The 72,089-nt window shown below is 32.7% G+C and overlaps 4 protein-coding genes and 1 non-coding gene across 7 annotated transcripts; 2 read left to right on the top strand and 3 right to left on the bottom strand.

Annotated features, from left to right (window-relative positions):
* The first annotated feature begins 4,990 nt into the window (after positions 1-4,990).
* PDS1 (4-hydroxyphenylpyruvate dioxygenase) lies at positions 4,991-6,682 on the top strand. Its single transcript, XM_068631586.2, has 2 exons — positions 4,991-6,188; positions 6,388-6,682. Exons 1-2 carry the CDS (start codon positions 5,062-5,064, stop codon positions 6,563-6,565), a joined length of 1,305 nt encoding a protein of 434 aa, XP_068487687.2. The 5' UTR covers positions 4,991-5,061; the 3' UTR covers positions 6,566-6,682.
* Positions 6,683-7,646: 964 nt separating this feature from the next.
* Positions 7,647-7,718, bottom strand: TRNAE-UUC (transfer RNA glutamic acid (anticodon UUC)). Its single transcript has one exon. It is a non-coding gene; the product is annotated as a tRNA-Glu (tRNA).
* A 25,263-nt stretch (positions 7,719-32,981) lies between these two features.
* Positions 32,982-34,461, top strand: LOC150025651 (uncharacterized). Its single transcript, XM_090294152.1, has 5 exons — positions 32,982-33,335; positions 33,419-33,625; positions 33,708-33,965; positions 34,050-34,160; positions 34,417-34,461. The coding sequence occupies exons 1-5, from the start codon at positions 33,069-33,071 to the stop codon at positions 34,459-34,461; spliced, it is 888 nt and encodes a 295-aa protein (XP_090150278.1). The 5' UTR covers positions 32,982-33,068.
* A 7,051-nt stretch (positions 34,462-41,512) lies between these two features.
* On the bottom strand, positions 41,513-42,118 carry LOC137825348 (uncharacterized). The gene has a single exon (XM_068631019.1). The coding sequence runs from the start codon at positions 42,116-42,118 to the stop codon at positions 41,513-41,515; it is 606 nt and encodes a 201-aa protein (XP_068487120.1).
* A 10,239-nt stretch (positions 42,119-52,357) lies between these two features.
* On the bottom strand, positions 52,358-62,313 carry LOC137825568 (NOL1/NOP2/sun family protein). Of its 3 annotated transcripts, XM_068631263.1 has the most exons (12): positions 61,978-62,313; positions 61,484-61,799; positions 61,254-61,401; positions 60,800-60,937; positions 59,654-59,716; positions 58,788-58,909; positions 58,298-58,502; positions 55,816-56,027; positions 55,018-55,118; positions 53,485-53,566; positions 53,153-53,214; positions 52,358-52,957 (listed from the first exon to the last, which is right to left on the bottom strand). In XM_068631263.1, exons 1-12 carry the CDS (start codon positions 62,193-62,195, stop codon positions 52,843-52,845), a joined length of 1,782 nt encoding a protein of 593 aa, XP_068487364.1. In that variant the 5' UTR covers positions 62,196-62,313; the 3' UTR covers positions 52,358-52,842. The 3 variants fall into 3 exon arrangements, 2 of the variants coding, with proteins under 2 accessions (XP_068487364.1, XP_090150423.1); XR_016515027.1 differs by lacking the exon at positions 58,298-58,502 and having other exon boundaries at positions 61,978-62,265; XM_090294297.1 differs by lacking the exons at positions 52,358-52,957; positions 53,153-53,214; positions 53,485-53,566; positions 55,018-55,118; positions 58,298-58,502 and having other exon boundaries at positions 55,872-56,027; positions 61,978-62,295.
* Positions 62,314-72,089: the final 9,776 nt, after the last annotated feature.

Here is a 72,089-nt window from a genome sequence, read left to right as displayed (position 1 = left end):
AATTGTCCTTGCTAATTTATCATTTATTTTTTACGAATATTGTGAGACGTAAATATAATTAATATAACATTTTTTTATTTAATTCGAAGGCGGCGTTCTATGAATATTTTGTTTTTTCCAAAGTTTACCAATATCTCACTAATATGTTAAGTCTTAAATTTGTAATACTTTTTGTTAGGAGAATTGAGTAATTTTCTCACTAAAATCAACAACTAGTAAAATGAACCAGTTCAAAACAAATGAACCTAACAAAACACTAACAGAGTTATCCGACAAATATATTGAATACTATACTTTAACAAAAAAAAAAGCAACAAAATACCAATAAATAGAGCGAAAAAATAAAAGAGATAAAGAGGAAAGAACACACCCGAAATTTTTTATTGGAATTCGGTCAATTTAGCCTAATGTCCTAACACAACTGAAACAATCCACTTTTCTTATTGTGAGTGAAGATATTACAAATTATGATATTTTACGGTGAAAATAAATCATGATTAACTTATAGGTAAAAAAATAGTTTATGTATAAATTAATGTTGAATTATAGAGAGATTCATTTTAACTATTTTTAAAATTAATCATGAACAAACTTATTTGGATCTATTTTAAGGATGTGTTTGGTGATAAGAAAGTTTTTAGTTATCTGATAATAGAAGAAAGTTGGGAAAAAAGGTTTCTCACATTTGATTTACTTTTAAAAGAAATAACGTTGCCAAGAAACCATGTTTATTGAATGATTTTTAGTTAACTTGAAAAGGTGAAAATCTCGAGTTAAAATAAATAATTTATTGGAAAAGTGCAATGTTACCCTTATTAAATAATTAAATATGAAAAATATTATTTTCTTTTGTGAGAAAAATTAATACATAATTGGATTTTAAGTATAGTTGATGTAGATGTTGAAATTATATTGTTGAAAGAATTACAATCAGAGAGTATGTCCACTCAAGTCTAGATTTAACGAAAAAAATAATAATAATTTGATTTATGTAATTATCTCGTTTAAATAATAATGATATTTTTTAATTATACAAGTTGATAACTGTTCTTATTGAAATTGAGTTGAAATTGTTTGAGATGGATAAAGGAATTGTTTAGATAAGTTTATCTCTTAATTGAAGGACTGTCGAGTTTTGCATATGAAATAATGGCGGGTAATCTAGGGTTTAGGGTTTAAAAAGAAATAATATTTAAATGAATATGCGAGATTTAGTGAGTAAAAATTAGGTTGAGTTGCATTTCCTAGAAAATAAAATTATACGCTTTTGGACCTTGTCAAATATTTAATAAGGTGGTTACCAAATATTGGTGTGAGTACTCTATTATCAAATATTGAGTTAATTTATGTAGCAACACAAAGGCAAATTCTCCTTGCACCTCCAAACAATCTTCCTACATTTTCATACTTTTTTTAATTCCAACAATCCCTTATGAGTATGTTGAAGAGTGTGATGCCTTCCTTTTCATTTTCAAGTGGTTGCTTATGGTGATTGGTGCTGAACGTTGGTGGTTAAGGTAAGTTTTGTGGTATTTTATGTTTTCATTTGCTTGTTTTTATTTTTATTTTTTGGAAGTCACAAAACCTAGAAAAAAAAACTAGCAAGGTGCAAAAATGGAGTACAAAACTAAAAAAAATAAATTATCTTTGCACTGGGAAACGTCAAATACAATGAATCTTCTCGCCAACCCCTTCACATATGCTCAAATGATGGAACCACTCTCTCAAACGCAACAAATAGAGAATAATGGAGGTTTTACTACTAGAAGGGAGACATGAAGGTGTATTGAACTGAGATTATTTGGAAATGTGAGGTTGTATTTTATTTAGGGTTATTTAAATTTTTCAAAAAGGTTAAAACTAACCTTTTACAATTAAGATAAAGGTGCTCGGGGAAAGTATGAAGGTGGAGGGAGAATTTGCCTAACATAAATCAGTTTTTAAGCCAATCCAAGTTGATTTGTAGGTGGTTTGGCCCAACTATTTCAAACAGATATTATATTCTCAATATTTTCAGTACTGGGTACAAGAACAATTATATTAATATATAATTTATATGATTAATTAATTATATATCTATATTATGATAATATATAATTTATATGATTAATTAATATTATATATATATATATATATTAAGATATATGATTGATAACTTATATGAAGATGTGATGAGTGTTGAGAATGTGGTACTAGGTACTATATGAGATGTAAGTATATACATGATGCTGGTATTTTCAAGAGATGTGGCCTATGTAGGTGGTCTTTAAGGTGTGATCATATATATATATATATAATAATAATAATAGTTTTATGATTGTGACTCTTTATAGGTGTATGCTTTCTAATGCCCCAATATGGTATCATATATTAAGTGGGGTGTTAAACATGTCAGCTTTTCATTAAGTTAAAGAAATATGTAATGTGATATGGTCATATAAATTAACATATCGAGGTACTAAGAAGCTAAATTATATTTATGTATCAAATTTAGAGAATTATGACATCTTGTGATACTATTTTAGTTAAGAATGATCATTGAAGACGTTGTGAGAAAAATTTATTAAAATAGTAATATATATATATATATATATATATATTAAAATTGCGTAAATGTAGAGGATAAGAAAAACGAGAAGAGAAATCATCATAAAATAGAAATTGATTTTTTTCAACCTAAACTGGATTTACTATGCGAGATATTAAGTACACAATTAATTTTTGATCTGTCATAATAAATATTTAAGTTCAATTAGAATCCTCGTAATAAATATTTAAATATTATTTTACATGAAATATTTTTATTATGAATTAATATCATCTTATTTTCTATTACATTCTAGTTTCCATAATCTTTACTAAATGAACAAACTGAAAATAATCTCTTATCATGAAAACATTGAAAATGACTACTCACATTGATAATTTTGGTAAGCAATTATTTTTTAAACATATTTTTTAAGATTTTTTTCTAGGTGGTTCAGTTCAAAAGAATATTTCTCACACACACATATATATATATATATATATATATACTTGGATTATTGTAAGTCATGAATATATTTTTCTTTTATTTTTTTAAAAAATCCATCAATTAATAAAAAAAAAATCTTCGTTTAGGTTTCACCAGTACATTAGGTGGGGTGGGTGGTTTTAAGCATTTTCTTTAAAAGTACATAATTAATTAGTTAGATCATATAGAAGAAAGTTATTTATAAAGGCTCAGTAATGTCAGAATAATATATTCTTTCTATAATGAATGCACATAACATTTTTTAAAGATATTTATTTTTATTTAATTGTCATTTTAATATTTAAGAAAATATTAATTACTTTTTTTTGGCTATTTATACCTTTATTTTTCATTGTAGAAATGAAAAAAAAGTAAAATATAAAATCTTACAAATATTTGTTAAAGTAAAAAAAAATATTGTATTTCTTAATTTATAAAAAGGCTTAAACAAATACCTAAAAAAGGAAGGAATATAATTTTTTCTAAAACAATTTTACTGAAATAATCTCATTCTCCCAATAAACACCAAGAATAATTAATTAGAAAAATTAATGGTTACAAAACATCAATCAAGTTTAAACTTTTTGGGTGGCTAAAAGTTACGGTGTAGAGAAAAGAGTATTTACTTAAGGAATTTACAATCTTCAAACAGATTTATGAAACATATATATTTGGAATTTTTAGATGATAAAATAGTATTTCATTTTATTACATTGTTATTTATTTCTAACCTTTTATAATAAATAATAAATAATAAATATGTTGTAATTTTAAACAGTTTCAGATTTTACATTTATAATTATTTTGAAATTATATTACAAGGAAAACAATTCTTTGTTGAATAAAAAAACATAAATAAACTTGTTAATATTAGGACCATATGTAATAGAGGTAGGAAATGAAATTAATATTCACTTTTAACAATTTTACCATTAAAGTGAATCTTTGAATAAAAGTATACTTTTACTTCTGTTGGGAGATATTTAAATACATATGCAACATCGTAAAAACTATAAAATTGAAGTTCACGTGTTTCTATTTTCGCTGCATTTATTTATGTGGTGTTTGATAAAATAAATAAATAAACCAGATAAAAATAAACAAAATTAATTAAAAATAGGCGAAAAAATAATATAATATATTTTTTTTTATTTTAAAATTATCTTTTTCTTTTAATCCCCACCAAACAACTATCGAAATTAAATTCTAACATCAAACCACCAACATGTTTCTGAAAACATCTGCATCAACAATCAGGACTAACTTCATTAAATATGAAAATACTTTAAAATAAATAAAATTTAAGTTTATCTACTAATTTCTTATATATATATTAAATACTATAACTAATACAGATATTATAATTAATATTAAAACTGGATCTTATAATTATAATTAATATAGTAATTATAAATATTAATTAATATTTATCATATTTATACGTTCATGTTTTAATATAAATAAAAAATAGTAAGTAGTATATATTTTATAATTATTTAAAACTTTTTATATAAAAATAAATAAAAAAATGAGTTTAGTCTCAGTGGACAATGACTAGTTGGCTTGAGTATTATAATATTTCATTTGTCCCAAAAAATTGAACGCCCTTGTGAAGGCTTTGAAATAAGACAATGGTGTAATAAAAGAGGATTAGGATCCTCTTCACGAGAATGTTCCTCCAGTCAAATTAGTGTCAGATCTCAGCCCTTTGTTAAGTGTGATTTGTTAGAAATAAAAAGTTTTAGAAAATGTATAATAATATGCTAAATGAAGCGTGTCGTCATCGTAACCATACAGTGCATCAGCACCATCCTTCCACGTTGATTCAACGAACGTATCTATCTTCATTTCATCTTCATCTCATCCTCCTCCTCATGGACCTATCTCTACCATACGCAATCTCTCTCTATATAATGTGGTTACAATCTCCTACTACACCCTTCTCCTCTCTCCACCTCCTCCTCCAATACCATTCCACCACGTGTCACTCTCTTCCAACTTCCTCCCCTACCACAACTGCCATCACACAGGAACCAATTTCGAACACCATGGGTAACCAAACTGAACTTCAATCACCTTTCAAGCTCGTTGGATTCAAAAACTTCGTCAGAACCAACTCTGAATCGGATCGCTTCCAGGTCAATCGTTTCCACCACATCGAGTTCTGGTGCACTGATGCCACCAACGCCGCCTCCCGCTTCTCGTGGGGACTCGGAATGCCAATCGTCGCAAAATCGGACTTGTCCACCGGAAACCTAATCCACGCCTCCTATCTCCTCCGCTCCGGCGACCTCTCTTTTCTATTCTCCGCTCCTTACGCTCCATCCATCTCCGCCGGCGCCGCCTCCACCGCCGCCATTCCATCCTTCGACGCCGCCGCCTGCCTCTCCTTCGCCGCCAAGCACGGTTTCGGCGTGCGCGCCATCGCCTTGGAAGTCGCCGACGCGGAAGCCGCTTTCCGTGCCAGCGTCGCGCATGGCGCCGAGCCCGTGTCTCCGCCGGCGCTCCTCGACGGCCGCACCGGATTCGCCGAGGTGCGCCTCTACGGGGACGTCGTGCTGCGCTACGTCAGCTACAAGGACGCGTCGCACGCGTCCGAGGCTAATCCCTCGCGGTGGTTCCTGCCGGGATTTGAGGCTTCCGCAGAGGCTTTCCGGGAGCTGGACTACGGGATCCGGCGGCTGGACCACGCCGTTGGGAACGTGCCGGAGCTGGCGCCGGCAGTGAACTACTTGAAAAGCTTCACCGGATTCCATGAGTTCGCGGAGTTCACCGCGGAGGACGTTGGAACGAGCGAGAGCGGGTTGAACTCGGTGGTTATGGCGAACAACTCGGAGACGGTGCTGCTGCCACTGAACGAACCGGTTTACGGAACAAAAAGGAGGAGCCAGATTGAAACGTATCTGGAACACAACGAAGGTGCTGGTGTGCAGCACCTTGCTCTTGTTTCTAACGATATTTTCACAACTCTGAGGGAAATGAGAAACCGAAGTTTCATTGGTGGCTTTGAGTTCATGCCTTCTCCTCCTCCAACCTATTATGCCAACCTTCACAAGCGTGCCGGTGACGTCTTGACCGTTGACCAGATTAAGCAGTGTGAGGAGCTTGGGATTCTTGTTGACAGAGACGATCAGGGCACTCTGCTTCAGATTTTCACTAGGCCCGTTGGGGACAGGTTCGTCATTTTCTTCTTTTTTCTTTATTTTTCTTCTTGTTTTTTGTGCCTATTTTATATTAAAGATGTCTAACGATATTCTATCTACCATTACCTTTTCTTGATCTGATGAAATCTAAAAATAATGAAATTTAGGAAATAAAAAATAGAGAAAAAAGTGAGCATTTGTATGATGATTGGTTGTTGTGTTAAATGGCAGACCAACTCTATTTATAGAGATAATTGAGAGGGTTGGATGCATGGTGGAGGATGAGGAAGGGAAGGTGTACCAGAAGGGCGCGTGTGGGGGTTTTGGAAAAGGCAACTTTTCTGAGCTTTTCAAATCCATTGAAGAATATGAGAAGACTTTGTTAGAAGGCAGAACAACATCCTCATAGTATCTATATTTAGCATCTTTATACAAAGAAACTAGTAACACACCCTTTCAAAATTTCTCCTTCTCTTCCATGTATGGATAAATTTCACTCAAAAAATATTTATCTTTTTACTTTTAACAATGGTTACACCATATCAGAACTCTTACACTTGATAAAAGCTAATAAAAGTTTCTTAGATGTAAAAAATTAAACCGTTTTAAGATGTGCTAAATGTCGGGTTCACACGTTTTTCTACAATTAGAGATAGAAGAATGAAAAAAGGTGATAAATTTAGGAAGAATGATTAGCGTATCATCACTCTTGTTTACTTGTCTGCATGTGAAGGCCACTTTTGGGCTCCCACAAGTAACAAATATCGAATCTTCATGTTCGATAGCATACCACTTTTCGCAACATCAAAACCGGGTGAAGGAAGAGAGTCAGAAAAAAAATTACGAGTGTAATGGATAATGTCATAGAAAATGATGAAAAATAAGTGAAAGCAAATAACAATATAACAACATAAAAAAAATTGCGTATATTGCGTAGGAACATGGACAAACTGAAGTTTAATTGCATCAAGCGACATTCCTAGCTTAACTTTCTAGATGTAGTGGGTTTTATGGTATCAAAAGTTTTTCTGGCAATGATAAGTAGTCTGGTTTCTAATATGTTTATGTAATCGAAATTAAACTTCTCATCCGAATAGAAACTAAAGATATAATAATGATCCAATGAAACTAAGATTTCCCATTTGAATTACAATGCCATTTTATTTGTTCCTTCCCACAAACATGAAAATATTCAACATGGTACTCTCCAATGATAAGAAACCACAAAATCACAAAATTCCTTGCGCAAAACTTCACCAAGTCGACTGAGAAAATCCTCACTTGAAGCGGCATTGTCTAGCTCAGTTGCTGCAGAGGCTTATAATACTCAAAAAGCAGTGGCAAGATCTGATACAATATATAAGCTGGATCCAAAGAACTGCAATGTTTACAGGAAAAGAAAACCCTTGTGAATATTTGAACCAAGTGTTTATTTAGTTTTCACATTTTACTTCAAAGTTCATAAAATTTGTTGAAAATTTATAAAAAAGTTCCGTTGCCGGGAATCGAACCCGGGTCTCCTGGGTGAAAGCCAGATATCCTAACCGCTGGACGACAACGGATTTTTGTTTATAAGAGTGAATATAAACTAAATATTAGTGTTTTAAATCAGGAAATCTTCTTTTTATTATTTTCCATCTTCACAGTCATTCATTTTAATTATTTTAAGATTTTAACTGCTTCTTTTAAATAATATTGCAAGCCAAAATAAATTATATTTTATTCACATTTAAGGTCGTAAACTCACTCTTTACGAACACTGATGAATAACGCAGTAACACACAAGTCTATTTATTTTTCTTTTTCAGCTATTCCTTTTAATCTTTTTTCTTTATTGATTTGAATGATGAAAATATTTTCATAAATATAGAATTTTATTATTATTTTTTCAATTGATTTTAAAATATTATATTTAATTGCAATATTGCTCCTACATTATATGATAAAATTTACATATAACTCAAATCTTATGGATTTGTTGTGAATATAATTCATTCATAACTACTTTTAGGATGAACTAAAATATATATATTTTTTTTAACCTCTACTTAATATTATTATTATATTTATGTTTACTATTATTAGAGTGTGTTCCTACATAAGTACAAGCTCAAGAAACAACACATTTGATGAATTTTTTTATAATAGGATAAATCCATAAAACATTTTGAATATGAGCCATAATTATGTTTTTATTTATAGTTTAAAATAATTTTTTTAAGAATTATAAGGTCTACGATCCTTTATAATCTTTAAAAAGGACTATCAATGAAGGCAGAAAAATATTTGCTAATCCTAATTTTAGTATTAGAAATAACAAAAATCTAACAGATCACCATTTATATGTGAATCTTTCTTTACTCAGTTTTATCTATATCCTTTTAAAAATATAGGTGCATTGGTAAAATATAAAAGTTTAAAAATATTGGACCCTAACTCTCATAACAACAAGGACTAATATGTCATTACTCGTGACATTAACAATTAACACTTATAGAATTAACTCAATTAAACAATAGGTACTTAAATATGATGTTGAATTCAATTAATGAAAAAAAAAATTAAACATGTTTGAAGATTAAACAAGTGCATATTTAAATCGGAAAACCAAACTGTAATAATAAATTGTTTTTGTTATCTACCCAAAAATATATAGAATCAAGTTAACACTCTACCATTTTCTTTTAAGAAAATTAGCACTCATGACTCTACCAAATATAGTATTTTGTATGTCTTATCATTTTTTTCAATAAGACTAAGAGCGTAAAACAAAAAGGAAAAAAAAGAAGAAGCTAATAAAACATCATCTAACAAAGAATTTGTATACTAGTATATAGGAGAAGAATGAAATGAAGGAAGATCTTCGTTAATCACAAAGGTGCTTTTAATTATCATATAAATTTGTAACGTGACTTGTTTGTGAGAATATATATAATCACATGTAATTTGGCCTATTGTCAAGAACAAAATTGACAATGTTATAGCAGGATTCTTATTGCTTGGTTTATTTATAGAAATAAAGTAGAGGAAGAGTGTTTTTTTCTTTTTTTAGTAAAGATAAAATAAAATAAAATAATATATTTAAGGAATGTCCTAATCCTTATTAAAAAAAATATGATTTAACCTGAAATTCACTGTATATGACATGGAAAATTCCTTATGGATCACCTTTTATATTATGGACAAGTTTACAAACATTATGGATCAACTTCTATATTAGGAAAATTCAACTTTTTTTTACATGTCCAAAATTTTGGTAAACCAAATGGATTTGAACCCAAAAGCTCGATGTTTGCTATCTAGTTTCTTTGGACACAATCTAAGTATGATCAGAATGTTATAAAGCCTTGATTTGAAAAAAAAAAAAAAATTCAATTTAGCACAATAAATCATAAACAAATCCATATAAAACATTAATACACCATTTTTTTTTTACTTTAAATTCCCTTAAAACAATATATTTATAAATTTGTTTTTATTTATTTATATTCTCTCAACTTACTTATTTCTTCTAATTAATGCTTACTTTAATCTCTTAAAAATATGTTCTTTTGATTTTTCAAAACTTCAAATCATAAATTCTTTATTAACTATCATTTAAATCTTTTTTACCTATCATTTAATTTTTTTAACTATCATTTAAAAATCTTGCAATCACGCCTTATCCATATTTAATTACTACTAGCCTTATTTTTGTGGCTCATTAATTTTATTAGGTATAATTCAATGTTTTCTTCACGCCTTATCCATATTAGATCACTACTAGCTTTGCTTTTTTGGTTCATTAATTTTATTAGGTATAATTCAATGTTTTCTTCATTTTCCATCCTTCATACAAGCTCATGGAGATTATGTACTAGGGCATTATGTGTTGTTTTATCACTACATTATTTTTTTTATCAGTAAAAAAAACAAATTAATAGATACATTTAAGAAATGTTCTAAATCGTTTACAAAAATCGAAAGAGACTTAAAAACCTCAAAAAAACATTTTCAACTTGTAAGACCAACCCCTAAACATTAATATTCCTAAACTCCATGCACTCCATGCAGTCCATGAAATTCTAAGACAAAAAAACTTGTAAGTCTACTAACAAAAAGATAAATCCCTACAATTTGTTACAACAGGATACCTCTGCAGGAATTTGCTTTTAATCAATTCTCCAAACTTGCCTCTGTTATACATATATGCATACTCCACACCGTCTTAAACAGTCTCATCCCTTAAAATTGCTAACATCGACAACCACTTTGCTTACAGTCACCATCCATCATTTAGTAGATCTATTGTATATGACCTTTGGTTTGAGCCTACATGATGTGAGTTGATTTTAGATGGTTCCATTTTAAAGGTGACACTTTACTCATGATTTATATTGTTAGTTTCAGAACAAATAATGTTTGGTTGATCAACTGAAATAATTTATTAAAGCTGGAAAACTATGTATTTATACACAGAATGAACAAAGATTGTTCTAAAAAACAGGAAAGAAATCTAGTAACAAACCAGTAGTTAAAATAGAACTAATTAATTTCCTAATAATGTGGAGACTTATTCAATAACAAAAATGCTAACTTGTAGGATGTTAAACACATGATCCTAACACTCCTTGTTTAAATGCTGCAAACTCCCAGTTTAGCTGTGAAATCTTCGAACTTGCTGACTGGCAGAGGCTTGGTAAAAACGTCTGCAGTTTGATTATCAGATTTGCAATAACAAAGAATTATGTCACCATTTTTCTGGACTTCTCGAACAAAGAAAAGCTTGATGTTGAAATGCTTTGTCTTTCCATGAAAGACTGGATTATTTGAGATTGCGATTGCAGCTTGATTATCAACATGTATTTCAGTGCTTTGCTTTTGTTCCAGATTTAGATCAAAGAGAATCTTTCTTAACCATAAAGCCTGATTAACAACAGTTGTTGTAGCAATAAATTCTGCTTCAACAGTGGATTGAGCAACAATTTCTTGCTTCTTTGAGCTCCAAGAGAACATGCCTGATCCAAGGGAGAAACAGTAACCAGATGTGCTCTTCATGTCATCAATTGATCCACCTCAGTCACTGTCAGAGAAACCAATCATCTTCATTTCTTTTTGCTTCAGAAACTTCACACCAAAATTCCAAGTTCCTTTGATGTATCTGATAACTCTTTTTGCAGCTTTCATATGTGTTTCGTTTGGACAATGCATGAACCTTGAAAGAATACTCACATCATTTAGGATGTTAGGTCTGGTTGTTGTTAAGTACATCAGACAACCTATCAAACTTCTAAACTCAGATTCATTAACCTTGTCAGAACCATCATCTTTGATTAACTTCTCCTTTTGATTCATGGGAGTGTTCACAGCTTTGCAATTTTCCATCAGAAATTTCTTGAGTATCTCCTTTGCATATTTTCTTTGACTTAAGGAAACTTCATCTTGATTCTGTTTGATCTCAATGCCAAGAAAATATGACATCAGACCAAGATCTGTCATTTCGAAGACCTTTTCCATTTCCAGTTTGAACCAATTGATTTCTTCAACATTGCTTCATGTAACTAACATGTCATCCACATAAATAGAAATGACCAAAATATTTGTACCTTGATGTTTGACATACAATGTGAGTTCAGATTGGCTTTTCTGAAAGCCAAGGTGTACCAGATGATCAACCTTGTTGTACCAGGCTCGTGGAGCCTGCTTTAATCCATATAAAACCTTTTTCAGAAAGTAGACTTTATTTTCATTGCCCTCATTCACAAAGCCTTCAGGTATTCAACAAAAATTTCTTCTTGCAAATCTCCATTTAAGAATGCAAATTTAACATCCAAATGGTATACTTTCCAGCTCCTTTGAGCAGCAAGAGCAAACAACAATCTTACAGTGTCAAGCCTGACAACAGGTACAAATGTCTCTGAATAATCAACACCAAAAACTTGTGCATATCCTTTCACAACAAGTCTTGCTTTGAATTTGATGATAGAACCACCAAGACTTAGCTTGGTTCTGAAAACCCATCTCACTCCAATTATTTTTCTGTTTGGAGGTCGATCAACCAATTCCCAGGTTTTATTTTTCTCAATCATAGAAAGCTCCTCCTGCATTGCCTCGTGCTCACAAACAGCTACATTGCACCTTTGATAGATGTTAGACTACAATCTTGTTCCTCTGACAAATGCATCATCAACTGCAGCATCTTGTCCATCATCTTCAAATTCTTCTGTCATGCTCCCAAGGGTTGAACTGTTTGGAGCATTTGGACTTTGATTCACCTTAGTTGAACTTTCCCAATCCCATTGCTCATTTTCAACAAAATGAACATCTTTGCTTACAATCACACGACCAGTTTGTGGCTGAAAAATTTTGTAAGCTTTGGATACAGTGCTATATCCAACAAAGATGCCTGTTTCTGCTTTTTTATCAAGCTTATCATGCTTGACCTGTGGAATATATGTGAAGCAAAGACAACCAAATATTCTGAGAAATTTTAAAGAAGGTTTGTAGGCATACCAAGCTTCATATGGTGTCAGATCTTTCAAGGCTTTTGTAGAAATTCGATTTTATAGGAATACAACAGTGTTTGCTGCCTCCCCCCAAAACCCTTTTGGAAGATTCTTTTCATGGAGCATACACCTTGTCATCTCCATAATGAATTTGTTCTTCCTTTCACTGACTCCATTCTGTTGAGGAGTATATGGTGTTGTTAATTGATGTTGAATTCCAGCTTCTTCACAAAATTTGTTGAAAGCATCAGAGGTGTATTCCTTGCCATTGTTAGACTTTATAATCTGAATTGAGCATCCACTTTCATTTTCAACTCTGGCTTTGAATTTCCAGAATATATTGGGAACCTCTGACTTTTGTTTCAACATGAAAATCCAACACATTCTTGTTAGATCATCAATAAAAATAATGTAGTAGAGGTTACAATTTAATGAAGGTGTTCTCTGAGGACCACAAAGATCAGTGTGCACCTGCTGTAGCTGTAGCTTTTTCGAGGCTCTCCAAGCTTGATTAGGGAAAGGTTGCTTGTGTTGCTTCCCAAAATTGCAGGCATGACAAAGAGGAATATTATCATCAATGTCTGCGAGTCCTTCATCCAACTTCTGTGATTGCATCTGAAACAATCCTTGATGATGAAAGTGCCCAAGTCTTTTGTGCCAAATCTCAGTGGCACTAGCTCTGGACTTGAAGGCCATTTGTTCTTTCTCCATTGGATTTAAAGCAAAGTTTTTTCCTTTCATTTTGACAACGAACAAGTCTTTGCCACTAGCATGTCTAATCAAGCATTGTTTATTCTCAAACAACACTTTATAGCTTTTATCGAGTAGCTGGCCAACACTTAAAAGATTTTGATCAATTTTAGGTACACATAAAACATCTGAAATGAATTTTGTACCTTCATAGCTTGCTATAGCTACTGTGCCTTTTCCCTTGACTTCCAAGAGTTCACCATTTCCAATTCTCACTCTCTTAACTTCAGTGTTTTTCAATTCTTCGAAAAGCTTCTTGTCATATGTCATATGATTTGTGCACCCACTGTCAATCAACCAACTCTCACTCGATTCTCTACTTGAGAAACAAGAGACCACGAACAAGTGATCTTCTTCTTGACCAATAACCTGTGCATCTACTTCTTGCACCTGACCTTTGACTTTGCAGATCACAACTTCATGTCCAAGTTGATTGCATTTGGAGCATTTGGCATCGAGTCTTCTCCAACACTTGTATGGTGGATGACCTTTTTTTCTCATAGTGGCAACAAGGTGGGTAGGATTTTTTGGAACCTCCTTCCTTTTTGAAGTTTTTCTTCTTTTTGTACCTGTTGTTGTCTTGATGCTTGACAAGTAAAGCTCCTTCAATCACCCCTTCTTGCCTCACAGACCTTCTTTGCTCTTGTGCTTGTAAAGCATTCAAGAGCTCTGTAAGAGATATTTTTGACAGGTCTTTGGTGTTCTCCAGAGTAGTAATGGTGGCTTCAAACTTCTCGGGAACAGTGAGCAGCAGCTTTTCAACAATCCTAGAGTCATTAAACACAGAACCAAGTAATCTCACCTTATTGGCAATGCTGAGAAGTCTGTCAGAGTACTCCTTCACTGACTCAGATTCCTTCATCTTCTGCAACTCGAAATCCCGAATCAAATTCAGGGCTTTCATTCCACGAATCCTCTCATCTCCTGCAAATTCACCCTTGAGATAATCCCAAATTGCCTTTGTTGTTTTGAGGGACATTATTCGTGTGAAGATCATTTGAGATACAACTGCAAATAGGCAAGCTTTTGCCTTTGATTTTCTAGTTTTTTTCTCCTTCTAGGCTTTGATTTGTGCAACAGTAGGATTTGCTGGAAGTGGAGGGACTTCGTACTCCTCTTCTACTGCTTCCCAAAGATCCAAAGCCTCCAGATAAGTCTCCATACGAACTGCCCACATTTGATAATTGTCTCCATCGAAGACTGGTGGTGCAACAGTTGAAAAACTTGATTCTCCTTCCATTTTGACCTCACAGATCCCTTAAGAAGAGTGCTCTTGATACCAATTTGTTAGTTTCAGAACAAATAATGTTTGATTGATCAACTGAGATAATTTATTAAAGCTGGAAAACTATGTATTTATACATATAATGAACAAAGATTGTTCTAAAAAATAGGAAAGAAATTTGGTAACAAACCATTAGTTAAAACAAAACTAATTAATTTCCTAATAACGTGGAGACTTATTCAATAACAAAAATGCTAACTTGTAGGATGTTAAACACATGATCCTAACAATATTTTAGCAAATAAATAGTGAGACCTAGGGAAGATCCTCATTGGACACAAACTTAACCAAGTGGTTAAGTAAGTGTGAATGTTCAGTTCCAAAGGCAAAGAGGAAAATCACATAATAAGGTGAACATGATGTATGGTGCATAATGTAAAATACATGAAAGGAAACACAAGATATGGAAGGAAACTGAAATGGAAATGAAACAAAACAAGAATACTAACACAAAGATAAAAGTGTAACGAAAAATGGAAGAAAGGATGAAGGGAAGAAAGTTTATGGTGATGGAAATGAGAGTGGACACGCCACTTGGAGCATGGTTTCCTCCAAGATGAGTTTAGAGGGCCGCTACTTGAGAGCTCTCAACTCACTCAAGATAAGACCTAATGCTTAGAGATAACAAGCATCACACAATTTGTGCAGAGTTTTCATTCTTCTATAAAATTCAGCATGAAAATACACGGAGTAAGGCACCCTATTTATAGGAGATGATGCCTTGGTAAACAAGAAGCAATGGTGGGATGGGAAACACTAAAAAAGAGGCAGCCTTAGGGTTTGACTAAGTCAAAACCGCACCCTAGGCTTGTCCTTCTAGAAACTAGGTCAAATTTCCTTCCTAAAGGGCTAGACACAAGCTAAAATGATAATTACACCTCCTATTATGCTATAGGCACCTATTCTAGCCTATCTTGCTATTTTGGACCCCCGAAGTGAGCTCAATTTATTTATATAACTTTTCTCTTGTGGAAAAGACTAGAAGGAAGAACTTCTGATATTCTGGTTTATAGCTTATTCTTCTTCTGCAAATGTTTTCTTGAGGTTTGGTGGCCCAACTTTGTATATTGAGATGACTGAACTTTTTGTGAAGTGCTTGATGTGTCCTTAGTGATCTGCTGTGTGCTTTGGTTTGTATCACTACTAATTAGCACCAACTTTATGATGCTGCTAACATAATGTTTCTTTGTTGCTTTGCTAACTTGTAAGGCTACTGAGAACTTCTCCATCATGCTTGTAAGCAGCTCAACATAGTTAACAGTCAAAGAGATAACAAACAAAATCTTACCCCTTACCCTTGCATAAGAGAATAAACATATCCCAAGAGACTTGGAAAGATGTTAACATGACACAAATATTATTAAAAGGAAACACTCGTCTAGACCAAAACACTGTTAAAAAACTCCCAGGTTTTTTTTTTTGTAGGAAAACTACTCGAAACATGTCTTCTTGATTTGCCTACTTCCCTCTCCTCACCATATACTCTTCCCCTCCTTTATGCCATTCTTTTATGAGACCCTCCACCTAACTACAAACAAAAAACATATATAGTAGCTTCATAATAAAGTCATAAGGTTTTAAGACGATTAAATGGCTTATGCACTAGTCAGAATAAGAAAATTTTGTTTGGTTATGAGTAATCAATCATTGTTTCACTACATCATGGTTGTCTGCTTGTACTCAACACAATTGAAACATATATATCGAATAAAGTTATTCATGCTTGAATTTGATTCAAGACATTAGTATGTGATATTATCTTTTCTCTAGATGAATTGACAAACCTCTGAACATGATAATTAATTTTGTTAGTGGAAATAAAGAAAATAAGTTTTTATAATAGTATGATCCACTACACTATTTTTATTTATTTATTTCTATTAATCTTTTTATCATTTTCTACTTATTATTAAATCAATTATAGAATACAACTTTCAAAATAATTTCTCTTTATTTGTTTCTACTATTTTAAATAACTGTATACATTCAATTTTATTTTTTCTCTTATTTTCCTTCTTGATGTGAGTTGATTTTTAGATGATTTCATTTTATGGTGACACTTTACTTAGAGTTGGGAGTTTAGCAATTTATGGTGAAACCTATGGAAGATTCCCACTGGACACGAACTTAACCAAATGGTTAAGTAAGTGTGAAGGTGCACTTCACAAAGCCAAAGATGAAAAATCAATATAAAGTGATAGATGAGATGCAATGTGGAATGGAAATGGAAAGAAGGTAAACATGAATGGTTGTCATGGCTGAAACAAATGATGAACCATAAGCATATAACAAAAGCAAAACCAAGAGCAACAAGACAAAGACATATATGAAATGGAAATGAATTAACAAGGGATGAGGAAGAGAAGCTTATGGAGTGGTTGTGAGAGTGGTTCATGCCACTTGGGGTGTGGTAGCCACCAAGATGAGTGAAGGGCCGCCACTTGGGGTATGGTAGCTACCAGGACGAGTTAATGGTCGCCACTTGAGAGTCTCACACTCCTCAAGATAAAACCTAGCCAAGAGGATTCAAACCTCATAAACTTCTCACACAATTTGTGCATAATAACTTTTCTATATGTAATACATGGAGTAAGACACCTTATTTATAGGAATGGGTGTCTTGATGGCCAAGAAGGGCAAGAGTAGGATGAGAAATAAAGGAGGGGCGGCCTACGAGGGTTGACTAAGGTCAAAAACCCTAATTCTAGGTTGTCTTGAAAAAGTGGACTTGGATCAAACCCATTTCAGTACGAGCACTCCTATTTATGCTAAAGGCACCTATTCTATCTTATATTACTATTTGGACCCCTAAGGAGAGCCCAATTTATTTGCAACTTATTTTATTCTTAAGAAGACCAACAAGAAGAACATTAGATGCTCTAGTTTTTGTCCATTTCTCCCTCTGGTGAGGTCTGTTAAATCCTTGGTGAGGTCCTCACTTGAATGTTGAGATGACTTCTTATAGAGTGAATGGTAATGTGCATCCTTAGTCATCTCCTTGTTGACTTGGTTTGTATCACTTCTCAAACTATTTTTTGTCTCCATTTTCATTTTTTTAATTTCATTCTCCATAATCAAATAGGAGCTAATTAAGATAGAATATTTCTACTATTGAATTATAAATAATTGTACTACTTTGTTAATTGCAATCTAATTTTCTTTGTATCCTACTTGGATGCACATAACTACCCGTTATTTTGTACCTTATAAATAGATTTCACATATCTTGTTTTAATTAAAGAATGAATATAAATATCAATTCATATCTTTCCATCTTTGTATCAAATTCAATAATTTTTAATTTTTAATTTTTAATTATTTGAGACGTCACAAATGTAGGGAATGAAATTTGAATAATATAAAATTAATTAAATCAATTATTATTGTTTCTTAATTTGAAAGAATTTTTCTCACTGAGTCCAACTATGATATTAAATTAGTCATATTTGATGAAAATGCATATGATTGAAATCACATGCAAAATTAGAAAATTTATATAAAAATTTGTTACCATTGATATTTTTTTTATCAACAAAAAGATACAATTAATAAAAAACACAAAAGGTAAAAATAGTATGCAATTAAAGTATAACACTTGTCCTTTAAAAAAAAACAAAAAAGTATCCCTAATTACAAGTTCCCCACCTCGATTCTTAAGTTAACAAATTATCAAAAAAACTATAAAACATCAATTTATATATTACATGGACCTAGCTCGTCAAAGACTATATATTTGAGGATCTGTGACATTGTAGGAGTTGTGAAGAAGGATTTTGATGAAGAAATGACATGAATAACTAGTAAAAAAACACCTCGTGATCTTGCACGATACATCATTGCCATACTGAATTTGTTCATCCAATTCTTTTTTCCTATGAACATGAAGAATTTAGTCCTATATCCACAATTCCAACATTTTTCTTGAGAGTCCTAAACCCACTACCATTGATATTTGGAGTGTTATGTCAAAGTACTATATGATGACAATGATTAGATGCAAGTGTTTGCATTGAATTAAAAAACCTCCTATGCAAAATGAGGTGAAAAATCCATGCCAAGATACATGGAGATGTCACAGAGATATTTTGATAATTAGATCATCAAGATAAAGTGATTATTAAGGACCTTGAAAATATTAATACATACTAGAAGTTGATTCAATAATTAATAAATAATATATTGTTAGATTGTATGTTATTTTTTATAGGTTCATGGAGAGATTCCACTCAAGGAATTGATTCCAAATTTACAAGAATGTTACCTAATATGTCATGCAACTCTAGATATAAAGTTTGGAAATGTAGTAGTAGAAATGATGACTAGAAATTGTTGAGAGACAATTAATAATATTGACAAATCTATCTATAAATATATCCATTACAATCAAATTGAACTCATCAAAAATCATTATTTTGAATTATTTGAATATCTAAAATGATTGAATCATAGTCTTACTCCTAAAATGAAGAACAATTAGAATATGTCAACATCTACTATTGCTACAACCACTATTGCTAAAACAAATACAATACTAATATTGTTCAAACAACATCTTGGCTACCAATAACTACAAAAGATCATGGTAAGGTTTTTAATACTTTTAATGATACATAGATAAGTGATTATGGGATAGAAATCATATGACATTTGATTCTAAATAGCTTACCTATATTAAACCATTTTCTAGGTAAAATGTTTCTACTAACAATGAAAACTAGGTCCAATAATTGGGAGAGATATTTTAATCTTACAATATTTTAAATCTTGATTCAGTTTGTTGTTCTTTCCTAAAGTCATGTGGTAATTTTTCTATCAAACTTCTATTTTTAAGGATATTGAGACAAAGCAAACAATTGATTTGAAGATACTAAGAGATGAATGTATTATCTAAATCTGGTGTAAATAAATCTAAAGAGTTATAACAAGTTTTGATTGTGCATAACTCTTTTTTTTCTTCAGCAAAAAATGAATTAAATTAAAGTTGGGGTATTGCAGGGATGCTCCAACCTTTATACAATATCCACAAAATCAGTAAAAGTTACCCAAGAAGCTAACTTGGAAACAATACCACAACTTAACCAGACATATTATTTTGACAAAAAGATAAAGTAATGACTTATTAATTGCTAGTAACCTTTTGTTTTACTCTGCTGCCAATTGGATTCTGCATAGTCCAACAATCACATTTTCTCTTCATGCCCTTTACAATTGATTTTAGTATTGCTTCCATCTCAACTGTCCTATGAATCCAAATGGTTTTCATCAACTAACTAAAACATTAAGATATGTTTCAGAATGGGCTGCATAATTGTAGTTTTGCACTCAAACTTCAATTCCTTGAACAGTCACGAGACCTCCTATCTCACTGCAATTATGCATATTAGCTCTTAAACTGCACTTTTTGTATCGTTTCCAGGCACTCCTTCTTTTGCCACTGCTTCCCAACATAACCAAACTGCATTCCCAATATTTATTCCTCTGCAACCTCCTTTGTCATAGCTTATGCACTACACCACTATAGCTTAAATTGCGCCAAAAAAGCTCTACCTTCCACACCTCTCAGCTAGTTCAAAGATACAAAGCATACCCATAACGTTTGACAACAATAACACATTCAACAATTTATTACTTCAATACCAACAACACCAAACAGTGAATAATGAAATATGGAACAAGTAAAGCTTTTATGCGATTATTTTGTTGCCATGTTAATGCAAATTTTCTTTATTAAAGCATATATAGGAAAACTGTTCAAAATGATTAATCAACTCATTGTGATTCACCGAGTTAATCCCAATCCAGTTAAAGCGCATATTCCAAACTTTAATTGATACCTTACTTGAAATAAGAATCTGTGAAGTGGACTCCTCCTCCCTCCCACATAAGACACATAATGTATCCCCCAACGCCACACCCCTTTTATGCAGATTCTACTTAGTTGGTATCCTATCTGATAAAGCCCTCCACACATAAAACTGAGCTGAGGGTATAACCTTTAGATTCCAAAGATATTCAAACACCGTGAATACCCCCCAGGTCAAAGATTTGCTAACTTTTTATAAGCAAATTTTACTGAGAAAGTGTATGAAGGAGGGTCATTCCATAAGCATAAATTCTTTTTAGCTAGTTGTGATATACTTGTCATAAAATCTTCCACCATAGGTTTTTCCACTCAAACCATTCTCTTCCCCAACAAAATGCCCACTCCCACTCCTCACTAGACCACCTTCCGAAACTACCAATAGGTTTGTCTTTAAGCACAAAGTTATTATATATTCTGGAGTATCTCTCTTTAGTTGAGAATTGGCTAGCCACTCATCTTCCCAAAATTTAAAATTTTCCCCAAATCCAACTTGCCAAACCATATTAGAATTAAACCATTTGTTTCCCTGGTCTAAGAGACTAACTTTGTATAAATCATTCCACCATCTAGATTTATACTCATTTCGAACCGGTGTAATTAAGTTTGTTATCCTCCACAAACTGTACTTCGATTCTAGGAAATCCTTCCAAAGGTCTGTCTCAGGGGAACCCATTCTCCATAACCATTTAGCCAAGAGTGAATTATTAAACATATCAATGCTCCTAATACCAAGGCCACCCTCCTCTTTCAATTTACAAATGTTCCCCTAGCTAGTCCAAGCGATTTTTCTCCCTTCCGCACCCCATCCCCACAGGAGCTTTCTTTGTAATTTTGTGATTTCCTTGCATACTCCTATCGGGGCTTTAAAAAAAAGATAGAAAGAACAAAGGTATAACATTAATTAAAATTTTTTATAAGGTAAACTCTTCTCGTGAAGGATAAGTTCCTTCCATTCCACATTGAAAGTTTATTTCTTATCTTCGATAACATCGACTCACAAAAAGAACACCTAGATGAGTTACCACCAACAAGTAGGCCTAAGTAGGTGAAGGGTAATTCCATTAGGCTACAAATATTCTAAATATAAATTTTGACCATGACATTAAAGTCTTTATAATGCCTTATTTAGATATTTCATTGCCTATAAAAAAAATCTTATTTAGATATTTTTAGAAAAATCTTGATTTATTTAGAAATCATATTTTTTTTTAGTTTTGGATGTAATGTTTATGATTTTACAAAGAGTGATAAAAATTCATTTCCATCAATTTTGAGTGAAAGCCAATATTATTGCAATAGAAAAATTTGAATATGCTTAAAGGAGTCAAAAAGTGATATAAATTTATTATTTCAAAATTTTCATGAAGGAAAGAACTCAATGTAATGCTCATTTTCAAGTTTTGTATAGTGATAATGGTGGAGCATATAAAAAAAAAAATTCAAACTTAACAAAATTATTAATCAAACTATTTATTCTAACACAGTGCACCAAAATAGGGCTTGTGAGAGAGAATTGACATTTGTTATAAGTTGTTCAAACTATTAAAAAAAAGGTCATTACATTTTGTCAACTATTGTCATACTTTTTGTGCTTTGGAATTACTATGATAAAGCTTGCTCTGTGCTATCTGGCTGGAAAAGGATTGTGAGTATATGTTTTGCAGAACTATGAACATGCTGTGTAGAACACCTTTAAAACCCCAACATGTGTTGATGATGTAGCTTGAGGGTTTTTTTGTTGTGATGCTACCAAGAATATGCTGCAAAATTTACTCATGCATTCTTACTCTACATATGGTTGCATGACTACACTGGATTTGGGAACAGCTAGATGGAGGTGGAGAAAAGTCATGAGAAGAGTTCAGTTAGGACAATCACAATAGGGTATCAAAGAGTGGATGCATATACAATGATCTAATCAAATCTGTGAGCATAATTGAGCCTGGAGATTCATGCTATGGATGGGCCATGTGGATGCAAAGAAAGGACCATAGGTCACAATATATGTTACAAGTCTTGTTTATTTGACATTTCTTTTGTAATAGGGTTATAATACCTCTCAAAATATTTATATTTTTTTATTCTTTTATTGATAAAAAGAAATTATTATTTTCACATCATATTTAATAAACCAAAACTTGCTCAGGTTCTATTGAGTTTGGGATCCTTTCAAAATTCTCACTGATTAAACTGTCGCTCTGATAATTCCCAATTTACCCCCTTTGTGTTTTTACATTTGTTTATTTTCAAAAGCATCAATACAACACGTTGAACCTCGGGGCATCCACTTTTTTAAGTCTAGTTTTTTTCTTAAAATGTTAAAGTTATAGATACATAATTTTTAATTATTTTTTAAAATGTATAACTTTTTTCATAAAATTATTGGCTTAAAATTTTGTTGACATTTATCTTATTGATTTTGCCTATATCGTTCTTCATTCACTGGTTTTATATGGGGAGAAAATTTGCTAACATAAATAGTATTGTAAAAGACTACTTAGATCTCAGCTTTTATTTTATTTCTCTACATTGTTTTCAAAGCAGTATTGGATCCAGGCATGCCAATGGATGAGAATTTTTGCTACATAGAATTATTTGTCTCCTCTGAAGAATCAGGTTACCCGATTTGCCTTCTTTATTATTTATTTTTCCTTAGTTTAAGGGCATATACCTACTCCTGCAAGGTGAGGTCATCAATTCTTCTTTTAAAACTGTGTTAGTATATATATAATATATCTTAACTCTTACAATTTTAGATCAACTCTTTCATGTAGGAAAAAAAATGTGTAGTTGTTAAAATGCAAGGGTTTGCTTTGCATTAATTCAATAGTATATAATATTTTCATTTTACAGTAAAACTAACAAAAAATTATTCTTTTACTTTTTATTTATTTTAACTTTGCATATGGGTTGGAACATCACTGCTTCATTTTCTTTTAATTTATTTCAGTTTAGTTTTCTATGCGCAGCATGCATGCAGCCCCAGATATAGTTAGGAAGTTCATATATTGATAAATTTAATGCACAATGGCAAATCAATTTAAGTGAGAATATATCTGTCAATATCTTAATGATTGTGACAAAGGACCATAAAACACCATTTGTTTTTATCATATATGCATGACTTCATAATTAAAATAATTGGTAGATTACAAAACAAATCTAACCTTGGTTGATTTGAATTCCAGGTGTCTGTTTCACGTTATATTATAGAATTGTATTGCGTCTATAGGTAGGATATTTTGAGAAACACTAGTAGAAAATAGTAAGACTAAATTTAAAAATATGTTTGACCACATTTATAATATTTTTATAAAAGTTATAAATTTAAAAGTAATGAAGAATTAAAAAATAAGAATAGAAAGAGGAGTTATAATTAGATTAGAAAATACAAACAAACTTTTCTGAACATATACCATCACGAAAATATAACTTTTCCATATCTTAATACAATAGGAATAAAATAAAATAATACAGTATTACATGCTTGAACACGATAACATTTAAATATTATATATATATATATATATATATAACTAGCATGCAAGTATATATTAATTATAAGTTATATTCACAAAGAATAATTGTTTAAATATTAAAACAAAGTGTGTATTATAAATTGTATGCATTTTTTTTTATCTGAAACATTTCAAGATGCTTCAATCTTATTGAAGTCTATATGCATGTTATGATTTCTGTATAATTTCAAACAATAAGTAAATTTTTTTTTTCAAATTATAATCAATAAATTTTTAATTGTCAACAAAAAGTGATAAAAAAAAAAAACCAATAGCAAATGTCAAATATTGTGTTTACAATGAAGATTTTTAAGTCACTAAAAATTATTAAAATAATAATAATAAGTTAGCGTCTAAAATGAGGACATAAAGTAGATGTAATAAAAAAAATTAAGTGACAGAATAATATTGAGTCTAGAATGAAGACACAAAGTGTATGCAAGTTAAAAGTTATTAAAATAATAATAATAAGTTAGCGTCTAGAATGGGGACAAAAAAGTAGATGCAAAGAAAAAATTAAGTGACATCATAATATCGAGTCTAGAATGGGGACACAAAGTGAATGCAAATTAATTTTCTATTACATATAACGTAGGTCTAGGCGACACTAATATTTGTTTCCTGGGTAGTGCCTTAATGACGACAATTTACTCAAATTTATTTTTTCACGTAGTGTCCCCAACGACGACGCTAAGTTTAATTATTGGTAGAGATCTCACATTGACTAAAGATTAGGACATTTCGTAGTATATAAATGGGTGCAAACCTTTCCTTATAAGCTGGTTTTATGAGGTTGAGTTAGACTTAAAATTTACTTTTTAATATGGTATCAGAGCCATTTCGAGTATATCTTAACGATTGTTTGTTGGGCTTATTAGGCTAATTGTTATCGATCCGTTATCGGACTACCCATAATATATAGTTCACTTCTTAATAATTATTTAATTTTATATCAATTTTAATGTCTCCCAAACATACGCTATCGTTAAATAATACTTTTTAATGTAAGCTTAGCCAACATTACTTTGTAAATTTGTGTCCCATTGGAGGCTGTCTCTAAAGTATAGCCACCAAAATATTAGTTATCATTTCTATTGAGACGCTAAGCCCGCATTAACCCCATGTAACATTTGCTCTTTGTGTTGCTCTTTTGGGACTCTAACATCATTATTTTTTTGTAGTGTATTGAACCTAGTAGCCAACTAAAAGAACTTCAAATATAGATGACCTTGTCAAGAAAAAAAAAAGAAAAGAAATTGTGTGCATTATTCAAACTATAAAGGTTTTGTGACATGTAGGTGTTGTGTATAACATGTAGGTAAATCAAGGCACAGCTGCAGATTTTGTCTAACATATAAGTGAATCAAGGCAAGGCTACCTCAAATGCTTTTCTATTTATATATAAATTCTAACATCTCTTAAATACTCTAATTTAATTTAATTATTTTATTTTTTATTAGTAAAAAAAAATATCTATGTTACATTGGTAAGTGAAATTTGACAAGTCTCTTTAGAATCAAATATTATCTCTCAAGGGAAAGTTTTGGATTTAAAGTTTATAGATAAATTTGTGATTAGAAGTCAATCAAATATTTTTAATAGTGTAAATAAATATTTAATGCAATTAATTGGTAAATAATAAAAATAATTAATATTTTTATTATTTATAAGAAAAAAACAGACATCTTAATTACTTTTTTTTGTGCATTTTTATATCTGCACTTGATGAACATTAAATTGTGACTGGGGCATGCCTCAGAAGATGCCAATTGCATGCCACAGAAGATGCCAATTGCATGCCTATTTGTTAATTAGTTTAATTTCAGCAACACAAATATCAACATCAAAGTGAAGAGAGACTTGTATAAATACAAGGTGTGGGAGTGAATTGGAGAGTAGAACAGGGAACAAAATGGAAGAAGGTAGGAAAGGGTATGTTCCAGTGCTTGTGGGCAAAGGGGGAAACACCATGCAGAAGATATGGGTACCCATCAAAGTCATTCAGCATCGCACCATTGTTGAGATGCTGAATAAGTCTGCAGATGAATTCGGATACCAGCATCAGCAAGGTCTTCTCAGAATCATTTATGATGCTGACAGCTTCAAAGCCTTGATTCATGAGTTATCCAAGAACTGTATCTAGTTAGCAACTTATGTGTATCTGGTTTTTTATGTAGACCCTTTCTCATATATGTAAATACAAAAGCAATAACAATAATTACTTGTTTCTGTGCATTAACCTATTCTTCACTGACAACAACTAGAATCAAGGGTTCCATGTTTTCTCTTTCTCCTTTTCTTCTCTTGCCCAGTAATTCTTTTTTCTGTGTGTGTGGGTGAGGTCTGAAAGGATTCTACATGTACCATTAAAAATTTATCTTTTTTATTCCTTAATCATGTCAAACATATATGCAACCTCTCTGTGTATTTATGTACAGACAAAGCCATGAAATCTCCAACTGTGGGAGACATTTTTTTTCCTGTTTAATTTTATTTTTCTCTCCTTTTCCCTTTTCTAGTTCTGGTCTCCAACGGCAAGACCATATTATGTTGTGGACACATTTCCAGAACATTGAGGTTGTCTCAATCCAAAAAAACCATTACCGAATCTCTTGCTTTTGTCAAGAAAAAACGTGAGCAGAGTGAAATCTGCAACACGGTGGTGACATGACATATTGAAGCGCGTGAAAGAAAACTTGATTGCCTTGCGTATTGATGACATTAATGAGTTGAGTGTAATCGTGATTAACAAGGCGACAACGTGCAACAGGTGGTGATAGCAATGGTTTGCGACATGTGGAAGCACCATGCAAAGACTTAGTAGTATTGTCACTCTGAAAGTTGAAGAGAGAGAAAGAAGAAGGGAAAAACTGGGAAATAAATAATCTGAATTGTTTGTTTTAACATGAAAAAAAAAGTGTGATGTGACTTTAACTTTGGCAATTAATGTAGTATTTAATGTAATATTTATATAAATATATAATATATAATAAATAGATTTTTATATTTAAGTCATTATTACTATATTTATTAATTATGTTGTATAATGGTTTTAGCAATTTCATTAAAAATTACATTTATAATTTTTTGTTAGATTTAATAAATATATTAAAAGTTTTTAATTCTCATATAATATATATAATAAAAACATGCTAGAATTAAATTGAGTGAAGAGTTTTTTTTAATATAGTATTAATGTTGCATTAATTATATACAATATATTTATTAGATTTAATAAATATTTAACATTAGTATATATATATATATATATATATATATATATATATATATGACTTTTAATGTAAATATATGCACACAAACATAAACTAAATAAAGTTAATTACATAAATATTAATAAAATTAATAATATGCTATTAAATAAATAATAATTATCTAAAATTTAATATTGAAGCTTATCTTATTTAAATTCTTTGATATTAAATATTTTATATATGTTGATGATTATATTTCTATTCACCTGTTTAGATCCTTGAAAATATTATTCAAGTAATTTTTTTTTTTTTAATATTCCTAAAAATCGTGTTTTGTTTAATTACAATTAATGTGAAAATCTTAATTAAATTTGAACAAAATATAGTAGAAAGAAAAACGAGAAAGAGATAAGAAATTGATTGGAAAAAATATTTGTTGAATAACTTGAATCAAAGAAAGAAAATACTTGATTATCTTAATATCTCAAGATAAATTTTGAATTTGAATTTGTGCAAAAGATTTAAGAAGAAGAATATGAGCATAGACCTAGATTTTTTTTTTTTAATTTTATCTTTCTTGTGAAAAGTTAAATTTGTTTGGTTGATTTTTCGTGTAATTTTTCATTGAATTCTAAGATTTTATTCAATAAACTTTTGTTTTTCAATTTTCTATAATAGTTTGTTTTAATTTTCTGCTTGTTGAATTTGAGTTCTATCAAATAAATTGTTTTTAATGTTTGTTGAGAATTTTAATTCTTTTATTTAATTATAATTCTTGATTAGTTCCCTTAGTTTTAATAAATCTCTTATTTTCTTATTTCAAGAGTAAAAGAAAAATATTTCATGAGTAGACACTCAAAGACGAGTGAGATACTCAATACATCAATAGACATTTGTTTTATTGATAAGGTTCAATTGAATTTGATTGACACAATTGTTTGATTAAGTTTAACATCTATGTGAGTATTGAAGGATGATAATTTTTGGATAACTAATGAAAAATTTATTATGAATAATCTTGATAGTAAATCTAGTTTATCTACTATTTTTTATTGTTATTTTTCCTAGTGAATAATCACAAATTTCTTTTTACTTTATTGTTATTACTAACTTTCATTGTTTCTAGATAAATTTTGAACTTTGTTTCATTGAATTCGTTGGAAGATGACTGGAAATCATTTGACCACTTCATTTATCTCATTTTTCTAGTGTTAGATGATTTTTTTTATCAGCAAAAAATTAATTAAATTTATGGGACACTTCAGGGGTGTCCCAACCCTTATACAAGAACCAACACTCCTTCCCTCACTAGTACAAAATTTGAAAACAACGACCATTTATTTAGTGCGGCTTTGCATTTAAACGCATTTGTAAAAAACGCGGTGGCATTTTTGTAATTAAATTGATTTACAAATGCGGTTCTAGGGTAAGACCGCATTTGTAAATCAATTAAAATGAATTACAAATGCGGTCATAGTAAAGACCGCATTTGTAATTCATTCTGAATTGATTTACAAATGCGGTCTTACCCTAGAACCGCATTTGTAAATCAATTTTACCCTAAAAATAGAAGCGCGCCACTGGTTTTCACTTTCACTTTCGTCTTCTCCGCTCTTCGTTTCAACGTTCTCAGCTCTCTCCGCTTTGCATTGTAAGTTTCAGCTCTCTCTGCTTCAACGTTTGTTTTCGTTTTCGTTTTTGTCATTGTTATTATTCACTTCCTTGGCATTGTCATTTCGTTTCCTTACTCGTTTTCTGCATATAGGTGGTTACTGTTCTATTGGTTCGCTGGTTTTTTCTGCTCCGCCACCGCCACTGCTTCCGCCACCGCCTTCGCCTACGCCTTCGTCTTCGTCTCCGATCACCATCAACCTAAAGGTTGGTGTTGTATTTATTTAATATTTTGAATTTATATTTAAAATTTTGAATTCATATTTAATATTTTGAATTTTTATTTTTCTGTATTATAATATATATTTAATTAATAACTAATACAACTTGGAATGTATAACTAATAACTAATAATTTATATATTTGTGTGTATTTTGAATTTTTGTATTATATAATTTCTATTTTCTTAAATTTATATTATATATAAATTCTAATTTTGTAATTATTTTTATTTTTTGCACTTTCTCTTTGCATATCTTTCTTTTTTTCCCTGGCATCATTTATTTTTTATAATTGTCACTTTAAACTACTTTTACTTAAATAAAAATGAATATGATATTAATCTTTATGGAATTATAATTCTATAGTGTATTAAACTTTGTTCTAGAATTTTAATTTTAGAAGTGACATATTTAGTTAGTTGTTAATTACATTTTAATAAAAGTTTTATGTTATGTTAGTTATTGTTACTTTTAGAATAGAAATATCGTGTTTGGATTGAGTCCGGGGGTGTTCGACCCTCGGCAAATGTGTGAGATTGAAGAGAATACTAATTATTAGAAAATCCTAACTATATTCCAGAATATATAATGGATCGAAGTTGGATTAATGTTGTTCGTATAAGTGATGAGTACGAAAGGGGAGTAGAGGAATTTATACAATTTGCGCAGCGTAACGCGATTATTAGTGGTCATGATGGAGCAAAGATCAGGTGTCCGTGCGTTAACTGTTTGAATGGAAGGATACTGGATGTGAATATCATGAGGGAACACCTGCTATGTGATGGGTTTCTTCGATCTTATACAACTTGGACATGACATGGTGAATTATTAAATTTACCACGTGTTTCCGTAACTGAAGAATATGTGGGTTCTACCATGGATGAAGCAGTACACGATGATGGAGATGATGATCGATTGGAGGACATGATTCGTGATGTGGGAGCTGAGTGTTTTGCAAAAGCGCATGGATATGAAAGTATGTCAAAAGATGCAGAGACTCCTTTGTATCCTGGATCAACTAACTTCACACGGTTGTCGGCGGTGTTAAGATTGATGAATTTGAAGGCAATAAACGGATGGACTGATAAAAGCTTCACGGAATTGCTCCAGCTGTTGAAGGATATGCTTCCAGAGGGAAATAGTCTACCTAATCGTAATTACGAGGCAAAAAAGATTCTTTGTCCAATGGGTATGGAGTACAAAAAGATACATGCATGTCCTAATGATTGTATATTATACCGGAAAGATTTTGAATTGTTGAAAAGTTGTCCGAGGTGTGGGTTATCACGTTATAAGTTGAAACAAAAAGATGATGATTCTATTGATGACATGGAAAAGCATGGACCCCCAATGAAGGTTATGTGGTATCTTCCCATCATTCCAAGGATGAAGCGTTTGTTTGCAAACCCAGACGATGCTAAGAATCTTAGATGGCATGCAGATGAGAGGAAATGCGATGGCATGTACCGACATCTAGCTGATTCTATTCAATGGAAGAAATTTGATGATGACTTTCCAGAATTTGGTAAAGAATCAAGAAATATCCGACTTGGTTTAGCTACAGACGGAATGAATCCGTTTGGTAATATGAGTACAAATCACAGTTCATGGCCTGTATTACTAGTTATTTACAACTTACCTCTTGGATTGTGCATGAAGCGAAAATACATGATGTTGTCTATGATGATATCCGGTCCGAAACAACCAGGGAATGATATTGATGTTTATCTAAGTTCCCTAATTGAAGATTTGAAGTTAATGTGGGACCAGGGTGTCGAAGTATTTGACGGATTTGCTAATGAAACTTTCAAGCTTCATGCCATGTTATTTTGCACCATCAATGACTTTCCGGCATATGGTAACTTATCAGGTTATAGTATTAAGGGTCACAAAGCGTGTCCAATATGCGAAGAAGACACTGCTTCTCAACAATTGAAACATGGAAGGAAAACAGTATATCTTCGGCATCGGAGGTTTCTTAGAAGTCATCATCCTTACCGGAGGTTGAAAAAAGCCTTTAATGGACACCAAGAGGGTAGTGGTCCACCAACTCCATTAACCGGTGTTGAGGTTTACGAAAAGGTAAATAACATAGACCACACCTTCGGCAAGTCCAAAAAAAAGTCATCTGTGACAAATATTTGGAAGAAGAAATCAATCTTCTTTGATCTTCCGTACTGGTCGAGGTTAGAAGTTAGACATTGTATAGATGTAATGCATGTTGAGAAGAATGTGTGTGATAGCTTAATTGGTACACTTCTTAACATTAACGGGAAGACGAAGGATGGTCTAAATGCTCGTTTAGATTTGATTGAGATGAACATACGCGGCGAGTTGGCACCCATACAAATGGGTAAGCGTACATATTTGCCCCCAGCCTGTTACACAATGTCAAAAGATGAAAAAATTAGTTTTTGTCAATGTCTAAAGGGTGTGAAAGTGCCACAAGGACATTCCTCAAATGTGAAGAGTCTAGTGTCAATGCAAGATTTGAAGTTAATTGGGTTGAAGTCTCATGATTGTCACATCTTGATACAACAATTGTTGCCGGTAGCTATCCGTGGGATCTTACCAAAAAATGTTAGACACACCATAACCCGTTTGTGCTCATTCTTCTCTTCCATCTGTTGTAAAGTCATTGATCCCTCAAAACTAGATGAACTTCAAAATGAAATTGTTGTTATCTTGTGTGAATTGGAAATGTTTTTTCCTCCGTCTTTTTTTGACATCATGGTTCATCTAGTGGTGCATCTGGTAAGAGAGGTTAGATTGTGTGGACCAGTGTACTTAAGATGGATGTATCCTGTTGAGCGGTATATGAAAATTTTGAAAGGTTATGTGAAAAATCATTATCGTCCAGAGGCTTCAATGATTGAAAGGTACATAGCTGAAGAAAGTATTGAATTTTGTTCAGAGTACATGACAAAAGCAAATCCAATAGGTGTTCCAGCTAATTCATGGCACCACAGGCGTTCTACAAGTAAATGTTTACGTGGTGTGAATATTGTAAGCAAATCTCGATCAGAAGTCTTGCAAGCACATTTGTACATATTGAATAACACAGATGAAGTTGTACCTTACATAGAAGCTCATAAAGCCATTGTGAAGGCAAATAACCCAAGACAAGCAGAGAAATGGGTCTTGATGGAACATAATAGAACTTTCATGCCTTGGTTTAAAGATGAGGTGTTCAAGGATTCAACGGCATCAGAGACCTTGACTTGGTTGGCTGCTGGATTGAAGTTTGATGTCATTTCATGTACAGCGTACGAAGTGAATAATTGTATATTTTACACGAAGTCCCTGGATGAAAAGAGTACAGTTCAAAATTCTGGTGTTACTCTTGAAGCCGAGTCAATGCAGTTTTCGACTTCGAAAGATACAAATCCAGTACTTGGATCAATGGCATACTATGGGTTTATAGAAGAGATATGGGAGATTGACTACACTAAGTTTTTCGTTCCAGTTTTCAAGTGTAAATGGGTTGATAATAAAAGTGGGGTTAAAATTGATGAATCAGGATTCACACTAGTGGACTTTCGAAAGATAGGGTATCGAGATGAGCCATTTATAATGGTTCAACAAGCATCTCAGGTTTTCTATGTGAAAGATCCTACGTCAGAACATTGGTATGTCGTTTTACACGGGAAAAAACAAGGGGAAGCCATAGATGATATTGAATATGGCGAAACTCGTTCATTCACACCAATGATAACTAATAAAGATGACGATGTACTTGATGATGTACATGCAACCCGTAAAGACCACAGTGAAGGAATTTACATATAAACATTCAACCCACATGCAACATGTAAATAAACATTTAGAATTTTATGTATTATTTTTATATGATTTTAATTCGATGCACATTAACTAATGTTTGTTACCTAATTTTTTTAACAGAGACATGGATGACGACCAGACTCCAGTCAGACCTCGATCTGGGCGAGGTAGTAGAGGACCTACTAGATTGAAGCGTCTTGCATTGAGACGTGCTGCTGGTGAGAAGACACATGTTGACATTGACGTCAACACTGGAGTGGCTTTTGGTCCTAAGGCAGATGAGTTTATGAGCTATCTTGGAGTTGTTTCTCGTGAGAGGCTCTCCATTTTGATTAATTCATGGGATGAGGTTTCAGAGGTTGATCGGAACATGCTATGGGAGGATGTTCTGGTCAGCTTTACATTATTATTGTTATCATATAATGCTTTTTAATATTGATTAATTAATTTTAATTTGATGATGTTATTTTCCAGGCAAACTTTGACATTCCTGATGTGGAACCGCTTCGATCAAAGATATTATCCAATATCGCACTTAAATTTCGTACCTTTAAGTCAAGACTGACATCGAGATACATTTTTGGCGACCTTAAAGACGAAAATCCATGTTTAAAGTACCAACATATTGATGAAGAGACATGGCGTCTTTTTAGAGAAAGCCGTGAAAATGAGGCTTGGATGGTAAGTGAAGTAACTTTTTTGTTTATATAACATTAATAAGTTTATCTTATTTACTTCAGTTTGTTTATTTCAATTATGACAGGATCGTCGGAAGAAAGCTCAAGAGATAGCTTTGAAGAATCTTACCCCGCACGTTATGTCTCGTTCGGGGTATAGAAAACTTGAGCAAACACTGATGGTGGAAAAGGAGAAATCTCAACAGGGGACGTATTCTGAGAATGTGGAAACAGGGGTCACTTCTCCTCCACCACCTTTTCGCCATGAAAAATGGAAGAGGGCCCGAATTAAAAAGTCCGGTGCACCAAGTTCCGAGCAATCCGGGGTTATAATCGAAAAAATTGTAAGTTATTTTTGTTATTTTCAATTTTTTTAAAGCATTAATTATATTAATGATTGAAAATATGATTTTTGTGTACTCTTGCAGGATTCCTTGGAATCCGACGGTACATTTGTTGCTGAAGGTCGTCACGATATCCTGGTTGAAGCAATTGGACGACCTGAACACTCTGGTCGTGTTCGTGCCGCTGGACAAGGGGTCGGAATTACACTTTATTTTGGAGTTTCAGAACGACAACCATCCTCCTCCTCCAAGAAGGAAACTCAAATGAAGACTAAGTTACGTGAAGAAATAATGGAGGAGACTGATTTGATGTGGCTGGAGATGAAAAAGGAGAATGATCGAATGCGACAAGAGTTTCTATCGCAACAAGTTTGTGCTGAGCCGATTGAACCCCTTGTTAGTCCCACTCCCAAGAGCACAAAGGGGAGTTGTGCGGCTCCTCCAATATCAGGGGATGATATCAATGGGCAGTCAGAGAATTGTGAGCTACTGGTAGTGGGCGGCAAGAGAATTGTGAGCTACTGGTAGTGGGCGGCAAACTTCCTCGGGTGGTGGCACTTGGAAAAGTCTATAAAAACGCCACCACCTTACATAACGTTCCTCTCTCCCCTGATGTGGCGAAGGTAACAGTTGAAAAAGTACGATTTCCTGATGCTCGTGTTCCACTACCTTCAGATGAGGTAACCACTGTGGCCGATGCATTTCAGACATTCGTTGCCTGGCCCAGAGAGCTCATTCGATCTATGCCCAAACCTCATGTAATAATTTCGTTTCATTATATTATTTTTTATTTATATTTATATATTACATATAATTTAATACAAATGTTGTTTATCTTGTAGGAACCTTTTCAGCCACCAAGTCCGAAAAAGAAGCGTGAGGTTCCAGTTGACGATCCTATGGCTTCCCTACGTCTCATTGCTAGTCAGATTGGCAATGATCCTTTTCCAGTTCCGTGGGATAATACATTTTTTCAAATCAACACTGAACTGCCACTGATGATTTACAACACAGATTTATCAGAATTTATATCTGGGAACCAGGAGCTCAATATAAGTATAATTCAATTTTTTATGATGTAAGTATCTTTACCTATTATTCAATTTACTTTATGTTAAATTATTATTGATTATGCTTTAACTAAAAACTTGTAGGTTTTTGCATAGAGTCTGTATCACTGAGGGGAAGGAAAATATGTATGGATTCGTAGATCCTGCATATACTAATCCCGTTGGACCAAACTCAACTGAGACTCAAGCATACATCACTAACATCCTGGAAAAAGAGGGAAAACAAATTTATTTATGCCCTTACATTAATGAGTAAGTTTAATTATATGTCATCAATTATTATTATTTCATGTTTTAAATATTTACTAACTCTTTTCAATGATCATATAGGCATCATTGGCAGTTACTTGTCTTATCAATGGTTGATAAGACTGCTGTGTGGTTCTGTTCCCTACACAAGAAGATGCCCACAAAATTTAAGGATATCATTGATACGTAAGTATAGTATAAACTTAACTTTGTATATGTTACTAATTAACCATCTACTAACGAGGTTTTTTGTATTAACCAGTTCATGGCGTGGATATAACATCCTAAAAGGTCGATCCAGTTCAAATAATTTGAACTACATAAGAGTAAAGGTTTGTAATTTTTTTCTTTCTCTATTATCATTGTTTATCAATATACTAACATATTACTTTTTATTGAATTATATAGTGTAATAAACAACCAGGAAGCTATGAGTGTGGCTATTACATTATGCAATGGATGATTACCATTATAAGACTAGGTGTTAAAACTGGTTGGAAGGAGGTATATGTTAAATCATTTTTATAATTCTTGAACATATATATATCTAGAAACTAATTTATGTCAACTTTGCAATGCAGTTATTCACAGAAGAAACACCAATGAGTGAGGAAGGCATTTCATATGTTAGAGATTCTTGGTCCACATACTTCATTAATTTTTATAACTCTAGCATAAGTAAACAATATTAGTGGTTTTATTATATGTAATTTGATCACTTGTAAATGTACATTTTGATGATTTCAATTGGTTACTACATTTTTGTATTTGTCTGGCTGGGTTTAATCATTATGCAGGTTATTTAAATATATGGTTTCTGCACAAAACAGGATGTACCAAAAAAAAAAAAGCACTATTTACAAATGCGGTCTTAAAGACCGCATTTGTAAATAGTGAATTCGCATTTACAAATGCGGTCTTAGTAAATGACCGCATTTGTAAATAGTGATTTATGAATGTTGTTTTTACCAAGACCGCATTCATAAATCCTAAACCCCAAACCCACTCCCTAATTCAGAATAATATACAAATGCGGTTACCTAAAATGACCGCATTTGTAAATGTGATTTATGAATGCGGTCATAGGACCGCATTTGTAAATTCCAGATTTACAAATGCGTGTTGATCAAATGCGGTTCTATGACCGCATTTGTAAATTTAAAATAGCCGCATTTGTTTAACTTATCTGCACTAGTGCCTCATGCTTACAAATCAAAACCAGAATTAATAAATATATCATGATACAAGGAGATTGCAAAACAAGGATTTGTTTTCCTATTCCTAGTTAGACATGAGCTTGAAAGCTGAGAATGCCTCACAAGGATAGTAACAAAACTACACCTTCAAGTCAGGCACACCATCTGCTCTTCAAAACTGTGATATAGTAGAAAAAACATCCTAGCCTACACCTGCAAAAAAATGGGTGCATCACACCAAACAACATCACAACATCCCAATTGGACTAGACACCTCACCAACAATGCATCCTACCATAGGAGACACGAGCTTGCTACACTTGATTGCCTCATGTTGGAAGCACCCACCAACAACCTTTTCCCAGCCCAACTTTGGCATCACAACAGATGCACCATTCGGGATTCCATGCATAGGCCATTTGTCCTCTGCATTTGCTTAAATCTGCCCTGCATCTAACGCACCTATTAACAAAAAATATACCCCTTGAATAATGCTTAGCAGGCCAAGCTACAATTTCAACAACATAGATTACTCCTCCTACAATTGATGGCCCCTTACAGTAGACCAATGAGCTTCCTTTGCACCCGGCCAACAACTCCAACACACGAGCTACACCGGCACACCACCAAACCAGCCAACAACTTCAACATAAACTAGCAGACCAATACTGGCAGCACATCAGAAGTGGGAAGTGAGGCTCCATACAAACTTCCTTTACTACCCCAAAACTGGCCTAAACCAGAATAAACTAGCACCCTCATACTAGCTAAGCCTACTGGTTCCCATTACCTTGAAAGTTTTAATCAAAATATTGTCCTTCTCATCACCACTACACCTTCCATAGATAGCAACACCACCACTAGATTTTACTCCTGTAGCATACCAACTACCTTCATACACTCCAGGCCTAGCACCAAATTTTCTAAAACACCAAACAACCCCTGATTTACTTAACCAAAACTTTGATTCTACTCACCGATTCCAGACCAGGCATTACACAACTTGAAATAAGCACCACCTAAATTCCACCTTTTCCACGATTTATACTACCTTTCTTTAAAGTGGTTCTGCAGAACCTCACATCTGGTTTTGCTAGCAACACCTCTACCTCTGACCACTCCTTTCAACCCTTACCAGCTCATCAGGATTACCACTGCTTATATTTCCAGTGCTTCCAATCAGTATACTCAGCTCACCTCCAGCCTTTGAGTAATTACTCTTCTAGTGGTGCAACATAAGACCCCACTCCGAACCTAGAAGAAGAAAACCCAGAAAAGAGTTGTTCACTGCTCCTTTGACAACTTCCAATACACCAGCAGATCTTTCCAACCACAGGTATTCATGAATGCACCAATCAACATCCAATTACTTAAAGCTTCTAATACAGATTAATGGGTTGAGAACCCAATCAGCAAGATAGTAGTTAAAAGGTTGTCCCCTGTACTTTAACCATTGTCATGACTTGAGTTGAGCCGTTAGGAAAATCTCTTCCACATCTACTACACTTTGTTTAAACACAATAGAGTTCATATGCTCCCATATACACCTCACTATAGTTGATATGATTCCAATATCTCAATATGAATGATTCTTGACATTCTTAGGAATCAACTTGAGTTGGATATGAGGTAGGCACTTTTTGATAGAATTGGATCAAGGTTCTATGTTCAAGAACTCACCAAGACTAGTACCAAAACCCAAACTCACATGGAAGATCTATGTATTGTCAATTGAATCAAAACAGCAACTAGAAATGAAGAAGAAGCAAAGAGGAACAACAAATGTAAAAGGAACCGAAGCAAAACAACAAAGGAAACTAGAATACCGAACTGAAAATGCAAAGAACACAAGCTAAGACATGAACATAAAAGGAGAAGGAAGGAAGGAGAAGAGAAAGCTCATGAAGATGGAGGGATTGGTTGGATAATCACGCCACTTAGAGGATGAAGACTCCAAGATGAGTGTGCTATGCCGCCACTTGAGGTAACTAAGAACTCTCAAGATAAGACTAAGTGAGGAAGGCACAAAGCTCTCCAATTCTCTCTCAAATTGAGTAGAGTTTCTCTAATTCAAAATTCAAATCTGAAAAATACAAAGGAAACACCTTAATTTATAGGCTAAGAGGTGCTGAAAAGTGAAGCTAAAACAAATGCAAATTCCCCCTAAATGACATGAAAGTTGGCGCCAACTATAACATGAGGAAGGTGTGACTTCCTCTCTTAGTTTGGCACCTCCCTATTACGTCTACACCTCTCTACTAAACGCACACCCCCCTAAGTTTCCTAAACTAAAGACCTAAAGATGCTTTTACAAAAGAGGTTTCTTATGTTTCCCTTTAAGCACCTTCAAACAAAGAAATTACAAAAAGAGAAAACAAACGTCCATTAGCTCCTAAAGCCTTGAACATGCTCCTTGTAAGCCTTTGAGGTGGGCTATTAACTCCATGAGCGTCCTCCATTTGAGCCTCAACCTCTTCTTGTTCTTGATGATTGGCCTCCATATCCACTTGAGCTTGATCTCCATCATACTCCCCGAGTTGGAGAGAATTCGACCACGAATTCTGGAGACCTACAGAAAAAGGAGTTAGATCACTGATATTAAAAGTATGACTACCTAAGAATGTATCAGGCATATCTAACTCATAAGCATTGTCATTAATTCTCTTTAGGACTTGGAAAGGTCCATCCCCACGAGGCATTAGTTTGGACTTCCTTTGAGTAGGAAAACGATCCTTCCTCAAATGAAGCCAAACCCAATCACCCTCCTCAAACAACAATGCTTTCCTCCTTTTATTGGCAAGTTTAGCATACTTGCCAACCTTCTTCTCAATTCTCTTTTTGATGTCTTTATGCAAAATTTTCACTATAGTTGTCCATACTCCTTTCCACATGAAATTTTGTTTACTGCTCACTTGTGGCAAGCAGAAGTTTTCAAAGAGCGCCGATAGAACATTGTGCTGAACAAACAATACACCTATCCATTTAAAGCATAATGTCCACACACTCTGAGCAAAAGGACATTCTATGAAAATATGTTGACATGATTCCTCCTTCGTTTGGCATAAGGCACATAAGATTGAGTTTATCATCACCCCTCTCCTCCTCAAGCACACTCTAGTTGGGATTCTGCCTAGGCGGACCCTCCAAGCTTTGGTTATGACATTGGGGAATGCTTTGATTTTCCACAAGGACTTAAACACTTCCTGTTGTGGATAACTGGCCTACTTTGTTAAGAATTCATATGCTGTATAGACAGAAAAGGTCCCCGAATCTTCACTCCCCCACGTCTGAACATATTTTTGTTCCCTTGTTAGGCTTACTCGGGATATGTGTTGGATAAAATTGGCTTCCAACAAAGTTTCTCACTCAAATCTATCCCTCATCCACCTCAAATTCCACCTTCATACTGCATCTACCCACTCCCCAACCTCACTCACCTTTAGACCCTGGTTTAAGGACAGAGAGAATAGAGTTTTGAGATTATTATTACCAATCCACACATCCTCCCAGAATTTCACTTTGTCTCCACTTCCTAACCTCCATGCTAGTTGATGTTGGAACCAACCTACTCCTTCTCCCTTTGTACATACTTTCTGCAGATCTCTCCACCATTATGACTGTATTTTCACTAGAATTTGTGGACAGTCCAAATCCATTCCATACTTTGATACCATTAAGTCCTTCCACTTCCCTTTCTCTTCCGACACAAACTGCCATCTCCATTTAGCTAGGAGCGCATAGTTGAATTTCTGAATATCTCTGATCCCCAAACCACCATCCTCTTTTAGTTTACATACGTCTTCCTAGCTAACCCATGATATCGATCTCTTCTCCTTCCCCCACCCCCACATAAACCTCCGTCGAACCCGATTATGCTTTGGTAGATAGAGCCTGGCGCTTTGAAAATGGAGAGATAGAACAGCAGAACCGTTGTGATAACTGATTTAATTAGGCATATTCTCCATGCCATAGACAAAAATCTTCCTTTCCAGACATTGAATCTAGCTTTTAGTTTAGTTAGCATTGGTTCCCAAAACTTGACCTTCATTGGGTTCCCTCCCACTTCTAAGCCCATATATTTAAACAAGACTCCCATCTCGGCACAATTCAAAATCTTAGCATAGCTTGCCAAAGCATTTCCCTCAACATTTACTCCTGCAATCTTAGACTTGTGAAAATTCATCTTTAGGTCTGAGGCTAGCTCAAACCCCCTTAGAATCGCCTTCATGGTTACCACATTACTACGAGACTCCTCATATAGGAAAAGGGTATCATCTGCGAATTGCAAGATATTAAGCTCCACCTTTTCTCTACCAGTCTTAACTCCTGACAATAGGTTGGCCTTATTAGCTTGCCTTACTAACCCAGCTAAACCTTCAACTACCACAATGAAAAGAAAAGGGGCAAGCAGATCACCTTGCCTCAAGCCTCTTGTTGGTTTGAATTCCTCCGTTGGGCTCCCATTGACTAACACAGAAACAGTAGCCGATTCCATACACCCTCGCATCCACTTAACCCACTTGCTGTGAAAACCCATCTTATGGAGCATATCATATAGAAAATCCGACCTAACCGAGTCGTACGCTTTTCCAAAATCCACCTTCAAGCATAAACCACTCCTCCCGCTCCTTCTAAGATCCTCTATGACCTCATTAGCCATGAGTACACTATCCAATAACCCTTTACCCTTTAGAAAAGCATATTGGCTTTTGTTAACAGAGTTTAACACTTTCTTAATTCTACCAGCCAACACCTTTGCAATGACTTTATATATAGCCCCCACTAAAGAGATGGGTCGATATTGCTCCAACTTAGAGGGGTCCTTAACTTTTGGTACCAGAGTTATAAAGGATGCATTACACCCTTTTGGTATAGCACTTGTATCATGAAACGAGGCCATGGCACTGACGAACTCGTCTTTTATATACCCCCAACTTTTCCTAATAAAGTTGAAATTGAACCCGTCGGGTCCAGGACTCTTTAATCCTTTGCATTGCCACACTGCTTACTTGATTTCCTCCTCTTTAAAAGCCTATATAAGGTTCATATTATCTTTTGGGGTGAGCACTTTAAACTCTACTGCATCAAGCCTTACCCCAAAATCTCTTGTTGCTTTAAACCTATTCTCAAACACCTTCTTCGCTTCTATTCGAACCGTACATGGTTCCTCACACCACTGACCGCCAACCTCTACACCCTTCACTTCATTCCTAAGTCTTCTCCATCTCAAAGACGAATGGTAGAATTTGGTGCACGAATCCCCATACTTGAACCAACTTACTCTTTCTTTTTGGAACATAAGAGGGTTAATCTTTCTATCCACTTCCCTTAACCAATTCGTTAATTCCATTCTTTCCAACCTCCCACTTCTCACTGAACCTCCATCCAAATCAAGACTATCAAGCGATTCAATTTCACTCAAAATACTCATCTTGATGGTGTGCAGGTTACCATACACATCTCTGTTCCAGATTTTTAGATCCCCCTTAAGCAACTTCAGCTTATCCTTAAGTTTCAAGATTTCATTCCCCTGAACTGTATAAGACTGCCACTTTTCCTTCACCATCCCATTAAAACCCTCCTCCATAAGCCAGACATCAATGGTTCGAAATGGTTTGGGACCCCAGTTCTTATCCATGGTCTTCACCACCAAAGCACAATGATCAGACACTTCCCTCCGCTGGACATACTGTTTTCACTTCGGCCATATATTCATCCACTCTTCAAAGACAAGAACTCTATCAAGCCTACTCTTAGCCGTTCCATTTGCTTTAAATCACACATATTTTTTGCCTACTATAGGTAGATTCAATAACAGATTGGATTTTATAAACCAATTGAACCCATTAATCTCACTTGTGTGGCCACTTGATGTATGTCCCCTATCACTAGTACCTTTCCTTTCCCTTCTACTTCTTATGGCGTTAAAATCCCCACAAAGACACCACACCAATTCCTGAGATGCCACTTTAATGTTTGTGAGATCATCCCAAAGAAGCTTTTTATCTCTTAATATGCAAGCATAGTAGATGTTTACTATAACACACCTTCGTGCAAAACTTAGGCGTATGCCTCACACAGCAATAAAACCCTTCCCTATCACATGACTTTCATAACAGAAAGCTTCTTTGTGCCATATGGACAACAGGCTTCCTCCTCCATTATCGCCTTCATTTATGAATCCATCCAATTCTATTGTCCCCCACAAAGCAAAACATCTGGTATTTGTGATCACCGTTGTTTTCATTTCTTGCATACTAGTCACAGATGATTTAAGTGTTATCATATGATCTTTACACTATAATTTTTTTTTTTAATTTAATCGACATACAATTTATAAAATATATAAAATAAAATAAAAATATTAATATTAACATGACATAAATTTCAAATATAAATGTTTATATATTAATTTTTAAAAATAAAAAAGGTTCATTTTAATTTTTTTTGTATCCACTTCTCTAGAATCAATGATTTTACATCTTGTCAAAACATTTGAACAAATTAACCAATTAATGCTCAAACTTTTTTATAGTTAATCACCACTATATTTCTCAGTCTCTCTTGTCCTAAATTTTTCATATAGATATGAAATTAACAACATTAATGTAATAATATACAGGAAATAAACAGCTTGATTACTTCAATAAATAATATATATATATATATATATATATATATATATATCAAATGAAATAAAAACCTTTATGAATTGATTCTTTACAGAAGTTAAAAATGGAGCTGATTGAGAGGATCTCAAATATCTTATAATTACCCAAAATGCAAATCTCAAACCAACCTAAAACATCACACCTTGATTTTATTACAGGTTCCACTTAATAGCCACTACGTTCACTTTTTGTTGGCTGGTTTAGGTAATAGGTTAGGTTAGCAACCTTTTTTTTATAAGAGCGCTTACATATTTTATATTAATTTAAATCATTTTATTCTGTTAATGTAATTCATTTTTTTATAAAAAAAAGTTTTTATATCTATTTTAAACAATACACTATCCAATTATTCACAAACATTCCTAGGAACAAATTATAAAGACAAAAGTTTAGTAGAATGTTCCAAAACCAGCAAACTCGGGTTTCAAACACTTCTTCTTTTAGTATTAAATCACAATTTAGACAAACTATAACCTCTAACGTCTCAACCTATTCCTATGTGTCACATGCACACAAACACACTGAGAGACGCACACAAATACAAAGATACGTAAAATCTCTAAAATATATGATACGGAGACACAAATCTATATATTATATAATTATGAATTATATAAATTTACAATAAAGATTTATGTACATAACTATGTTTCAATTTTTTTATCAGAAAAACATTTTTCATGATTAGTTTAAAAGGATTTGTTCCTTATTTATCATACTAAAATTCATACAATAAATTTGAATTTTTAGAAAATTAATGTGTTTTTTTTTTTAAATTGTGTTATAATCGTGTTAGAATTTTCAGAAATCCAACAAATATTTTTTGAATCAGACACTTCACCCATAAGTGTCCTACGAGTGTCTTTTGAGTGTCGGTATCCAATCCGTGTATTCGACACACAAAGATGAGTGTTAGAGCATATTCTCTATCTCTGTATCCTAATTCTAAATCCTAAAAATTCACTATTCCTATATCCTAACCCTAAATCCTAAAAATAAAAAAATCTTAATTCTGAGTACAAACCCTAATACAAACGAAAAACACAGTTGAAACAAATAACTAAATGGCCAATCCTTGTAAAGTAGCATCTTGATTCTCACAAATCACAGTATTTAAACTCAGAGCTTCAAGTTGAGATCAATGTCATTTTTTCCTGCTTCAAATGTCTCAGGATCTGTGACCTCCTCCGAGTCCTCCACTCCTAAGAAGTTATAGAAAGATATAGGACGTTGTCCACCTGATTCTGAATGTTGGTATGAGTTTATTTTATCCTACAAACAGAAAGAAATATTTTCATATACAACTAAAACAAAAGAGTAAAAATACTGAACCTTTCAGAATGGCTTGCAACTTACATGAGGAACGTGGCTATGGTGCACATCCCCATTGCCGGAAAACAAATGTGTACTAGATGGAGGAAAATTTGTATGAGTATGCATGAGAATGTCAGAATTGTAACTTGAGTGGTGGAACAAAGTACTTGTACCCCATTCGACTTTGCTGAGAAAGACAAGGAGAATTGTCATACAACAAGAAACTAAAACTGGAGATGGCAAAGTATATATCTTGGTGCTGCTGATAATACATACATACATATATATATATCTTGGTGGTGATGTCTAAAGGGATTCTTACCAGTAGCTCTGGCCAGTGCAATTGAAACCATGAGGGTTATTTATGGATGGTGGAAGAACTTGAAAGTTTGATGAAGAAATCAGAGAGTTTTGCAAGGTTGCAGAGAATTGATTTCCATCCATTAGGTCTGAATTTCCCTTTACCCTTTCTTGTCTCATCATCCTTTCAAGTTCAGCCACTCCAGGTCCTCTTTTCTGAACTCTTGGACCCTTTTGCTTTCTTGAACCATCACCACTATTCCCACCACTCTTCAAACTATCGTTACTTTTCATAATTTACTGCTATGGAATATTGTACACTGTCTACTGCTGCATCAAGATGTTATCTCCAATGCAATCAAATACATTTAAATACCATTTTGAGACTAAGAATTTAAAAAGATCCCATCTTAATGGAAATATCTCACAATATATGATTTTAAATTACTACACATAAAATTAATTGTAATCCATGTAAAGGATTTTTCATAATTAACTTAATGCTTTTGCATAATGTCAAATATTGGGACAAAATCTAACCATAACTTAATTTGGGTAAGAGTTAATAATTTTTCCACAGCATCTAACCCTATAATTAAATCACGAATATAGAATATAATAATACTTTGGTGTAATGTCAGATATTGGAACAAAATCTAATCATAACTTAATTTTAGTAAGGTAAATCTTTTTTTCTATACTCACTTTTTGATCAAATCAAAGTCAAAAGATTAAAGATGACATAATACTTGTTAATTTAGATCTACTGCAGTATTTATAACCTTGCTTTTGACTGATCAATAAGATTTTTTTTTTAACTTTTGATGATCCATTAGAATATTCTATTAGATGAGATATTATTAGCTACATAAAGAAACCAATCTATATGCACCAAAACTAATTAAGGCATGTTATTTTGGTTTTTATTTAATTTTTTTTAATTTAGACATGTTCTATACTTTAATTCATTCATTTATTTTAATTTAGGCATGTTAATATGTATTTTTATATTAATTTTATCATTTTTTTTATAAAAAAAATGAATTTAAATAAAATATTATAAATGTCCCAACTCTTTTATATAATATTCTCGAACCATTGTATATTGTGTGGGGTGTAGTTCTTTCTTCAAAATAAAGAGAGATAAGAGACCATATTTATAATTTTAAAATAAAAAAAAATGTATTTTAAAATGCAAATAAATTAAATTTTTATAACTTTTGAACAGATCAATCATTTTAATCAATTTTTTATTTTTAATTATTATTCCTATTTTTATTATGCTAACTAATGTAATGGTTAAAAAAATAGTGTAAAATAAAAATAATAATGCATAAGCATTAATATTTTCATGTTCAATATAAAAGAAGTTTTGCAAATAATTTAACAATTAAAATAAATATGTTAGATAAAAATATCAGAAAACTAATACAATTATAAAATTTAATACATATAAGATTATGAATATCTTATGTAATTAAAAAGAAAAGAAAAGAAAAGATTGTCGTATCGTTACAAAAAATAATTGAAAATCAATTCAATAGTTTAATTTAAAATACACAAATCCTAATAATAGTGATCTTATACATGACGCATGTTGTAATACAGTATTTCGTAAATATTGATTTGGATACAAATCACATCTATTATTTTGTTACATTAATGAGTTTTAAATAGAAATTACTCAAATCTTTTTAGCCCAAATTTATGATAATAATATTTTGGTATAAATTATATATATATATATATATATATTAAGTTTATAAATATAATTTTGATATTTGCTATAAACTTCTCATTACAAAATTTAAAGTAATTTGTAAATATAAATCTTTATGAAACATTTATGATATAATTAGATGTGATGTGATATTTTTCATTTTCTGCCAAAGATAAATATACTTTAAGTCTTACTAAGATGCTATTAATTTTTTAAACCTCATTTATTTAGCTAAATTTTTTTATACTAATTAAAATGTTTATCTGACTTTATTATTATTTTTAGTGAAGAATTTTATTAATAGCTCGTAACACACATTCTAAAGCAATAGCCACTAGCATTAAACTTCTAGTTTTTTTCATTTCTATACATTTTATCCTTCAAAAGTTTATTATCATTTTTAATTATGCACACTATTCATTTTATTTTATTTTATGTGACTTTGTTTATATATACTTTTAAATTTTAGTATATTAATATATACTCAATTGTTTTATTCATAAATGTTTTTAAAAGAAATATATTTTAGAATCTGTATTTCAAATCCAAAAATACATTTCAGCGTATATTTTTTTTAAGGATATTCTTTTCATTTCACTCCGTCATGAGTGTGTGCGGTTTAAAATTATAGGGTGGAGAATGCAAACTTCAAACCAAAATTAGAAAAGGAAAGCTAGACACACAACTCAGCATAAAATGAGGTTAATTAAATAAAAAAGAAGGCAAATTCTTCTTACACCTCTTGTTCTCAAAAAAATACCAAAATCACACTTTTCTGTTCTTTAAGTCTTGTGGAATCTAAAGACTAGAATTCTCTATTAAAATTGTTGGCAAAAAAGCAAGACGAGTGAACTATTTTTAAAAGATTATCATCAAAATAAAAATTAATTTGAAAAACTTTGTAATATTAATTGATTGATTTTTCAGTTCAAATGATTATAGAGTGCTTAACAGAAAAGAAAACAATCAGTTATATATTTATTAAGCCAATTGAAATGATGAGAAACAAGGTTATTTTTAACCAAGCAAAGATAGACGTCGAGGAAATTGTTACTTTGGCACAAGTCCAGTCATGGGCATGGATGAAACATAAAGTAAAGAATGTCAAATTCTCTTTTTCTGATTGGATTTTATCTCCCTTAACTTGTATTAACATGGCAACAAAATAATAGCATAAAAGTCCTATTTGCTCCATATTTCGTTACTCTTTGCTTGTGTTCTTATTGTCAAATGTTATAGGTTGGTATTATATTTTTGAGCTAGCTGAGAGGTGTGGAAGGTTGAGTTTTTTTGTGCAGGTTTTTTTTATAGTGGTACAATGCATAAGAAGTTGTAGAGACTAAGTCTTGGGAATGTTTGTTGGTTAAGTGGGAAGCAAAGGCAAAAGAATGAGCACCCTGATTGGCTTATTTGAGGAAGGATGGAGGAAATTATGGAGAAAGGAAGAGAGGATTTTATGAGGTGTTGGAGATCCCACATCGACTAGAGATTAGAGCTTTCATTGTATATAAGTGGGTGCAAACCTCAACCTCATGAGCCGGTTTTATGGGGTTGAGTTAGGCTTAAAGTCCACTTCGTAATATGGTGTGTTGGAGATCTCACATCGACTAGAGATTAGAGCCTTTCATTGTATATAAGTGGGTGCAAACCTCAATCTCATGAGCCGGTTTTATGGGATTGAGTTAGGCTTAAAGTCCACTTCGTAATATGGTGTGTTGGAGATCTCACATCGACTAGAGATTAGAGCCTTTCATTGTATATAAGTGGGTGCAAACCTCAACCTCATGAGCCGGTTTTATGGGGTTGAGTTAGGCTTAAAGTCCACTTCGTAATATGGTATCAGAGCCATTTTGAGCCTATCCTAGCGAGTATTTGTTGGGCTTATCAGGTCACCCGCTATCGGGCCGCTATCGGACCACCCATAATATATAGTCCCACGCACGAGTTGGTAGTCTCGGCGTGAGGGGGGTGTTGGAGATCCCACATCGACTAGAGATTAGAGCCTTTCATTGTATATAAGTGGGTGCAAACCTTAACCTCATGAGCCGGTTTTATGGGGTTGAGTTAGGCTTAAAGTCCACTTCGTAATATGGGGTTGAGTTAGGCTTAAAGTCCACTTCGTAACATGAGGAGTGCTACTCTGCAATGTTAGTTGTTGTTAGCAATAAGTATGGTGTAGATTTGGAATATTAAGATTGGTGGAGGAGATGATGATCGAGGTAGCAATCAAATGTGCTTGGCAAGTATGTCCCTTGAAAGGGGAGCTGATAGATGAAGATTTGAAAATCTGTAATCAGGGGAAGGTATTGGAGTTATGCAACAATCAATGTTACCTCTTCACACTCCTCTTTTTTTTTGGCTTTGCTGTCAAGTTTTCCTTTGCTTTTATGTAACTCTTGGATCTTGTATAAGGGTTGGGACACCCCTAAAGTACCCCTATTAATTTATTTTATTCTTTGCGAAAAAAAAAATATAAAACTATAAAGAAAAGGATAAAGAGAATCACACCAATCTTTTATTTTTGTTCATTTTTACTACATCCAGTCCTCAACCACACTAGCTGAGAATTCACTAAAAACACAAGATTACGAAGTTATACAATCAATAAACAAGTTCTTGAACCCTACAAGAATATTTTCACACACAAAAAAAATATAACCCACTACAAAAAAATAGAAACTCTATTTAAATATGTCCAGCACACTACAAAATTTTTTATAAAGGGATTGAGAACACCTAAGAGAACACACTATAACCTCACGTGCACCTCCTTCCCCAGCACAAAAATGATCCAAGAACACAAATGAGTTTCTCCAAGATTTCAAAAACAAGTCTCTATCTTTGTTTTTTTTTTAATTCGTTAAATTTGTGAAGTTACAAAGAAAAAATTATAAGAATTCTATAAAAAAAGATAAGATTTTTTAACTGTTGAAAGCAATTCTGATATAAAAACAAAAAAAAAACAGTTAAAATTTAACACACAAAATAACAAGTTGATTTCACTTACCAGTAAAAATAAAACATTTTAAACAAATTGACTTCTCGAAATAATAAATTAATTTTTCTAAAAAAAACAACAACTTTAAAAAAAAATCAAAAGAAGAATATTTTGAAAAACATAAAGTTTATTTTAACAAAACAAAATAGACTATATGATCAAAATAGTAGAAAAGTTTAAGTAGTTTTAACCTGTTGTTGCGATAAATGAATTAGTTAAAAATACCTACTATAGTCCAAAGGACTTCAGTAAAGACAATTTTTAACAAATTAATATCCTAAACAACTAATTGAAAAACTCACCAAATTTTAAAAAAATATTTAAAAAAATAATAATCTTGGAGCATACTTGGATAATAATACATAGTTAAGAAGAGATAACCAAAATACATAAAAATCTACCTGACACACACATGCACACAATTTGTGTCATCCAATCTTCAGTGTAGGATTTGGAAACATCAAATAAAGATGTGACTTTATCTTCAAGGTTTACATTCCCGGATTACAAAATCCATAAGTTAATATTTGTGATTTTTTACATTTTGGATTGCATAATTCGGAATACAAATTTTACATTTCAGAATGTGTAATGAATGTGTAATCTGGAATGCAAAATTCTTATTTTGGATATGCAATCCAAAACCCAAAGAATAAATCGTTGTATATTATTTAGAATGTGTTACTTTATTGACTTCATGATTTATTACTGTAAAAAATGTTGTCATATATTCTCTATTTTTTATGTACATTTATACACATTGAAGATAAACACCATTTGAAAACAAAAACAAGCTTGAGCAAAATATGAAAGATTACACGGTGTCGAATTAAACTAAAATATTTCATAAAAAGACCTGCAATTAATCCATAAATTCAAAGTTTGAATATAAATAATACAAAATATAAAAATCTAAGTAATATGTCATTGATGTTTGTTGCATACAATATGAGAACATCTAATATAAATAGTCTCATCATCTGTCTTGTCACCGACTAACTGGAGTGAAATGTGTGTTTCCACCCATGCTGGACTGCCTTCAGGAATGCGAGCACAGTCAATCATCCTTTACAAGATGTTGGTGATCCGCCTGATTATACTCTGCATTCATTGAAATGACATTTGTTAATAACTATGTTAAAACAAATTCATAGTAAATAATAAACAATGCATATATTGAACAACATAAAGTGCATCCATCACATCACCAACACTAGGATGACAAAATTGTTGGCAATCTTCTCTACAAACTAATGTCACAAGTCTCTACCTCTTGTGTTAACCATAACTTTGTCTGCAACATAATTCTGACATTAATAAAAACCAAAATTGAATAAAAGTTAAAAAAAATATTCATAACAACCAACGATAAATAAACTCTAAATTTCACAATTTGGAACATATTATGTTTTTAAAATACACTTTGAATTGTGTAATCGAGAACGTATTTTTGGATCGAGAAATACCTTGCAGATTGTGCAATCTAAAGCGTATTTGAAAAAAAATAACATTTTGGATTGTACAATCTAGAATGTATTTCTAGATCCAAATATACCTTCCAGAATGCATAATTCAGAATATGTTTTTTTTTCAAATACACTTCGAATTGCATAATCTGAAAGGTACTTCCAAATCTTTGCACAATCCAAAGTGTATCTTAAAAACATAGTTTGTTCAAGATTGTGTAGTCTAAAAAAGTTTTGGATTACCCAATCCAAATTACAACGATACATAATCAAAATATGTTTTACCAAGCTCTGAAATTAACACAACAAGGCAATGATTGTCCAAGGAAGATCCAATCTCCGACAAAGGTGTGCAAAAATGCTCTCCAACACAAAAATGAAGCACGAGCAAAGGAGAGGAGTGCAGTTACTGCTACAAAGGGGTTACGACTGAAAAGACAAGGAAGACGAAACGGGGGTGCTGCTATGGAAATGATTTATTTATTTTTTTCTCATTAAGAGTAAAAGGGTATTTTCATCACCCACATCTGGTGCAAGATGAAAACATCGGGGTACAAGAAGAATTTTCCCTAAAAGGAAAAGAAAAGTATGATCCATAGCCCAAAATGAGACTATGGTATCAAAATCCAATAAGAAGAAGACAATTACTTATTGCACCTGATCAAATTTGAACATGTACTCAATTTACATGTGAAATAACATAAATGTCTTTAAATGAAATAGTGGGTGCAGATCAAAAATACTATCAGATGTTTTCAGATTTAATTTTTCGGAACAATTTTCTTAATTTCATAAATTCTTTTCCATAATACATTTACAGATTTTGTTTCCTAATTTTTTTTTTTTGGAATGAGATTTTGATTTTTCAAATTCTATTCCAAAATTTCATTTATAGAATATAATAATTTCTTCCAAAATTTGCTTTTCTAAAAAATATTTTATAAATTCTGAATTTTCAAATCCAATATGGGTAATTTTGGAAATTTCAAAAGAGGATCATTGATAAGGTGCATCAAGAATTTGCGTAATAGAAAGTAAGACTCATAGCTTGAAATGAGAGATTAGCAAGCCAAATCTTATAAGGAAAGGAAACTATGACTAATAGCCCAAATGAGATTTATGACAGCTAAAACAAACAAATGTATGTGAACTCCTCGTAAAAGGTGAAGGAAATGTGAAACAATCTTTTTACCTAGGATGAGTTGAGAATGAATTAACAAAAAGGCGGAAGAAATATAAAGAGATGTAAATTTTGAAAGAGAAATGATGGTTACATACTTTTTTTATTATTATAATTCTTTATTATTTATGAAGAATTACAAAACTTTAACGAGTTTTGTTCTCGATTTCTCTCGAATTTACATACATTACACGAAACTAAGATGTGAAAGAAAGACACATAACACCATTTCTAGTAAATGTGGCAAGATCTCAACCACGCACTCTAAACCTGCACTTTTAGGTATATTTGTACGCGTCGTAGGACTATGTTCATGTAGTCGCATCATTCGTAGTTACCTATTAAAGAGCAAAATGTTATGCTCAATGAGGTTCAAATAGGAGTTACAACAAGTTGACAATACAAGCTTATAGAACCAACACTTTGGAAGCAGACTCACTTCTAACCAGAAGGATCTTTTAAGAACTTCCCTTTCATATGTTAAACGGCGAAGTTACAAGAAAACTGCAAATTTAACAAAATATGCCTTCCATCAAGATTGCAACTTTCAAATAAAGCAGTCATGCTCATTCTTTCTTAATTCATTTTTCAAATGGACATCTGTGAAGCTCCCAAACGGTTGTCAGAGGTCAATCATAAAAAAATCTGATGGCTTCCTTCAGTGGCAATAATAAAGAAAACATAGATCCACTCCAACATTTCATGAATAGCTGTCATGTATCTTTAGATCCGACGAGAAACTTGGCAATGAAAAACCCAATTGTATCAAGGGGAGATGATGGATCAAACCTCTGAACAAGCTCTTCCTCCCCAGGTCGTAACCACTCCCTGTACAGACATCATGATGTGAAACCGAAAATTGACACTCAATTTTTCTTTATTTTATTTAGGGTAAAAAAATGAAAGGTGTATCCTCCAACCAACACTGCTAAACAGCATTACAAATGAGTGTGTAAAAGCGTGTGTTTGTAAGGGACAGAGATAAGAGATGCACATTCTTGGACAAAAGGATGAAGGGCTTACTCTACATATCCATCCGGAAATTCGCAGCTACCAACTAGACCAGGTCCCCCAATTCTTGGATGCTGGAATAAATCAAATAGAAAATACGAATAACTCACCCGAGTGTACAAATAATTCATTGCAGACAAACTAAACATCGAAATTTGTTTCATTGTTTATAATCAACACTTTACCGTCTTAGTTAAAAAAAGTAAGACCGTATAGGCATCCTTCAGTTAACTAAATATATTATCCAATTTTTAAAAATAATAATTCAGCCATAGAATTATATAAACCTGATCAATTGAAGAAAAACAAAAGGAAGTTGATATTGCAAAGAATCAGTATCAAACCTGCGGTGCCAATGACAGATATTTGTATTTATCCAAAGCATGTCGAACTAATGCTTCATTCTCACCAGGATTAATCGTACAACTATTTCAAGACAATAGCCAACAAATCAGTTTTACAGTAACGTCTCACAAATAAAAAGAGTTCATCCTGGAAGCAGATTCCAAAGATGCGCTATAGAGACTTGATGAAATATACTTCAGACCATTACAAAAACAATGCAATTAGAATTTAGCTGTTAGATATACACAGAAAATCAAAACTACTAACGGTATGCTAGATTTAAGAATGTAAGAGAGAATAGATGATTTTGTTGGGAATTAAGCACGAGAGGTAAGCCCAAAAAAATAGTCCATTAGGTAGGAAAACCTCATGACTTAAATACCACACCAAGTAGTTTGTCCTGCTAAAAGAGAGACTCCTAACATTGTTACCCACTTTATGGACCGATGTCCACAGTATCAACACTGACCCAATAGTAACCTTTTTACACTGAGATGACTTCACTCGCCCATCAGTGTTTGGTTTACACCTTAATTCAATCTATAGGTGGCCTTTAGATCAAATCTCAACGAAAACACCTTCTGTCAGGACTTAAACACAAGGAGAGAGTTCAACACAAAATACTAGTCCATTAAATGGGAGAGTCTCAAGGTTTATGTACCACATCAAGTAACTTATCCTACTCAATGTAAAGCTCCTAAAGTTGTCACCCCTTTAAGAGTTTTGGTTTGCACCTTAATCCGATCTATAGCAAACCCTTTACGTAGGCCAACTCTCAATGAAAGCATCAATTGTTAGGGCTTAAGCACAAGAGGAAAGCTCAACCCAAAACACTAGTTCAGTAGGTGGGAAAATCTCAAGACATAAATACCACATCAAGTAGCTTATCCTACTAACTGAGAATCCTACCATTTTTAGGTTGTTTAATAATAAAGTGAAAGGAAAGGAAAGGGAAAAAAATGTTTATAAAATGACACTATACCCTAAATAAAAAAGTAATATGCTCGATAAGGATATTTTTATATTTGGATATAAAGTGACTTTTTCCGTTTCAAATTTCGAAGGGGAAGCATCTAACAATGAGATCCCGATATATGCTTTCTTCCCTTCCTTTATTAAACCATTCCAAACAGCAAAAAATCCAAATTTTACATGGTTTTCCATCCTTCCTAATTAAATCATTCCTTCCCTTTTTCACTTAACAAACATGCCCTCAATGTAAATATGCTCAGAAAGATTATGCAAATGACAATGACATGAGATTTTACATTTAAGCAATCCTTTTACACCTACTGATAAGAAATTCAGACAAGAACAAATGCAAACTCTGATAACATGAAGAGGGCATGAGAAGTAGATATTGTATGATTACTTTTCTTATAAAGATAAATTATAATTTAGAAACCAAACCAAACCAAAGTACAAGGAAGGAATCTAATATAGACAATAGGGAAGAAACATGATCACATATCATGACAGAAAACATGCAAGTATGCACAGAGAGATGTGATCAACACAAAGTACATCCTTACGTGGAGTAGACAATTACTCCTCCTGGTCGAACTAATTGAACAGCCTGGTCAAACATCCTTCTCTGGTACTTTGCATGGTGTCTTAAAGATTCAATTGTTTCCTGCCAAAAACAAATGCATTGCATGGTTACTACTATTTTCTTTAAAAACCAATTATTGTGTTTAAATTTCCTTTCATATTTTGATAAAAAAAACTAACTTAGCCATTCACACAGAGATGATGACCAATCTGTAAGTCATGTGAGTGAACAAGTTCACCAAATACACTTTCTGGTCAAGAAGGGTGATACCATAGAATAATTTTATTTTCCAATCACATTGCAATAACCAATTAGTTCTATACATTCCCATATTTTAGTAAAGGTTAAGAAACACATAATTGAACACGTTGCAGAAGTAGAAAATTAACAATGGTATACACCAAGAAATAAATGAGGACAAAATTCCACTTTAAGATAAGCCAGTACTCCCCATATCCTTCCTATACATTATAGGCAAGGAAGGGTGAATTTACCATAGAATAATTTTATTTCCCAATCGCATTGAAATAAAAAGTGCTTCTACAGATTCCCGTACTTCATGCAAAGGTTAAGAAACAAATTCGAGCATGATGTAGAAGTACAACATTAACAGTGGCATAAATCAAGAAAAAATATGAGGACATAATTCCACTTTAAGATAATCCACTACTCCCCACATCCTATTTACATTTGCACCAATAAATATAGATAGTTTTAAGCATGTGTATGTAAATTCAATAAATGCAGGAGATATTTCAATAAACAGATCCACTTCTACCTCTCCAGCAAATAATCGAGGCCTTAAACCAAGGGCAGAACAGGGAGCATCAAGAAGAACCCTATCAAAACTGCCAGGAGGAAAACCTTTCGATCGATCAACCCTACCACCAACACACTGATTTCTTCCAGGGCCATTTCGCGCTCTTCGCATGTTCTTCCGGGCATCAGCTTTGCTAACATAAACTCTTCCATTTGTCATTTCGTCTTTACCTTTAAATTATTCAAAAATGAATTTGTAAATTGTTGACAAAAGAATACTTCTCATGTGTGTAACAAATATAAAACAGGAAAGAAGTGAAAAACCATAGCACAGAAGAAATGAACCAACAGAAATTCAATAAATACAATCACAAAATGCTCAAGTCTATTAATTATTGTTAGACTTGAAGATGCTCAAGTCCCAAAGAGATGGTGTTTTGATTATGAAGAATGAAGATGAGATGTGTCTAGAATGTTTTAGCTTTATGTGTAATTGTTTTCTAAATCTCTCACACAAAAGGTATTTATAAGATCAACACACAGTTAAGTTAAAATGAGTTAAAATGTTTTTTTGAAAAGAGAAAAATTGTTTTAAAAGATTTTTAGAACAAAATAATCGATTATATTTAATTTAATCGATTAAACTGATCTTGATGAGGATCAGAACAGGATAATCTCACTAATAATCGGTTAAAACAGAGAACCATGTCACCTTTTCAATGTTCCCAGTGAAATAATCAATTACATCTTTTCATAATCAATTAAATACGCTCCACTATCAATTGTTAAATTGATTTAATTGATTAACACTCTTTTTAATCAATTAAAACAAAAAGTGGTTTTCAACAGATTTACATATAATAATCGATTAACACTTAATACAATCGATTAAATGAGTCAGAAGTTGTTTCAATCATTGATTTTCAAATCTATGAATAGAGCACTTGACTCTATGTTTTATAAACGAATTATCAAGCATTCAAAGCAATCTTTTCTGAGAATTCTAAGTTTTTCTTATACTCATTCTTGTGCTACAAAGATTTGAATCAGGGTTGTGTTTCGAGCTGATCTTGAAAGTGCTTCTGCTATGAGAAAGTTTGGTAAAATCTTTCTTTGTTTTCTTTGATACTATAACTGGATTGTTTCTAGTGTTGTTGCTGTACTTGGTGATCAAGAGTTCATAAACTATGTATCCTCTTAGGTGAGATGAGGGCTAATATCCTCTTTGTATCAAGGGTGTTGTATATCCTCTTGAAACTGTTCAGGAGTTGATTCTTTGTATAACTTTGTAAAAGGTAGTGGAACCAACAATTCTAAGGTTGAATTGTTGAGACTTGATGTAGGATCAGAATATCTGAACCAATATACATCTCCTTGTGCTTTCTTTTCTTACTTATATTGTTTTAGTTTTGGTGCACCCAATTCTTGAATCAATTTTGATATTACTTATAATTGCATTCTCCGTATAAGTCGTAAGAGAATCTAAAGAAAGTAAGTTCTTCAGAAAAAGTTTTAAAACCAAATTCAACCCCCCCTCCTTAGTTTAATCAAGTCATTCTCTTTTCTAACAATTATGTCTAAGCAAACATAATATTTAACATCATTATTCACTACCTGGACCATCTTTTAACACTAAATGATCCTTTGATTATGATGATGATGATGAGGCTAACCTCAAGAAACCAACAATAGATGTTCAAGAAAAAGAACCATGGGTAAAACAAACATGCAACTGAGACACGGATGTTTCACAGTTCTGTCTATTAGCTGATGCTTTTCTCTTTCATCTTTAAAATGTAAGAATAAGTATCTCTGATGTTCACGTTTAGCAACTAATAAGCATTTCAGCAAATAAGGAACTCACCATCAAAAGCTAGCTATTGAGGGGAGATAATCAAGTACTTAAATACTTCATCAAACAACTCATACTACTCAATGTAGGACTTAAACACTCCATAACACCCAAGTCCCTATCGTATACCGTGACTAAGAGTTGACATCTTGATGAGTTTCACTCGGTGACACTTCACTCAACTTCCTTATTAGTTAGAACCCTTTGTAAGTAGCCATTTTTGAGACACTTACACCTAGCTCTAATACCTATTGATAAATACACGGGGAACCAACCCTCTAAAGCTAAGTACTGGGGGGAGGGGAAAATAAATCACTTAAATGCTCTACTGAACGTCTCATACTACTTGATATGGGACTTAGGCACGCCATAGTATCTAATTCCCAATCAGAAGACAATACCATCAATGAAAAAAGAATGTTAGACAATAAGAATGGTTCAATGTATAATAATTCTGGAAGTTAGTGTGATTCAATTTCAATGCATAACTCCAATACATTTAATAGAAAAGGTTTAGCATTGAACTGAATTGAATACCTATTACCTATATAGAACCCAATAAGAATTTTCTATCATGTGTTTATGAACTAGTCAAAAAGTATCAATTAAAGGCAAATATATAAATTTCCTCCAGAGTATGAGTTTAAACCTTCTGTAACGGGTGACACTATTTCAACTTCCAAATTTGGGGAATCAAAAACTTGATTTGTCACATCATTTTTGGCATTACCACAGCATGGATCAGTAAAAGTATCAATATCATCTCTTCGACAAACAGATTTAAGAGCATCTAATTTATATGTCTTTATACAACTCAAGCCCATTTCAGCAGCCAATTTCTGAATATGCAGCACCTAGACAATCATCAAAATTGATATGTTAACAAACCATTAATTTATTAAAATTCTACAAGACTCATACCATTCACAATCATAACAAACGAAACCAATATTCTGTGTATCAAAAACAGGGTACAGAAGGCTGGCAACCAATGAAAATTTGAAATAAACAGAAAACAGAACAATATATCAGTAAAAGAAAGCTATGCTTCTACCATGACATCCCCTTATTGCAGTATACTTGAGTTCAAGTAAGCAAGTAGTATTGGTAAGCCTTTTACTAGAGTTCAGAATCCTCACCTTATTATGAGATCTATCTGTTGCAATGATCTCTCCCTCATCCTTCATGAGTATTGCAATTGCAGTTGTTTTCCCTCCAGGTGCAGCACACATATCTAGTATTCGTTCACCCCTTTGTGGATCTGAAAATATAAAAAAAAAAAATCTATATAAAGAAATCTATATAGGACAAACTAGCAAGATAACAAGGTAGAGAGTCCTTAAAATATGAACAAAACATAAAAAAGCATTGGAAAGGGGAGGGGGGGAATCTATAGTGCAAAGTGAAACAATTACTATCATAAAACAAGTACGAGACAGTAGCAAGACCTAACCCCCAAGGATTATTGATAAATGTCCATGATATAAAAGATGAAATACATTTTCAAACTTAAGACAAATTACAAAGGCACCAAAAAATAAAAGCAGAAATTAAACTATAGTAAAAGGTCAACGTTCCAACTATAAATGATCTAGCAAAGAAAATACTGAAAGGAAAGGAATCGATAGGACATAGGATTATCTATTTGGTGAAGAAAGATTTTTCAGATTGACTCGTTATTGAATATAAACATGATGAGATAAAAAGCATACGAAAAGTACAACTTTTCACTTGATAAAGGCATATAGTAAAAAACTATACAAAAGAAAAACATATTGGTCTACAAGATCTTTCTAATCCTCTTGCAGTTCTGACATAGAACCCTCCCCCCTCCTTTCCCCCATTAAAAGGGCATTTGCTAAGGCCTACGTGGTTGCTAGAGAAGTATTATCCTATGAGGGTTCAAATCCAACATCTCCCAGTGGTGTTTAAATCAGAAGTGAAAAAAAATGGGCAGCAATACCCCAAAGTCAAAACATAAAAAATGATACTCAAATTTATGTACCTAAAGCATGAGCAGCAATAATGCTAGGCAGATTTTGAAGAAATATTTCTCCCTCGAACAAATCTGAAAAACCGAAAAAGAAACATTAATACATCAGCTACACTCACATTCAAAGCCTCAAATATTTCACAAAAATTGCAAATATATAGAGCAAAGAAAAATGCCAATTAGGATATGAGAAAACCCTGGAAAAATATATATGAATGGCACGCCAGACTCTATCTCACACCTATAATTACAAATCTGTAGGCTTCATACAGGCTAGGAAAGTCTAGTCCAGGCTCTCCCCCTCCCTCCACTTACCAAACAAGAAACCATGTAAAATCTAATTTCTTGAAGCTAATAACCTCATATAAGCATAACAGATGCAAATTCTTATATTTGCCTTGAGCACTGGCAAAATGATCCAACCATAAACACATGCTAAAACTCTTAAAGAACCAATCATCGTAACAATATTTAATGCTCTTCACTAACATTACCAACAGCAAATTATAAAGACAAGAGTTTAGAATAGGATTCTGAAAGGAGTGGAGTGAGAAACAGATTTCAACACTCATTCAAATCTAATCTTCGCTTCTCAAATTCTTTTATCAATTCCGTACTAGAGCAACAATATTTATTAGCACCAACTAATGAGATCATGGTAAATCTTAAACTAATCATGTATTGAAATCCATTAAATCAAACTAAAAAAGTCTTCCTAGCACAAATTCATTGGGGTAAAAAATTAAGTTAGCCTTGTTAAGCCCCCACTATATCATAACAGTAACAAGTAACAGAAAGATTTCATAAGCTTCAAGGTTCAAGTCAATTCAACTGCAGCCAAAAAAATACAAAAAAAAGTAACCCAAACAAGCTTCAACATCTTACTCAATTAGGCAAAATAAAGCATTTGAAGTGGGGAACAACAAATTAGGAATATTTGTTAAAATAAATAATGATGCATATATTATAAAGAAAAAAGAAAAAAATATACAACTACAAGAGCGTCAATTGAACATGAAATTGCTGCAGCATTAAAAAAATGCTTAAACACAAAAACATATATTATGAAGTGATAAAAGCAAGAATAAAATAATCAATAATGCAAAAAAGACAAGAATACAGTATGGCGTATGATTATGAGTAGGAGACGAAATTTACTATGAAAAGAATGAAGATCGTATACTCTATCCTTCATATCCACACCAACTCCTTCAGAAGCACGGAACATTCCAGCCCTTGACAACATAGCTGTTCCTTGCCCAATATAAAGCCCATTCCGTTCAAGATAATACGTATCTGCGAAACAAGGAAAATACAAATTACTATCAGCCCTGTTCCAAAAGTTTACTTCAACAGAAACAAACATTTGTCTTCACAAAACATCCTTAACATAATTTGGACAAAGAATAAACCACTTATGTCTTATTGTTCAAAACTTGATTATGAAAAAAACATTAGCATGACTGTTTGAAAATACAACTTTATCTCCCTGATATATATATCCAATTTCCCACCTATGGTTTTTCAGGTTATGCAATTTAGGATTTTAGTGCCAAGATAAAAAAGTCAGGTCTACAAACATATCACCCGAACATGAATACACACTTGCTACCTGTCTCTGATCCTTGGAGAACAGTGCCACGTGTCATAGGAATTCCCCATCCCCCATCAGCACCCTGCTGCTCCACAGCAACCGAAACCGCAACTGTATCTCCTTTCTCAACATGAGCACTGCAAGCCATCACACCAGGAACATATACCTAAAGTCAAAACTAACATTAGTAACAACCAATCAAACTCTTCGAAACACATAATTTGGCAATTGGCAAATAAATTACCAACCTGAGCACCTCGAAGAACTGCCTCAGCACACTTCCTACTAACAATGACCTCCTTGGGAGGCGCCTCGCCATAATCGATACGGTGCGGTCCCGAACCCCAAACAAACACCACATAATCAAGTCCGGGAATCTTGCATTTGGAAAAAGGAGCAGGTGCATCTTCCAAACACTCCTTCAAGGGATTTGACTCGCCATCTTCGAATTCGGATTGCACCGCCACCGACACATTAGAGACGAGCGGGCGCAGCTTCTCAACGACGTCGTCAACGGCGGACCTGAGCGTGTTAACTCGAATGCACGAGTAGCGAGAAGGTCGGCTGCGAATTGGAAAACTCAACGAAAATCAAACAGTTGCAACTAAAATAGGTTCAGGAGCTGAATCAGATATTGTAATAACGTGTTCATCTCTAGAGGAATTAGTCTCGAAGTACATGCTATTACGATATACGATTGCTTCAAATGAAACGTATCGGAAAATGAAAAAGAAGAGCGTACGTTAGCGCGGCGGAGATGCGAGAGAAGTGGTCAGCGCCGTAGGCATGGAGGAAGTATTGGTGAAGCTGAGGGTTCCAGTGTAGAGAGGGGGAGTAAGAGTATCGGTTTGGAGGATCGGAATGCGACATGGTTTGGTGAAGGTGTGTTGGAGAAAATGGAATGGTGTTTCGGTGAAGCCTTCTGTAACTGCCAACAAATAATTCCCTCCCTTTCTTCATTCAAACACAAGGTGGATGTCAAATACCAGACACGAGCGCCTTAGCACCCCCACCAGGAGCCACTACGGCTAGGGCTTCAAGGCTTTTCATTTCATCTATATTTGCAAAATGTGAATGTAAAAATAAAATCTCAATACTTTATTTTCTTATTATGTGTTTCAAATGTTTTTTTTTATCTTTTAAAGATTAAAAAATTGTAACTGTTGACAGTTGTTATAAGTGTTTAAAATATTTTTAAATTTATATAATCATTTTTTATTACAACATAATTTATAATATTGGGTGTAATAAATAATATATATTTTTTTATATAATAAAAAATCGTGTAAAATTAAAAAATATTTTTGTTCGAACACATTGTATTTTCTTTTTACTAGTTATATTTAGGTTTTTTATGCTGAAATAATAAAAAAATTTGTGTAGCAATATTAATTATAAAAATCATTCTAAATTAAATATAATCTCAAGTTGCACTCCACATCCCATATTTTTTTGTTCTTGTCAAATTGGAGGTCGGAAGTTTGGAGGTGGTCTTCAATCCATTTATAATTGTAGCCTCTGAATATCCGAAGATCAATCACGATGAGGGAACCCTACTTGTTGACAATACTTCGATGATCAAGTCAGTTGTAGTTAATTAGGTGTTTGATATTCTCAATACTTTTCTACTTCATAGCTTTTCAAGTGCCACTTGAATTGAGAGAACCAACCTTGGCTTTTATTCTTTCATTTGTTATTTGATTCTTTTCATGTTGTTGTAAATAGTAACCATATTAATGAATAACATCAACTTACAATCATTTGTGTGGACATGCTCCTTTACTGTTCTACCGTGCAATGTGCTCCTCCCTTTCCCGAGCTTGCCAATTTAGATAGTAGGTCTGCTAGAGAATTCTAATCTCTCGGAACATGCACGAGGTCAAAAGCAGAAAATATTTCTACTAAAGTTTTAATATATCTAAGATACGAAGTTAACTGAGGATCATTCGCCTGGTAATCTTTAGATACATGTCCTGTTTTGAGTAGCGAGTCACACTTTGCCAACAATCGATGTATTCCTAGTTTCTTCGCCACTAGCATTCCAACAATAAGAACCTCATACTCAACTTGATTGTTGTTAGCCTTTGCAAACTTGAGAGATTGCTCAAGAAGTACCCCATCAGGCCTTTCAAGGATGATGTCTGACCCATTTCCCATGAGGTTAGATGATCCATCTACAGAAAGAATCCACCTTAAGTCTTCCCTTTCTCTTCAGACTCCTTTAGAGAAAGTTCGACCACGAAATCGGCATACACATGCCCTTTGATAGGACAACGCGGTTCATATTGAATGTCAAACTTTGATAGCTCGATGGCCCACTTGACCATTCGTCCTGCTACATTCAAATTCTGAAAGACTTGCTTGAAGGAGAGATCGATCATAATGATCATGGTGAAACTGTGAAAATAATGTCGTAATCATCGGGCTATGAAAACAACCGTCAAGGCAACTTTTTCAATGGTTTGGTATTATGACTTAGTGTCTTCCAACACCTTGCTGACAAAGTATATGGGCTTTTGGCTTTTCCCTTCATCTTGCACAATGACGAGCTGATTGCTCGATCGGTTACCAAGAAATACAATCGGATAGGAACCTTTGGGGATGGCTTGCTGAGCACATGTGGGTTAGCTAAATACTTTTTAAGCTTTATGAAGGTCTACTTACACTCGGTCGACCAGAGGAAACAATCATTCTTCCAAAGACACTGAAAATAGGGATACCCCTTATCTCCATTGGCCAACAGAAATTGTGATAAGGCAGTCATCCTATCGATTAACCGTTGTACCTCCTTTACATTATTGGGACTTCTCCTGCCAACTATCACGACACACTTGTTGGTATTTTCTATTATCCCCCTCTCTATTAGAAGAGATCTAGGGAACTTTCCAGCTTGAACACCAAAAACACATTTTTCTAGGTTAAGCTTTAGTCGATTACTGATCATCTTCAACAATTCTTCTAAGTCGATGACATGAGTTTCTAACTTTTCAGAGGTTACTACCATATGATCAACACATGCTTGAACATTTTGCCCCAACATGGATTGAAAAATCCTTTCCATCAAATGTTGGTATGTTGCCCTTGCATTCTTCAGTCTCAAAGGTATAACTTTATAACAATAGTTAGTCGCCTCGACAATTTTTTCTTGATCTCTAGGATGCATTCGGATTTGGTTATACCACGAGAAGGCATCCATGAATCTAAGAAAACCACGCCCTGATGCGCTATCAATTAAAGAATCTATGTTAAACAAATGGTATGAATCTTTGGGACAAACTTTGTTGAGATTAGTGAAGTCCACACATTTCCATGTGATTTTTTCACCATCACCATATTCATCAACTATTTAGGGTATTGGATTTCCTTGATATGGTTGGCTTCCACTAACTTGCGATTTCTTCCTTTATACTAAGGCGTTTCTCCTCTAAATTTTTTTTACATCTTTGGACAACAGGCTTCACCCCTACGTCAATGGTTAAATGATGACACAGGAAATCAAGATCGATATAGACATATCAGCAACTAACCGTGCGAAAGCATCCATGTTCCTTGACAAAATTTCTTTGATCCTTTCTTCTAATTCGCCGTGTAATGATGCGTCGAGCTTGAACTTCTTTCCATTTATTTCTACTTCGCCTACCGGCTCGGGATGCCTTTCCACCAGAGAATGTTGGTAATCTATCTCAATGTTCGAACTTCCCATGTAGGTTGTAATAGTGTACGTGCCTCTCTTGTTTCTCAAACTGTTTTCATAACATTTTCGGGCTACTTTCTGATTATGGTGATCTCCTTGTCGTCAAGTGAAGGTAGTTTAACTTTAGGTGTCACGTTGAAACCACTACCCCCAATTTGTTCAATGATGGACGTCCCAGAAGCAAATTGTAAGACGAATGAGCGTTGACTACTATGCACTTGATCATTATAGTATTCGTTGCCTCTCCATTGGAAAAGGTTGTACGCAACTCGATCTAACCTCGAATTTTCACCTACTCTTCTGTGAAACCAACAAGACAACCATCAAATGGCTTGAGCTGATTGGACGAAATTTGATTAACACCATGACTTGTTGTTGTCGAAGATTCTAATAGTTGTAGGAGTCTTTGCACTTGATCAATAGTAAAGAAATTTTTTCCAGTTTATTCTTGACTACTATTTTGTATAGTCACTTTTTACATTCAAATTACATGTTCTATCTTGATTAGTGTTGAACTGCTCATTCTTCTGTTTATACCATGGAGGATACCCATGTTTAGAGTAACACTCACCCACTATATGATTTGTTTTATGACGTTAAGAGCACTGTTTTAATTGATTGTTTGATCTTCCTCTTCCTCTTCCTTGGCCACGCCATGCATTTCCCATTCCCTGAGTCTTCCAAAAAATCTGATTTTGATTCTAGGGTTTCCAAAAACCATGTTCTTGTTGTTTCCAGTTGACATATTTTTCATTGGTATTCAAGAGAACCTTTATATCTATGGTGACACTTGTAAGTTGTTTTTCCTCTTGGAGAACTAGAGAAAATACTATGTTTATATTGGGGAATGACCCGCTGGTAAAAAACGCGGGGCGGGCTCACCTTTTCAACCCACTAACCCACGGCCCGTGTGGGCCAGCAGTGGGGCGGGCTGGCCTGCAAGCCCACAAACAAACACAAAATTAACTTTGGCAGCAGTGGAGTAAATGTTCTGTTTTTCTTTCTTTTTCATTTTGGGGTAGAAAATTACAAGGGTCATTGGAGTTATAATTTTCTTGAGACTCCTTTTTGATTTAGTTTTGGGGATGAAAATACAGGATGTTTGATATGATATTTTTCATGTAATTTGGAATAAATAATAGTAGATATGTTAGGTAGTGGGTAAGTCAAGAATATTGGAAGGTTGATACTTGAATTATGTAACATTCAATTAATGTTAATGTTGTATTAATCCTAATGCCTTTGTTTTTTATGACAATTTGTCAAGAGAAAAAGTAAAAAAAAAAAATCATTGGATTTCTAAAAAAAATTGAATGCTGGCTGGGCCACAAAACCCCGGGCCAACCCTTATGCGGGACGAGACAAAAAATCTAGTCCACACTCACTTTGTGGGACGGGCTAACCTGACCTACATTTGTAGAACAAATGCAGGACGGGCCTATGTGAAACGAGCTGGCCCACTTTGTCATCCTTAATTTTATTGTCTAATAAAAAGTCTAGTTCATACTCAAAATTGGAAAAGCTATTGAAGTAAGTTATTTGGGATGAAGAATTTGTTGACAACCTTTTTATTTAATTTTTTCTGAAAATCTTTATAAAAAAATCATGTATCAAATGATAAGAAACATTGGTATAGAGTTGACACATCAACCTACCGTACAGATCAATCTAAGAAAACATATTCTCTTCACATTAATAAATCAATAAAAAGGATATACAATCTCAAATTAATAAAATAAATCTAGAGTCATAAATTCAATCAATTAGAATTCACAGTTAGACACTCAAAAACTAATTGACATTAGCCATTGCATAATTGCGAATAAAAAAAATAGCAATTAAACACTACATTACCAATTTTTAAAGAATAAAAAATATCACAAAATTTCAAATATTTTAAAGTAACAAAAAAAATTACCAAGACTAAGACTAAATAATATTTTATGTTTCTCCTCCATCTTCGTCTTTTTTTTCTTTATTAAAATTTTCGAAAAGATCATCGCCTCTTTAAGATTATAATTGTTTTAATTTTTTTATGACTTGTAATTAATTTTTTCTTTCTTTCTTTCATACCTCTTCAATAATTTTATGAATATGTTTGCCTGTTGTTTTAGGAAAGACACAAACTCAATCCTTATTTTTGAAGTTTAATCATCTTCTTCCCAACCTTATTAACCTCATTATTTCTTTCTTGTTTTACTCAAATTGTTCTATTCCATAACAATTTAGTGTAATAAGAAAAAAAAAGTTTAGAGTAGAAATAAACGACCTTCAATGATAAATATTATGTCCGATAATTTTTTTCTTATAACAAAGAGAAAACACTTTTTTTTTCTTTTTGCACATGACCATTTTTCAATGAAAATGACTGAAAGGGTCACAAAGAATATATTTAAGTATTTTTATTTTCTGAAAATATTTATAAGAAAAAAACCTGGATAACAAAAGAAGGATAAGAAACATTACTATAGTTCACTCATCAACAAACCATATACTAGGATCAATCTATGAGAACATTCTCTTCATATTAATAAATCAATAAACATGGTATACAATATCAAATTAATAAAATAAAACCAGCGTCATAAATTCAATTATTATGAATTCAATAGAAATATAATTATTTTATCAACCGTTATTGATAAATCTACACATCATATAAAATAAAAATATAATTAATGAAAAATATAAATTAAATTTACACAAGATTGAGATGTAGTTATCTTATATATACAGTTGTTGCAAAATCTACAGAGTATATCATATAAAATCTAAATATACTTAGATGAAAAATATCAATTAAATTTACACACACAAAAAAAAGCAAAACTGATCTGATCTAAAAAAGATTGAAGAGTGAAAACCTATACAATATCCACAATCAAGAATATATTAAATCTACAAAATATTACGTAAAATAAAAAATATCAATTAAATTTACAGAAGATAGAGTATAACCTTCATTACTAAATTTACACAATATCACATAAACTAAAATTAGTTAAATTTACACAAATATTACCTTATTAACTCAAAAATATATATTGATATTACCTTATTAAATAAAAATATTGATCTTATTAATTAACATTTAATCTGATATGGTACTATTAGAAAATAAGTGTTTTATCTTTTTTTTCTTGCATTATATTTTTTTTTATCAGCCTTGCATTATATGTATGTATAGCTAGGAGTCAATAGGAAAAAAGAAGAGATGCAAAGAGAGAAACAAAACTGGTCTAAGGTGAAAGGTATAGCAATGGAAGAGAAAAAATTTAGAGGAGACGGAAAGAAACAAGTTGGGAATGGAGATGCTTGGGCTTCAATGAGGAAGACTGTGTTAGCCAGAGAAGAAAACCATTTTCTTTATGAAGACTTGTCCATGGAAATGCGTGAAAGGAGTCTCAAAAGGAATGGGAAAGAAGTACAAAGTGATTATAAACCATCAAAGAAAATCAAGAGTGCAGAAGGATGTAGCAGAAGCAACAATGATGATGTACTGAGATTATGTTTAACGAAAAGATTTGGTGTTTTCCAACATTATGATAAAGAAGAAGAACAAGAAGAAGAAGAAACAAATCAAAATCCACATAAGAGAATCAAGAGCAAGGAGGGATATAGTAATAGTAAATCAATATTTGAATATTTGTTGGAGGCAGTGTCCTTATTTAGTGAATACGAAGAGGAACAAAATTCACTTAAAAACATGCATGAGTTGAGAAACAATGCAACGGTGGATGATGAGGAAGAAGAAAATCATGAATCGGGTGAGTTGCTGCCAAGGCAATTTCAAGAAAAGATACAAGAACTTAATGGATCTGAGGTAAAGTTTGTGACCGAAAAGAAACTTTTTAGCACAGATTTGAACCCAAAGCATGCTCGATTGTCTATTCCACCCACCAAGATTGCCAACAGATTTCTTTCAGAAACCGAGGAGTCGTCATTGAATGAATGTATCAAAGAAAACGGAAGGCTTGCTGGCTTGTCAGTGACTGTGTTGGATCCTTCTTTGAACGAGTGCAAGATGTGCTTGAAGAAGTGGAAAATGGAGAGAAGCTACATCTATAACTTGACCAAGGGATGGAACCAGATTGTGCGTCACAATCATCTCCAACTCCATCATACGCTGCACCTTTGGTCCTTCAGAGTCTCCTCTCATCTGTGTTTCGCACTTGTCAGAATCTGAACTCATCAACACTATCATTTCATCACTCATACCCTATACTTTTATATATGAATGCTTTAATCCACACATGTAATATGCATGCTTTATATTGCTGATAATTAGAAAATCATGTAATATGTTTCTTTCATGTGGTAGTTGGATGCTAGTAACACAATCAGGTTATAGAATCATCGAGTTTCTGGTTTTATTTAGTGTGCCACCAAGCACCTATAATGATATCCTCGTTATGTGAAAAAACATGAAGTACTAGGTTTATGAAAACATTGGGGTGTTGAAGTTTATTTTATTTATTCAAATTCCATTGCCTGTCAAAGAAACATCACAGTAAAATTTGTTAAATGGTAAGCAACAGCAGCAAAGGTTTCGTTTCAAGTGTAATGTATTTTGCGACATACATTGTGCGGATTGCTAACTCGGTTCAATTTTATTACTCTGATGTTATAAGAAATTCTGATCCAAGGAAAAAAATAAAACCTTTGCATGCATGATGTAAATAATATACATAAACCAACGTTGGTCACAACTAATACAATTGTTGAGATGAATCTCTGATATGATGAATAACCATATGAGAAAAAACTAAACAATACATAGAATGAGGTGATTAATTCTAAGATGTTATTTCTCAAACTTAAGTTTAGAAGAGAAAGCAAACTTTAAAGTTGCAAATGTAAATGCAGAAGAGACCAAAATTTAACAGTAAATAACTTATAAGATTAAATTGTAAAAATTAACTCCAAAGTAAAATTAAAAGTTTGAAAATGTAAGCTTTTGCTTTAACTAAAAATTCAGTAATATTTGGGAATGAGGAATAGAATGAATTAAAAAGTTATGTATTAGTAGTATATATACTGGTTTTGTTGTGTATGGAAGGTGTATAAAGTACTTTCAAATTTCATTTACTACCATGACGCAACTTCTTTATTATTTATTTTACTTCACAATTGACAATTGGCATTTTTCATTATATTAAAATATTTAATGTTTGTGTAGTTTTTTAATTTTACTTCTAAGTTTGTTTGTGTTCAGAAGGGTAAAGTTACCCTATCCACATTTAGTTTAGTCATATTTGTTGTTTGTTCTATCATTAATGGTTTCACTGTTCTTCTATTTAACCTTTTGTTGTAAAATTATAAATTGTGTAAAATCTGAATGAGAAATTAGAATATCGAGATTTTGTTCATCTTTTCTATTTTTTATGCTTTGTTATGTTTTTTAATATGGTATAATAACTCAAACGATATTTACGGTCATGTGAGAAGAGAAAAACCAAAGTCTTTTGGGGAGAAAAAACCCAAAACAGAGATAGAAAAAAAAAAGGGTAAGAAAACCACACACAAAAAGCTTTAAATTGTAAAAATGGCTTCCAACATAATTCTTCTCCACACCTTCTATATTTGCAAGTGGAAACTATTATTTGGGATAGAAAAATGAGAATTTATCTTTGAGCTAAAAGTTGAACAAACAATGAAGATTTTTTTTTTCTCATATAACACTATTTTCACTTTTATTTTCTTTTAACATTTTTTATTTATTTTCCTATTAATCACCCTTTAATTTTTTATTTTCCTATCTAACACCATTAAATGGTTTCATTTTGTATTTTTCAAAAAAAAAAATCCTCTTAGAATTTGATTTTTGGGATTTTGTTTTTAGAATTCTTTTATTGCTATATCTAGAATGAATGGAAAAGAAAAAAAAATATAAAATATAATAAAAATAAATTTAAGAACCAATATTTTTTTGTTTGTTAAAAAGATATCAAAATAAGTAATAGTAAAAATTAAATAAAATTGTTTGGATATTTTATAAAAATAAATACTAACTAAATGGTTTAAAAAATTATAAATAAAAATTAAGTTATTCATTGATGATATTATTGTTGTTGTTTTTATTTTTTATTTTTTTCTTCTCATTTTTAAGCATTAAGTGTAGTATTTGTATTAGTTTTTTTTTAGGATTTTGCATTTAGGGTTGACACTTTGGTTGCTACTTTTGATTTTATTTTATTTTTAAATTAAAAGTAATTCAGGGAAGACTCTGACTAGGAAAAACTTGATTTTTAAGTTTGTCCACATGTGACTCATCTTTCTCTCCTAGAGAGTTTACATGGAATGGTACAAGGTCAATTCAATATATTTATTGTGAGTGACACAATTACTAAATGATCCACGCATAAAACAAAAGCTACCATCGGAGCCCACATTCCAGCTGCAACTAATTACAACAATGAACAACATGATCCTTATCAACATTCACTTTGTACAACAGATTATTATCAGCCACAACAAGAACCTTGTCGACATTTGTTATTAATAAACAACTCAAATTTCTCATTTCAATATTATATCTCTGTCCATTACTAATTAATACTATTTGACTTTGTTTTTTTTTTTATAATTATGTACTGTATTTTTTACTTGAAATTAAATGATTACATCCTTAATAATAATAAAAATAAATACTAATTTATGTTTATAGATTCAACTTTATGTTGTTGTAGGGTTTAATTTTTTATTTTCTTCATTCTTACAAAAAAATAAATTTTAAACTAAATATTTTTAATTTTTATTTTGTAAAAACTCATTTCTTTCTTCAATAATTATATTTCTAACTATTTTAAACATTAAAAATATTTATTTTCTTATAACCAATATATATTTTTTTGTACAGTTAAAGTCATCGATGGCTTGTATCTTGTCACTACCTTGCCTGCTTCTAGTCGTTCTAAACTGCATTGTTTTGCTCCTTTTTTTAATTGTAATATCATGGACAGAACACTGTGACATTATAGACTAGGACACCCTTCACTTGAAAGATTACATGTCTTAAGCAAACAACACTATTTTATTACTGTTGATACTCATCATGTATGTGATACTTGTAGTCGTGCAAAACAGAGAAAACTTCCTTTCACTTTAAGTAAAACTGTTTATGCCACATACTCTGGTTTAGTACGTTTTTCTGATAAGTT

Source organism: Phaseolus vulgaris, chromosome 8 (genome assembly GCF_051622355.1).
Source record: "Phaseolus vulgaris cultivar YP4 chromosome 8, ASM5162235v1, whole genome shotgun sequence".
Classification (NCBI taxonomy): Eukaryota; Viridiplantae; Streptophyta; class Magnoliopsida; order Fabales; family Fabaceae; genus Phaseolus; species Phaseolus vulgaris.
The sequence above is the reverse complement of the archived record's forward strand: the minus strand, read 5'-3'. Positions and strand labels throughout refer to the sequence as shown.

Excerpts from the sequence above, each read along its gene's own strand:
- LOC150025651 (XM_090294152.1), top strand. The coding sequence starts at position 33,069 with ATGGATGACGACCAGACTCCAGTCAGACCTCGATCTGGGCGAGGTAGT. Across the intron at positions 33,626-33,707 it reads GTGAAAATGAGGCTTGGATG|GATCGTCGGAAGAAAGCTCA; the intron begins GTAAGTGAAGTA and ends CAATTATGACAG. Across the intron at positions 34,161-34,416 it reads TTCGTGCCGCTGGACAAGGG|GGGATGATATCAATGGGCAG; the intron begins GTCGGAATTACA and ends CTCCAATATCAG.
- PDS1 (XM_068631586.2), top strand. The coding sequence starts at position 5,062 with ATGGGTAACCAAACTGAACTTCAATCACCTTTCAAGCTCGTTGGATTC. Across the intron at positions 6,189-6,387 it reads ACTAGGCCCGTTGGGGACAG|ACCAACTCTATTTATAGAGA; the intron begins GTTCGTCATTTT and ends GTTAAATGGCAG.
- LOC137825568 (XM_068631263.1), bottom strand. The coding sequence starts at position 62,195 with ATGAAGAAAGGGAGGGAATTATTTGTTGGCAGTTACAGAAGGCTTCAC. Across the intron at positions 61,402-61,483 it reads CAGTTCTTCGAGGTGCTCAG|GTATATGTTCCTGGTGTGAT; the intron begins GTTGGTAATTTA and ends TTTTGACTTTAG. Across the intron at positions 59,717-60,799 it reads CGATCTTCATTCTTTTCATA|ATTTGTTCGAGGGAGAAATA; the intron begins GTAAATTTCGTC and ends TCGGTTTTTCAG.
- LOC137825348 (XM_068631019.1), bottom strand. The coding sequence starts at position 42,118 with ATGGATAAGAACTGGGGTCCCAAACCATTTCGAACCATTGATGTCTGG.